A 72,089-nucleotide genomic window follows, 5' to 3' on the forward strand; every position below is an offset into this window, starting at 1 on the left:
TGGCATTCTTGACAAGAAAGATTTGCTTTTCTCCTCTCGTTTATTTGTGTCAGTATGGACACATGGATATTTATGTTATGCTTTGGGTTATAATCCTGTATGACGTGATTTATTTTGTTGCTCAAATTGTTCCAGCTTTGGCCGTTAAGACCTCTTTCAGGTTGGCTCCCGTGTCCCTCTGACATGCCCCCATCCTTTCGTTTGGGTTGGGTTTGGTTTGGTTTAGCACTTTCCTACTTTCCAGCACTACAAGGTGCTTCTGGCTTATCCTGCATTTCCCTGCCCCAGCCTGAGCATCAGCCTCTTCTCCAAAGAGTTCTTGTTCCTTTTCCTGGAGAATGGTATTAGATTTGCATGCTGGGGTCACCTACCATTTTCTTCCAACGCCAGACATCAACCTCAACTCTTAGTACTTCCTCTGCAGAAACATCTCTGTAGTTCCGATTATCTGCAGAACAAAGTCTAGGCTCCTTGGCCTCCCTCGCATCCAGGCTCTCTCACCGTTAGTTCCCAGCCCAGCTTCCCCAGGCTTATCTCAACACCCAAAGGTCTCTTACACCTCAGCCAGATACCTTATACTCACAAGGTCCTAAACTCTCCTTACTCTCTCCTGCTTCCCTAACTTTGCTTCTTCAATTCCTGCCACATGGCCCATCCTTTCTCTACAGTCTTGGTGTCAAAAATCTGTCCCCCCAACACAACACAGGATGATTTGTCTTCCCCCACAAGCTTTCCCAATCTCCCCAAAAGGAAATAATGACTTCTTCCTTTGAGATTACAGAGCTACCAGCTTCAGATGTGAAAAGCATGAGCAACCTACAAATTATTTTGAGATCTCTGGTTTCATTTCGTTCTCCTACAACGTATTTGCAGGTGGAGAAATCAAAGCCTGAGATGGTAAAGTGACTTTTCCAAAGTTACACAGCTAATAAGAGGCCAAAACCAAGATTAGAACCCAAGTCTTCTGATTCCAAATCCAATGCTCTTCCTATCAGTCCACTTGACCTTGCATGATCGTTATTTGGACACCTGTGACCTCTCTTACTTGATCATAGCCTCCATAAGGACGGGGGCTATATCCCACATATTTTTATAGGACTAGGACTCTCAGCACCTAAAACATACTTGTTTGTTTGTTTAAAGATTTATGTATTTACTTGAGAAAGAGAGAGACAGTACACGTGCATGCGTGCAAATTTGGGAAGGCAGACGGAGAGGGAGAGAGAGAATCTCTAGCAGACTCTCGCTGAGAGCAGAGCCCATCGTAGGGCTCCATCCCACAACCCTGAGATCATGACCTGAGCCAAAACCAAGAGTCGGCCACTCAACCAACTGAGCCAGCCAGGCTCCTCCTAAAAACATGTTTAAGTATAGTAGGGACTTGATAGTTATTGACTAATAAATGAATAAACAAAATCTCTCTAAAACAAAAATAATATCTCAATCTGCTTTTCCACAAGGAATTTTGTGATCCTGACATCTCTCTCACCTACATGACTACTACCACCAGCATTACGCTATCTGTGTTTTGTTTTGTTTTTATCTTTGCCAAATTTCCAGGAAAAACTAGGTCACATTGTCGTCTTAATTTCTGTTTCCTTTTTTTTTTTAAAGATTTTATTTTTAAGTAATCTCTATACCCAATGTGAGGCTCAAACTCACAACTCCAAGATCAAGAGTCACATGCTCTAAGACTGAGCCAGCCAGACTCCCCTAATTTGTATGTCTTGATTATTACCAGTGGCTTTGAACGTTTTTCATGTATTTACTGGTACTGGATAATTCTTCTATTTCATTTCCCTGTCTATTTTTCTATTAAGGCAATAGTGATTTTCATAATGATTGAAAAGAGCTCTTTATATATTAAGAACATTGATCCTTTGTAACTTTTTTTGCAAATATCTTCTTCTTCATAGTTTAACACCTCTTAATTTTATTTATATATATTAAGAATATTGATCCTTTGTAACTTTTTTGCAAATATTTTCTTCTTCATAGTGTAACACCTCTTAATTTTATTTATATATTTTTTAAATTTTTTTTTTAAAGTTTATTTTTAAATAATCCCTACACCCAACATGGGGCTTGAACTCACAGACACTGAGATCAAGAGTCACAAGCCCTTCTACTGAGCCAGCCAGGCACCCCAATTGTATTTACATTTTCAGATGCACCGACTTCAAAATTTATGGGACAAATGTTGATCACAGTATAATTATAAGAGAAAAAACTGGAACAGTATAAACATCCAAAAATAAGGAATAACTAACCTAAATCCATGCAATTAGGATGTTATTCACTGATTTTAAAAACATATTTTCTTAATAAAAATAAGATACTTTTAGACCTTTTACTGAATATTAGATGAGAAAGTATATAACGGGGGTGCTTGGGTGACTCAGTCAGTTAAGCGTCCAACTCTTGGTTTTGGCTCAGATCATGATCTCATAGGTGATGGGATTGAGCCCTGTGTTGGGCTCCATGCTCAGTAGGGAGTCTACTTGAAGATTCTCTCCCTCTGCCCCTTTCCCCAACTTGTGTGCATGCACGTGCGAGCATGCTTTCTCCCTCTCTCTCTCTCTCTCAAATAAATAAATCTTTTTTTTTAGAAAAAGCATATAACAATATATATAGTATGGCCCTAATTTAAAATATATACTCCATTAGGAAAAAAAAAAGCACTGAATGTAAATTCACAAAATGATTAGCACTGGTTACTTTTAGGTTATGGAAGTGTAGGTAATCTTTAGTTTCTTCTGTAAATATTTCTGTTTTCCAAATCTTCTACGATGAACATGTATTTACAAAAAAGGAAGAAATATGTTATTAAACACCATCAAAATGTGCGCACTTAAGGGGCATGTTTGAGGATGGTAGAGTTCTTAGGAAGTGCCTATAATTTCCATTTGCCAAAGAGAGAAAAACGAGGCCCAGGGCAGCAGAACATCCTTCCCAAGGTGACCCAAAAGTGTAAACTCCGAAGCCTTGCATTTCCAGAGAGTTGCTTGGCAACCCGTGCCCGCCCCCCCTAACCTCTCAATAAATATATTCTCACACATCACACACAGGACACATCTAGATAAGAAAGCAGGCAGCGTCTGTACCACGTAAGAGAGCCATCAAATAAAAGATGCAGAAGAGACCACAGAGTCCCAGAATCAACGGTGTCCTCACACCCCAAATGTCACCATAACCCAGCATTTACCATAAGAAACCAAACAGTTGTGCCTCCTAGTTCTCAAGGCATGTCCCATTTCTCAGTGACCCCTGGGGGAATTCATAACCTGCTAATCGTAGCCAGAGCATTCTTGGAAATGCCACCTGCCTAAGCCAGCCCTTCTGAGAACAGAGGCATGGATCACAGTCACTGGCGAGGGAGCTCCAGAAGTTACTCAGGGATGTGAGAACTCTGGTGCCTGGTGAGCCTCCCCCACGGGAGTGTGGTTCTGTCTGCACTTAGCGCAAGCGGGGCAGAGCGTCATACCATTGTCTTTCCAGTACCCTGGCTTCCCCCCCCCCCCCCCCCCCCCCCGCCTCCTGTGGCTTTCTGATTTTCAGAGAAGAAAGCCCCAAAGCTTCTAAACACTGGGAGCCAGAGAACCTTCTCACACTCCCTTGCTTTGCTCTAAATCTTAAGGGTGGGGAGAGAGGGCCTGACCCCTGCAAGCTATTTCCCAGGATCTGTGTCACCTGGCTTCTGCCTGGGTTCAGCAATGGGCAATGAGAGCTTCCCGTGGGAGAGGAGGAGGAGGAAGAGCATTGCTCTCCCCGCTGTCCTCCCTCCTTCCTCTGCAAGTAGAGTATGCATCTCCTTCAGCTCTAGCTCGGGCATGACGGACCTGCTTCTGCCCGATGACCCCAGCCCCTACTTGCAAGTAATGCCACCTCCTTCCTTTGTCCTTGGCTTTCTGCTGTAGCTAACCTCCTTGACTGCCCCACTCTTCCTTGTTTGGCTTCTCAGCCATTCCTTGACCTGCATAACCAGTTTCTGGCATCGAAGTCCCTCTGCTGTAAATATTCGAGGTTGTCCAGTCTTCACTGGTTGCACACTTGCCCCGGGAGGAACAGCGGATACCCACCTCAGTGTCCTTCTGTCCTACTTTCAGTTCAAAGATCCAAGAAAGGGAAGAAATTGGACTAAAAGAAACGGCTTTATGGACAAGGGAGCTCATGTTTGGAGCACTGAAAACGGGCTCGAAGCTGCTCACACCACTGCAGCAACCCGCCTCACATGCAGGGATGGTTTGTGGGGTTTTTTTAAAATATTTTATTTATTTACTTATTTTAGAGAGAGAGAGAGAGAGAGTGAGCATGTGCAGGAGCTGAGGGAGCAGAGGGAGAGGGACAAGCAGACTCCTCGCAGGGTTCAGGCTCAAGACCCTGAGATCACGACCTGGGCTGAAGTCAAGAGTCGCACGCGTAACCGACCGCACCACCCAGGCGCCCCCACGGAGACATTTTATAACCTCCTTGCAAGAATTGGGCGAGTCTTGGTGGCTAAACATGGTTTTTAAAGCCTGTCGAGATTTTTCTTCCAAACCCTGGAAATACCAGTTCTGGGGATGACAGGATGGAGACTTTCGCCTGACTTGAGCCACGGCACAGCCACCCCCGATGACTCTCCCCTCGGGGAATCAGCTTTGGCACCTTCCCAAGCAGGGGGCCAGAGGTTGGGCAGCAAAGGTTCCGTGTGACCTCAAGGAGCAGGAAGGAAGGCAGGGGGGTCAGGGAACCACTCCTGACGGCCGAGTCCACTCCAGAGCCTCTGGAGGCCGGAGCCAGGGGCAGCCTCCACGACCTCCGGCATCTGCAGCCTTAACCTGCTAAGGTTAAGGGGAGGGTTGGCTCCCCAGCACAGCCACGCTGGCTCTGGGCTGCGCACTGGGGAGACAAGGGGACACCTATTCTGTGACTACAGATCTCCTGGGCCAGGAGGAACAGCAAGGGCTGGATCAAATGAGTTTCACCTCCTCTAAAGTGCTCTGCCGACTGAAGACGTTTGAAGCCAAGGCCCAGAGGGCACATTTGTCAAGCTCTCAAAAAATAGAAACCAGGATCAAAGCAGAAGCACTTTCCAAATATAAACATTTGTCACCTACATTCACTTTTGATGTGCCCCCATTTTGAATACATTTCTCCTCTATAAGGACAGCTTAATCTTTCCAGTACACACACTTGGGTCCTTCAGATGGAGCCCAGGGACAATTTGGGGTGGGTGGGGGGAGGTGAGAAAGGAAGTTCCAGCCAGGCAAAATAAAAGAGAGGAGGAGAAAAATCCTCCAGAAGAGCGAAACAGGAAGGAAAAAAAAGGACGTTAGCATTTATTGAGCCCCTGGCATTTCATACATTAGCTCAGAGTTTCCTGCAGATTAACTCTGGAAAGAGGGCATCATTATTCCCGTTTTGTAAAGAGTTTAAGTCCTGTACCCCAAATAGCTCAAGCTTGTAAGAGTAGAGTCGGAATTTCTTCCTAGCTATGTCTGACCTTGCAGTCCTTGCTGTCACCTGCAGTTAAGTGGTCTCGGTAAACAGTAAGCGACCCCAGGTCAGCAGCACCCACGCACATCTGTGTATCTGGGAAGGACCTGTGTTTCAGACCTTTCAGACCTGGAAAAGCGCTTCCATAGTCCTCTAATCCAGCTTCTACCCAAAACCCGCTGTCCGGTTCCAGAAACACAGTGCTGGAGTTCTGCATTGAAAGCTGCCTAACTCTGCCACATGTTTCTACAAAATGGCACCCGAAATCTCCATCTATAAAATAAGCACGTAGCTGCCTTCTACCGATGGCATGGCATTTCCCTCATCTAGAACACCTGTTCTGTGCCTGTCCAAACCCTGCTTCCTCCTGAAGGCCCAGCTCAAGGATCAGCACTTGCCACAAGGCCTTGCAGACCCTGTCGGCACCCATGTACCACCCACTCTCCTTTGGAACGCTGCCGTCTTATCTTGGTTCTCGAATGGTTTTCATGAATTAGCCCTTATCCTTTAACTGGATTGTTAAAGCCTTGAAGCGAGTGCAGCCAAGGACCAAAATTCAGCCAGGGATGTAGGCCATTTCCTTCTCAAAACCAGGCTGTGTGATTGGGAGCTGCAGGGAGTTGCTGCTCAATGAACAGAAAAAACAAGAGCAGAGGTTGACCGGGGAGGGGACTGGCTTCACGAAGAGTTAAATGGAGTCATTGCCATGACTGGGTTCTCCTCCTACTGGCCTTGGCAAAGGAAAAAGAGAAACTAATTTTCTCTATCATAAATCATGAACCTTGAGAGCCTCAATTTCTAAAAGAAAAAGAGACAAGGAATTAGGATCTAGAAAGAGGAAGATGGGGCGGAGGTCAGGAGGAAGATTCTTCCAACCTGTCTTTCTCACTGGGCGCTGGTTCTGGTTTCAGCCCTCCCCAGATGAGAGACCTTCCTCTCTGCTTCCCCCAAACTGGGGACCAGCCTGCAGGCTCATTTAAAAGGCAACCCAGAGAGCTTCACCCTCCCCTAGTGGATCTATGCCTCTAGATGAAATTGTCAGAGATATAATTATAACAAGGGATCAGGTTTAATTTAGGAAATGTGGGAATTGTTGAGTGTGGCAAATCATCTTTAAAGCAAACACACTTACAGTCTTAGAGATAAAGTTCATTCCCCTGTGATGAAGTTGTTTCATGGAATGCTACTAGGCCCCGGGCAGAGTTTCAAAGCCGTTAAGTTACCCTAGGTGAGACAGAGCTGCTGGGGTTTATGGGAATGTTGGCACCCAGGTGACACGCTGGATAATCGTTAACAGAGGAAGTCTGGTGCCTGCTCTTTGTTCCAACCCCACTTTAATATTTGAGAACCCTTGTGATATACTTGCTATTCACAGCCACATTTTGGACGGTCACGAGCAAGGGCTGGCGTTGGATGCTGAGCAAATAAAGTGTCCCCCGCCTGAGTCTCCCTCCCTGAAAACAGACAAAACAAGGGCAGAATTTGCTCTCCACCCAGGAATATTTTGCAGAGGCAGGGGAGTGCATTTTATCAAACACGTTGTATGTAATTTGCTTATTTTCTTAGGCATAATATGATATATTTGGGGGCTCAGTACACGTTTTGCAAGTTTGGCTGCTGGTGTCACACAATGTATCTTTTGTAAAGGGCAGTTTCTCCAGGAGGACATAAACCCTCACCCAGACGATGTCTTGAGGATTGTGGAGAAGGACGCGGGAGACAAGTCAGTGTCTTCATAACCAGTCGAGGACCTCGGAAAAGAATATGATGCCAAGTGATGTTATTTGAAAGCTTCGAGGCGTTTTCCCTCCTGCAGGAAGACCTTCCAGGAGATACACAGAGACTGAATGGGTGGTAAGACTGCGAATGGCTAGACCAATCGTGACATTTCACCTACACGTTACCAAAAGCCGGCTGGACTGTATCAAGGGCGACAACAATGTCGAAGATGACGTTGAAGCCGTTGACTCTCTCCTAGTGCCCCTCTGCTGAAGTTGAGGGTCTAGTCCCCATCACTGGGCCACTGGTGAGCACATTTTGATTGAGCTACTCAATTCTGTTTGTCATATTCGTTCCCTAGAAGGCTTTGGGGAGCAAGGACTGCATTTCACGCTACCCTGGCCCCCCTGTACAATGGGCTCAGCAGCTCCTTACTTCATAATTAGTTGAGATGAAAGGCGTGTTTGTTTGGTGTTTGGTTTTTGGTTTTCACAGACTTGGATGCCACGTAGCATCACTTCTTGCAGAACATCTATTAAGTTCCCGCCTGGGGTTAAAGCCAGGGATGCAGAGACAAATGAGACCCAGTCAGTGTCATCCAAGGGCTCTGTGGGGGCAGGCAGGCTGGGGAGCAGCTATGAAAGGACCCCAGGAAGTCCAGGCAAGGAGGAGAGAGTGGCGTTGGGCCCCTCTCCCTGGAGGGAGAACATGGCCAAACTCACCACTGGGTTCCTGGGCCTGCGGGGGCTCACCCTTCTCACAGACTGGGACCCCCCCCCCATAGACAGCATTAACAAAGGCTGAGGCCCACGGCTGGTACCAGTGGACGGAGCCAAAGGGGCAGGAGAAGTCAGCTGTCACACTGCACGTGTGAGTCCACAGACCTGTGCCCTGAGCACAAGAAAGCCAGCGCCATCCACACTGCCCCCAGGGCCCCACAATGCTCTCCAGTGGGGGTGAGAGAGACTTTGGGCATCTAGGGGGCAGGGAACCAAACCGAAACAGACAGACCCCCCTGAAAGATCAGCAATAGAGTGAGACCCAGCACAACACAAATTCACCAAATGCTGAACTAGATGGCGGGGGGAGTGGGGAGGGGCATAGAATAAGAACTTCCCCAAACAGCAAACTTTCTATTAGCAAGTGACTTCGCTATCAAAAAGAATAGAGGTCATTTGGAGGTAATGGAAGGGTTTCTTTCCTGGGGGCGATGAGGGGTTCATTAGACCAGCAGTTTGATAAAAAATAATAAGTGTCCCTCTTCCATATCATGACATAGGTGAGTCCTGAAATCTCCCGAAAGGAGGCTTTGTGCTTCCTCAGGCTGTGCACCTGCTGGGCTCAGTACCCTTGTGCATCAAATGAAGGATTGAACTGGGTGATCTCTGAGGTCTCTCTCTTAATCTATTAGCCTCTCTGCCCTAACAAATCGTTTCCCCAAACCCTCTATCAGCAAAGCCCAACATTGGCTTTTCATTCAACCACTATTTGTCTTCATCACTAAAGGCCTTTCTCAAAGACAAAGAAAACTTATAGGGAAGAAAAAGTAAGGAAAAAGGAAAAAAGACCCAATAATCTCCTCACCCAGATATTTCTCCATCACAGTGCTTTATGTAAAGAGTGATTTTCTTGTTATATTTAGATTACAATCAAACTGTAAAAGAATTGTTATCTCTCTGTTCCTGCTTTTTTACTTTAAACTCTAAGACCTTTGTCCTCCCGTATTAGAGAAGCTGTAAATACTACAAGAGAATGTTTACATTTTAAAAATCCATTTTCCTGGATCATTTGTAGACGGAAGAAAAAAAAATCTTTGTACTAACACACTAATTCCTCCTGACTTTGTAAAAACTGTTTCTCACAGAAATTAGGTCTTGCACAAAGTCACCTGAAGGCTGCCCTTCCATCCGGCAGCCTTTCATTTCTCCCAGAAGCTGCCTTTCTCTCAGTAATCTTTCATTTCTCTCAGTTTGGGTCATAAGTTTGCTACGTCTCTCTCCCAGTCTTTAGCTCTCTTGTCCTTGACAAGCCTAGGAGAGCTGAAAGCCCTCTCCGCGTCGGGAGGCAGAAAGGCAGAACCTGCCCTTATAAACTTGGAACAGACCTTGGGACGGATGTGGGGCTTGCGAGTTTGTTGTATCCTAAATTTGTAATGAGGGTTAGCGAGGGATTTGTTTCCAGCATTGTAGAAAAGCGTGTTTGGGAGTCTTCACTAAGAATTAGAAAAAATCCCAGTTTGGTGAAGAAACCAAACAGTAGCTCTCCCTTTGGTCGCTGGGAAAGCAAAACACCTTGCCAGAAAAGCCTTCGATGGCTAGCAAAAGATGCAGTGGAAGACAAGCAGAGAAAATCCAAGGGAGGTGTTCGGCAAGAGCGTTCGGGTGAATTTCGACCGTCCCAGGAATAGACTGGCGAAGCTTTGTACTTACGCTCCAGCCGTGCGCAGGCTCCTGGGGAGAACAGTCTGGGGATTTAGCTCGGAACGTCTGCCGACCCGGAGCACGGACCTTGGCAGGGAACAGCCACGTGCAAATCACACGAAGAGAACGGAGACAGTGGAGGCAGGATAACGGTGAAGTCTTCGCCCTTATTCAGTGGCCAATCTATTCAGGTCCTCACTGCCAAGGAAGTGTCTCTGGAGAAGGCATTTCTTATAACCTGCTTCTCCCTCTCCCACTCCCTCTGCTTGTGTTCCCTCTCGTGCTGTGTCTCTCTCTGTCAAATAAATACATATAATCTTTAAAAAGAAAAAAAAGACAGTTGGAAGAATTTGGAGGGTGGCACTAACTGATGAGCCTTAAAGGGAAAATTTCCTGCATTCTAGAGTCACTTCCACAGATGTCACGACTTACAGAGCCTTGATAGGTCAAGTAGATTCCTTTATCCAGAAGAAAATTTGTGCCCGGTTCTCATTATCAAGAATATTGTTAACAAGACCCAATTCCATCAACCACATCATTGAAGAGTTGGGGACACCTAGGTGTTCGTGGGCCTTGGTGCTAACCCCAAGTATTGAAGACATTCTTCTCCTTGGACAGACCGCTTTCCTATTGTCTAGTATGAAAACAACCACATCATTACACCTGACCCCATGTTCTTAGAAGGGAGGGCGGAGGGGAGAGGGAAAAGGGACAGAATTCAGCCACTGCCCTCAAGAGGATAAAGCAAAAATAATTATAATGGAGTATAGAACGAGACCATGGATAAATGAACCCAGCACATATTTAGTGCTCAATAAATATTTACAGAATGAACGAGGGATTAAATAGTAAGAAAATAAGTATGTTAGAAACACAAAAAAGAAAGGGATTGTTCCTGGCTGGGGCCCCCCCCCCCAGGGGCTCACATTTGATTTAGACTTTGAAGAGTGGGTAGGATTTCCTGTGATAACATGAAGTCCATCCCAGGTCAGGGAAGGGTGTGAGGAAAGAGTTGGGAATAAAGAACGTGCACATTCATAACAGAGTGGCTCATCATCTACTGGGGTGGAATATTTAAAGAGGAGTAGTGGAAACTGGTTTCAGTTATGATAGGCAGTTTTGAGTTTGAAAAAGGAAGCTTCAGATGCCAAAGCAATTGGGACTCGGGGGGACTTTTTCTTTCTTTCTTTCTCTCTCTCTCTCTCTCTCTTTTTTTTTTTTTTTAGGACAAAGTCTATGAGATTCATCAATTGATCAATCTATTTGCAAAACAGTGTTCAGTTCACTGCTGTAGTATCTTCACATATGTTGTCCTGACCCATTCCAAGTGCATTCTAAGGCCCTCAAAACAATGCTGTAAATTGATGTTTGAGCCTGACTGGACTTACTGCAGTCAACGTGACCCACATCAGGAAGGATGAATTATCAGAGCAAAATAGAAAAATGTGCAGCCTCTTTGCCCAGAGTGGATGAGGAAGGGAGGATCAAATTCCCTGATAATCCATGGGAATTCAAAAGCAGCTGAAGTTTCCACTGAATTCAACCTAAATAATAGTTATTTAAAAACCTACAATGCTCTGGGTATTCTGACCTATGCTACCGAGGGTCCTCATTATCACAAATAATCATAATGAGCTATCATGAGAGTGGTCCCGAGTGTCCGCCAGGTCACATGAGAGGACCATCTGCATCTGCTGTCTTAGGGATAAGCAGCATCTCGTAGGCAGGAGTCTGGCCGGGGCACAGAGGACCCTCCATCAGGAAGACCAGCAAAGGTCTAGGGGGGTGGTTCTCAACACTGCCTGCACACTGGAATCACCTGGGAAGCTTTCGAAATTGCTCATGCCCGAGCCCATCCCAGAAATTCTGATTCAAAGGATGTAGATAGGAAGGTGCTGGGCATCTGTATTTCTTAAAAGCCTGATGATTCTAGTGCACAGCCTGGGTTGAGAACTTCTTCTGTAGAGCAGGAAGAGCATGCTGGGGGACTTTTGGGGAAAAGAGAGTTGCACTATTTGGAGAAGTTGAGCATAGGAGACGAGCTGGGTGGGGCAGAACCTGCAGAGTTGGGACACCCAGGTGGCTGTGCTAACCCCAAGTACTGAAGCGATCTTCTCCTTGGACAGACCACTTTCCTGTTGTCTAGGACAGAAAACAAAAGGAGAAGCGGTTATGTACATCACAAACCTAAAGAGAAGCCTAAGTTGTACAACATATTCCATCCCTTGCCCTAACAGATCCTTCCAATCAGCCCTCATAAAGAGTAAAGAGAGTAGATGGGGAATGCAGAAAAATATTTCATTTTATCTTAGCAAAAGGAGGAATAGCATGCATTACAGGAACACTAGAGACATGAGTACCCCCAAAAGTGCTCTTTCCTCTCGCACTCCCCCCTCCACCACCAGATAATGCATCACAGATCTCTCCTTGGAGCGACTGTGCCTCCATATTCTAGAGGAACCAATACCTTGGTCCGACATTAGCAGGGCAGGACCACCCATTCGAAGGGTAGCAGGCTTCATTTATGAGCCACAGACTACACAAATCAGGTAAGTCTTCATTCACCAAATATACGGAACACCTGCTCTGGATGCAGGTTCTGTGTTTCAGGAGCTTGAGGGCACCGTACTCAGCAAGTCTTGGTCCTGCGCTCCAGGAGCTTGCTGCCTGGTGGAGGAGACAGACAGGTGGGCCGACACTGGGGTAGCACTGGATTTTACTGGGGCACATGGGGGACAGGTAGGCAAGGGAGACCAAGTAGTCAGAAAAAGACTGGGGGTGAGCGTGTATTCATTCTATTCTAGGCAGAGGAGACAGTAGGAACGAAGGCATATGGAACCTGACAGAGGACAGGGGATGACCAATTACAGAAACTAGAAGCAATTCAGTTAAATTCCACAAAACTTAGAATTCCACGGCAGAGCTTGTTTTTAAAAAATGGGACTAGAGAGAGAAAAACAGAGTGAAGATCTCGGGCAGCTGGAGGTCAGCAAAGATTTCTAAGTAGGGAAATGACAGGGTCAAGGTTTGTGTTTCGAATCCTAACTCTGTGGTTTGGAGGATGGATGGGGACTGGAGTGGGGGAGGGGAGCCGCCAGGAGGAGCGAACGGGCAGCATCTGCACAGATCCATTCACCGGACCCTTATAGGCGCTGGCTTCATCAAGGGGTGAATAAGACCCACGGGGCCTACTCTCAGTGAGCCTCCCTCTTGGGAGGGAATTATTTTAAAATATTAAACAAATGATCACACAAAAACTGCAATTACGATAAACATTGGGAAGGAGAGGTGCAGCATGGCAAGAAAAACATATAAGCAGGGGCCCCCAGCTGGTGTGGGGTATCAAGAAGAGGCTTCCTGAGGAAGTGATATTTAAACTGAGACTGGAAGTTGGTTTGGCAAAGGTAAGGAGGGGGGCGATGAAGTGGTAGGGTGTGGGGGGAGCGGGTAGTGAAAGAAAGCACTTGTGCGAAGGGCCCAGGGGAAAGACCCCCCTCCCCCCCCCCCAGGGGCCCAGCAGGCAGAGCCCAGGGCATGGGGCTGAGCGGGCACACGGTGAAGCCTGAAATGTGATCAAAGAGCCTGAAGGGCCAGACCTCCTGGCCATGTTGAGTGAAGACTGTGGTCTTCATCCTAAGAGCGCAAGGTGAGTTGGATGGAGCAGGGGAAGGCACAACCCGATTTGAAAATTACCGTGGCTGCCAGGCGAAGAGAAATCCGTGGGTTTGGGAAGTTTTGTGGGGGTTTGTTACTTTATTTTTAAGTAATCTCTATGCCCAATGTAGGGCTCAAACTCACAACCCTGAGATTGAGAGTCACACGCTCCACCGATGGAGCCGGCCAGGGGCCCCTGGTCCGGGAAACAGGAAGGAGCAAGTTAGTGAAGCAGCAACTTGAGGGAAGGAAGAAAACTAGGAGAGAGCGAGATCTGGAAGCTGAAGGAACGTGTTCATTGTGAGGTCAGGCGAGGCAGAGACAGAAAAGTATCTGCCGGATTTTGCCCCCAGCGAACTGTACGTAGGTGACCTTGGCCAGAGCCGACCAGGCGGAGTGGTGGGTCCAGACCAGATTCCGGCGCTCTGAGGTGTAAATGCAGGTGAGGAAGCAGAGACTGAGGGTAAACAAGTCTTGCCTGAAGCAGGGCGATAGGGAGTCGGCAGATAGCTTGAGGGCTCCTTGGGAGGGTCAAAAGGGATAAAGCCTATGGAAGGGCGCGGCTGACCCTGGCGCTCTGTGACAAACACGCTCGTGAGGATTAGGGGCGGAAGTGGTGTCCAAATCCACACTGCCAATAGCTCTCTTCCCTACGTGCCAAGTGGGGATGGTCGGCCCACTTTACAGATGACAACACTGAGGCCCAGAGAGGCACTTGCCCTCGCTGGGATCAAGTTAGAGTCGGGACTTAACCAAGGGGTGTGTGCCTGCGAGGTCTGTGCTCTTGCCATGATGGGTCGCCGCCTCCCCAGAGCCCCCCACCGCCTGCCCGTGTGATTGGGGTTCACTCGCTGTCTACCCCCCTAGGCCGTGTAGTGGTAACAGCCACGGAGTTTGGATTCAGTCAGACCTGGGTTCAAATCCTGCTTTGTCACGTATTATCTAGGAGCTTTATGTTCATGTCAGGTAAAAGGAAAGGAAAAAAAACCCGATCAGTTATATGAAGAAAAATTAATCCAGATGTTTATAAAACATTTGGCCCAGGGCTGACATAATAAGTGCTCAGTATTAATAAATGGGAATTAATAAATGATAGTTATTAGTATTTATATTGCTCCTCCCCAGCACACCCCGTGCCCAGGAGCCTGAACCCAGACTTGCTCTCCGACACCAGAACTGACCAGAACGAGGTGCTGCCACAAGGTCTTCCACACCTCAGACATGAGCTGTGTAGGCCCTGACCCACCTTGGCCCCTCATGGGTCACTTCAGGGAAGTCCCCTGACCAAAAGAATCTCCTTCACCACCACCTTCTCCGCTGCCATCTTCCAGAAGCCCAATTTAAATGCCATGAAGGCAGGGCAGTAACCTCTGACAGACAAAAAGCAGGCAGGAGGCTGAGAAAAATCAATCGTGCCAGTGCGAATAATTCCAGAGCCTTAAAGTCATGTACTCTAATCCTACACCACCCCCATTGGACCCAGGTAATTCAGCACTCAAGCCACTCCAAGAAATATCATGTAAAATTGACCAATTCCCCCTGCTCTTTTCTGTGTCGCATTTCCAGGAAGGGACATAGGTTGCGTTTGATGTGTGTCCTTCCAGACCATTTTCTATACACGAAACATTATCCTCAGATATTTGAGGATGACACTGTTCAAATTTTTCACCAACTCACTTCCTCACCCAATACCATGGACATCCCACCATGTTGGAAATACAAATCGACTCCCTTCTTAGTAACAGTCACATCATTTTCTGTGATATAAATTTCCTTGGGTCTTCAGCTCCAATATTTTGTTCTCAAAAATGGCATTCCCATGAGCTCTTAGAATCCTGGAAGTGGAATTTTTTGGTCAAATTCCTTTTTAAAAGCCGTTAGTTACTCCAGGAGTGCCCCCCTGAAAATGCTTTGCTTTCCTTTCCAGGTCTGGAGTTCTCCTTCCTCTCCACGATTGTGGAGCAATTGTGACCAAGCACAGCCTCTTCAGGAAAACAGCAGACCGACCCAAAATAGTCCAGTGTTGTCAAGAACACTTTCTTACCCCCCTAGGCCGTGTAGTGGTACTACACTTCCATACGAGAACACTTCCCATACGGGGAAGATCCCTGTTTAAAATGACTGAGAAAACAATTACTGGGCACCTGTATTTGCCACCTCTGTAAGGTGCTGGGGATAGAAAGACAGATGATGCCATGTCTGTCTTCATTTGTTCACAGTCTGGAAGGAAGAGCAGGTCTGGTCACAGTAGAAAAGTCATAAAGGGGTTGCAGGAGAGCCTAAGACAGCCAGAGCCGTGGAGCAGAAGCAGCCTGAAGAAATTTGGTTTGTGATGGGGTTGGGGATGAGGAAAGAGAGAGGAGGAAGATGCCAGATCCTTAAGCCCTCTGAATGCCGTACAAGAATTTCTACCTTTTCCCAAAAACTACAGGAAGCTATTAAAACCTTTAAAACTGGGGAATGACGTGCAGATTTTAGGAAATTCACTCTGCCCACAGGGTGGAAAATGGACTGAAGAGAGGCCCACATGTCATAGGATTCTGAACATAGGGACCCAATAAGGGACCCTTCAGCCAAACTAGAGAACTTTCAAGGTAGAAGAATGGTGTGGATTTTATGCCATGTTCAACTGGGAGGTTGGGGGCCAGGGGTCAAGATTCAAAGGATACTTTCCTGAAAGGGTCTGTTTTAGGTCACAGGGAATATCCTGATTTTACTAATGCAGTGCATTGCCCTTGATGAAGCCCGACCAGCAAGAAGCTGCAGTAGATCCGAGGTCTGCTGAAAGAAAGGCGTGTAAGAATGTGACAGGGAGTACATCTTAGGCAGAGCCCAGAGGGGAGGCCAGTCCCTGGAAGAAAGTGGGAGGAGATTCAAGACTTGGCTACTCAGGCTCTGCAGGTGGGGCTGGCCTTGGGTCCTCTCTGACCTGGGGCCCTACCTCCTGATCTAGCTGATGGCTTCCCTTTACTCAGTATGTAATCCCTTTAAGCAGAACAAAGGGCCTGAAGTGCCCACAGCTTTTCTGAAGGGGGAAAATAAAACAACAGCCAAACAATTGCTGAAGTTTTTCAACAAAAGAGACCGGTGCTACGATTAAAGCGATTAAAGGACTGGAGAAAGATGTGTTTCAGTCTCTCAAATTTCACTGTCATGTATATGTTGGAGAAGCTCTTGGAGCCCCCAATTTGCCAGAGACTCAACTCTGAGAAACATTACCCTCAACTCACTGCAAAGAGACAATGGGCCTCTCAATAGAGCCAATGCCTGAAGTTTTCCCTCTGCCCCAAACCTGGTCCAAAACCTGTTTTCAGAGGCCCAGCAATGAGCTCACCCTCCAATGGTATAATTCAGTATCACATCAACCAAGAGGATCACAGGACACCCGCAAGCCTTGACCAAACACTCCCAACACACTCCAGAGACTAACAGAGACCGGCATTGTAGTTCCCATCCCCCAGGAGAATTAATAGGAGTCAGTGGCGTAAACAGAGCCTCCTCTGCTCCGATGAAGCCACACAGGAGCATCTAAAGGAGCGCTAACAACGCTGCTTTGTGAGGCTGCTGGCGTGGCGCCATCTTGCTTCTCACTCCCAAGAGGCAGTGAACAGCGCCGGCTGCATATTTGTGCGTAAGCCTCACTACACATTTGGGAAATGTCCACAACCTATTTCAGCAGTTCATTTGGGGCTGTAGGTTAACCCCAGGCAGAGGCCAAAGCCCCACATCATGGCACAAGTATTAATTCTCTCTACAGGGACCGCTTTTTTTAATGCAATGGACCTGTGTCTGGTCTCCTTTGAATGAAGGGAACCCAAAATAGATGAGTTGAGGCAGGGGCATAGGGGCCGGCATCCTGTGTCTTTTTCCACCCTACAAGCCTTGAGCCTTACACAAAGACGTTCCTTTAGGCAGCTGGTCTGTGCCAAGTCGGTTCTGTTTCCACACCTCTGTTTAGAGATAAGAGGTAATGCTTGGGAATCGCATAACCCGGTTGCAAAATGAACGCAATCCGCTAAAATTGACCATTCTAGATGCCAAAGTGGGAGCTACCTTGGTAGGTCCTCAATGGGGCCCCTGTTTTCCTTCCTTCTCACCTAAGAGCAGCCCATTTCTCTCAGCCTTGGGTTGGCAGGCCCATTGGCTACATCTGGAGAATGTAGAGCTTGTGCTCAGTCAAGTGCACCGATGTTCACTCACTGCCTTTTAGAGAGCACTGGGGTTAGCTGATACCAGGAAGCTTGCCTCCGACCCTCCCAGCAATGCAGGCAACAGTTCTGTTGGCAGCCAACACCTGCCAGGAGCTCAGTTACCCAAACTTGAGAGTTTTAGGGGACAAAGGCTAGAAGTTGAAGGGCACATGGATCTCTGGTCTCCTGAGTACTACCTGCTAAGACACCCACAGCTCAGAAAAGCATTATGTGTGAGAATCTTGCACTCAGGACCCACTCTCAACCCATTCTTGATCCACTTCCTGAAAGAGGTTGAGAGGAAGCCCTTATCCAAGTATGTAAGCAGAAGCTGTAGGGGCGTGCACCCCTGGGAGAGAGCAGTGTCTCAGGCTGATGCCGCTCAGACCACTTCTTCGAATCTAGTCCTGGTTACAGACGACTCACTTCCTCCTGACACCACAGCTGCCTCCCACTGCAGCCGGCCCCTCTCCCAGCCAGTTGGGCATAGGAGTCTTCCAACCACCGGGCCAAGCACTGCCCAGTTCATCACTGAAGCTTTAATAGCTATGTCAGAACCAGCAGCCACATTACTATCATTGAGCTGATATCACAATGTTTAGGGCATCATCAACTTCATGGACCTTGGGCTCAAAGGTAGAGGTCCCCATGGCCCAACAGTACTTTGCACAAATATTATTTGTTGCATGTATGAATGAATGAATGAATGAATGAATGAATGAGAAAATGGGTGGATAAAGAAAATCTTTCCTATCATCAAAACTGAAAGGATTGAATACCATCTCCCGCACAGAGCTATCTTCAATGTGGTTCCCTGGGCTGGGAGTCCGGTGGGGGCAGGAATAGGGAAGTAGGTTTCAGGCTGCTTAGCTTGTCCTTGTAAACACAGTCCTGCTCATGGACCAAGAGGTAGATACCAGCTAATGCCAAATTTGGATAGGAGCCTGATGGAGACTCAGAATATCTTCCTAAGGTTGCTTACAACTGGCGACTCACTCAAAGACAAATCAGAAATGAGTGGCAGAACACCTGTGCCCCACCTTCCTTTCTTTCAGATTCCATGGTCTGGACCATGACCCTTCCCTGGGTCGAAGATGACTCTGCAAGGCTTACCCCCTCTCCCATACCCTTATTCTCTCTTACTTAGCAGAAATGGATTCTCCCCTCAATTATTCAACAAAACTCTTAGAACAGAGGACCCCAAACTTTGCTCAACCGCTACCTCTTATCATTATTAGAATTCCATAGATTCCATGCACTGAAGATCCTGTCTACCATACAAGCTGCATTTATTAAATGACACATCTTTCATTGAACACTACATCTGAAACTAAAAAAATTAAAATAAATAAATAAATAACTGACATCTTTGCAATCAGCGTAGATGACCTGTGTTACTACCTTGGGTAGATGAGATTCTAGCCCAAAGCAAAAACCCTAAGTTTCTTTAGCCTGTGTGTCTCGTCCAGGGTCGAAACATTAATTTTTTGGCCATTTGTAATATTAAAATGAATTTAAGAACTTCCCCTGCCCGCCCCCACCCAGTACTACCTAGAGATTCTAAGTTAGAACTAAAGACAACAAGTGAGTTCCTCTTAAGGGAATGAGGTTTTTGGAGCTTGCAGATTGGGAATTCTTTTCTTCTGATTTTCTGGGATAAGAAAAGCTAGTGGGCTCAGAGACAGATCTTGTGGAAAACTGACCTCTCAACTCCCCAGCCTTGAGGTTGACAAAAGCGAGTTCTTTTATATATTAGGCTTCCTCTCTCCTCATTCATCTAGGGCCAAGTACTGGCTGGGGGGAGGGGGGAGTCCCACAGAAGTGAGCTCACTTCACTCCTGTGGGCCCCCAAAAGGCCCCCCTTGGCCCTCTTCTTGTAAGAAGAATTTGTGCCTCGGGTGGGGGTAGCAGAGACATTAGCAACATTTAAGGCCCTCTTATCTGGCCCTAACCTACTTTCCAGAGGAGCTTATCTCTCCCCCCACCCACACTACTTATTTTACCATCAATGGTCTAAGGGAAAATCAGGGGGAGGGGGAAGTATAGTTTAAAAAGCATGGTTAGCATGATACATTTTATATGTGGAAAATGAGAAGAGATGCCTATTGCTGTTCCAATATGAAGTACAGAAAGAAAAGCTCAATAAAATCTTGGCCAATAGAAATCCACAGAAGATAACCAGGGGCCAGCCCAATTTAAAGTAGATCAATATCTCTAGGTGTGGGGGTGCGGGGAAGGGCACGGGATTCTTTTGTTTATCAAAAGGGGGCATGGGCTGAACAGGACTGCTTTCTGGGGCCATGGGGTCTACTCCCAGTCCCTAGGCGGACCCTGCCTCCAGGGTTTCTCGCCTCCAGCGCTTACTGAGCCTGCACTTCCCTCCAGCCCTCCACCCCTGTTACCAGCCCACAGGCTACCCCAGCTCCCATCAGCTCTCAGAGACCTCTGCCCCGCTCTGAACACTGTGCCGGCTGGCTCTCAGGACACGTGCGCCACCTGGCATCATCCCTCCTGCTGGTACCGAAGGTACTGTCGAACACCGTTGTGCGCCTGTTCATGGTTGGTCTCCTCAGCTTGGATCTTAAATGATTCAATATCTTAAACATCCCTGAAGTCCTAACAAGCGGCGCCTGCGTGGCTCAGTCAGTTAAGCGTCTGCCTTAGGCTCGGGTCGCGATCCCAGAGTGCTGGGATCGAGCCCCGCATCGGGCTCCTTGCTCAGCGGGGAGCCTGCTTCTCCCTCTCACTTAGCCTGACGCTCCCTCTGCTTGTGTTCTCTCTCTGTCAAATAAATAAATAAAATCTTAAATAAATAAAGTCCTTACAATAAGCCCCCAGAATAAGTTCCAAACTTTTTAAATTCTCTCATAGCACCCTATACCTTTTCCTTTATAGCACCAATTTCGATCATTAAATCTTCCTGTATACTTATTTAAGATCATATTTTCCACCAGACCACAGGGTGGCCTTTGTTTTGATCACCAGTGTATCTGAGTTTCTTAACTGTTTACTGTGGGCTTGCTGCATATACTCTGGGTCAAGTACTGCATGCAAGGAGCTTTGCATACATTATTCACATCAACCCTATGAATTAGATGTTATTTCCATGTTGCAGCCTAAGAAATTTAATCTTTGGGAGGTCACCCAAGGCCACCCAGCAAATACACATGGAACCAGGATTGGAACTCCATCTACATGCTCCCAGAGCCTTTGCATCCTCCCCTCTACCACCTGCCTCTTACCCCCTTGGCCGTGAACACCGTGTTTGTTGGGTGAATGAATGAATGGATGGATGGATGAATGACATGACATGACATGAAATTTAACAACCTGCCATCCACATCTCCAGTATGGACCATATCACTTCCAGACTTTGTTTTTCTCTTCTTTTTTTAATTTTTTTTTTTTTTTCAGATTCTCAGTCCCAATTTCTCCCCCTTCTTAGGCTTCCAAGCATATGTATCTTTGTAAAATACTTTGTGCTTGTGTATATATTTTTAATCTACCTTAGTGTTAGTGACTAGAGTTCTTGTTCTATTTCTTACTGTTTCAACCAACACTACACTTAATAAAATGCATGCCGGTACATCTACATCAAATTCTTTGTTTCCAAATGCTGAACAGAATTCCATAGTTTTTATCCACTCACGTTGACTTATCTTGTTCCCTAGTGTTTGATACTTGTTTCTGCTCCCCCCACACACATACCCCAGTGCTCTTTCAGTTCTATTTGAGGCAGGCTCCATTTTTCCATGAACATGTCCGACAGGCTGCATCTGGGGATGTGTGGCTACCCGCTATCCTCTGACTTGGACTGTGACAGGCAGGGTAAGAAGTGGTTTGCTGATCCCTTTTGCCTCTGTGCCCTCAGAATCTGAGTCTCCGGGGCGCCTGGGTGGCTCAGTCATTAAGCATCTGCCTTCAGCTCGGGTCATGATCCCAGGGTCCTGGGATCGAGCCCCGCATCGGGCTCCCTGCTCGGTGGGAAGCTTGCTTCTCCCTCTCCCACTCCCCCTGCTTGTGTTCCCTCTCTCGCTGTGTCTCTTTCTGTCAAATAAATAAATAAAATCTTAAAAAAAAAAAAAAAAAGAATCTGAGTCTCCAAGGACACCTTCAGAAAGAATTTTCTACTATTTGGTTGGATTTTTCCTTCCTTATGTATATGAACCTATCCTCTATGCTATTAAAAGTCACTCTAACTTAGTGGTCATGTGGGCAGATTGTGGAGACACATGACAGATTCAAATTCCAATTTCACCACTTACCAGCTATATTCAGTTTCTCTGTGTCTCATTTTTCTCACCTGGAAAATGGGGGTGGCAATAATAATAGTACCCACCATATAGGGCTGTCGCATTTACAACAGGGCTGGGCAGTAGTAAGTATTTAATAGATGTTGGACTTCTTTGTTTAAAATACATGTAAGTTCTGAGACACAAAACCATATCGATAGCTTCCAATACTGTCAGAATAGAAAAGTTAAGACATTGGAAAGAAAATAAAGAGAAACAGATGTGTCTGGCTACACCAAAGTAGTTCTCTTTGTAATCTCTAATGGCAAGGCCTTTACAGGCCCATTTGGGTCTTCTAAGACCAAACACTCAAGTATAAACAACAGAACCCCAGAAAAATCTGCTCCTTTTCTCTGTCTGGCTCTGAGAATTTTACAAGTTCTGGCTTCCAAGAGGACCCTTTCCTCCTAGTGTGTGAGATGTCCTTGGCTATCACCTCTGTTTTGTTTTTTGTTTTTTGTTTTTTTTTTTTACTTCTTTGTCACTTTCTGATGCTGGAACCCTCCAGAAAGCTGGATGCAAGAGAAAGACAGGATCAGTCCCTGGGAACTTGGCTGCCCCTGGCTGTCGAGAAGAGCTCTTCCTCTTTGTCTCGTGCCTTGAGAGTGACTCAGTCCTCACAGCCTGGGTTTGGGCCACAGTGAGGAGGCAGCTCTGCTGGGGCTCAAGCCTGAAATTTATGGCTTGCTTGTCCTGGACCCATGCAATATTTTTTCTTGCCTTGAAGATGAAAGGATTGCTATTCCCCACACTTCCCCACCTCCTGCATTTTGTAACACGTAGGCTTCTGCAGTGACCCTCTTATTTATCTGGAGAATTAACTTCTAAAGGATATGCTCATCTCCCTCACCAACCAAAATCGAGGGCCTTGAAATATAAGACCCTAAATGGACAATGGGATGGCTTTCTGAAAAAGGTCTTCACATTCACTCTGGTTCTTCCCAACCCTCCAACTATTATTTGTATGATAAACTCCACGGAAATACCTTTGAGTGGACAAAGAAAAGCCAAGCCTTCCACAAAGTTATAAATTCCTTGAGAGAAGGGTTTGCCTCTTAGATTTCTTTGATCCCCTACAGCGCCTAGCACAGTGTCTTGTACATAGTAGATACTCAAATATTTGTTGACTGATAAGATTCCAAGGCTTAGATCAGAGTGACTGGACAACATTTGTCTAAGGAAAAATGAATGGTTTCATACACAAAACCTCTTAATACTCCTTGTCAGGAGTCGTCAAAATTCTAATTTACACTAAAATATTTAAATGCAAAAATTGTCATATCCGTAAAATATTTTATAGGTTTTAGAATCCGCCTAGTAAGATGAATTTATTTGTTTGTTTCTTGACAGACATTTATCAAGTTCCCGTATGTGTCAGACACTTATTCTGGGCATTAAAAAAAACAAGGATGGAAACATTTCCTACCCTTAATTCACAGAGTGAAGCTGGCAAGCCAGCAGGCAATTAAAATATTATAAAGTAAGCACTCTGACGAGCGCATCAGTAGATTCACAGAAGAGAGTGGAGTTGAAGTTCTGAGGCTCAGGAGCTGATCCGGAGTTGACATGTGGAGCCAGAACGCCTCAGTGTCGCCCATGAACAGGGATTGAGATCTGGTGTCCATAGTGGACCGGTGAGCAGCCCCAAATCTTGGGGAAACCACTGAAAGTACAAATCACAACTTGCTCATTTTAAAATCGTGATGATGACACCAAAATTTACTGAGAGAATTAAAATTGTGGTTTGACAAAATAGAAAGCAGAAACAGGCTCATAAATACAGAGAACAAACTGATGGTTGCCAGAGGGAAGGGGGTGGGGGGGGGGGGGACAGGCAAAATGGGTGAAGTGGGGGTCTTCCAGTTACGGAATGAATACATCATGCCGATGAAAGGTGCAGCATAAGGAATATAGTCAATGCTATTATGATAGCGTTGTATGGTGATAGATGGCAGCTGCACTTGCAGTGAGTATAGTGTAAGGTAGAGAGTCGTTGAATCACTATGGTGTACACTTGAAATTAATGTAACATTGCATGTCAACTACAATAAAAAAAAATTGCAGTTTGAAAATTTTAAAGCATTTACAAATAAGTTATCTGGAAAAAAAGAAGTTTGCGAACAGGACCTGCTCGGAAAACCGTTCCAGGGAAATATTTATTTCGTGCACACGAGGCTGCTTAATCCCCTCCAAGAACTACACAAATGTCTGTGCCATCTTAAAATCAATTCGTGTCCTAGCTCCAAAGTTAAAGCCGAAAGCCAAAGACAAAAACCTGGACATCGTTTCTTTTCACTGCTTTATTTTTGTACGGGACAATGTGACCCAGAGTTTGGCCAAATCTCAGGAAAGAGGTTTGGATGTGGCTGACATTGGACAAATTGACAGCTAATCTATACCATCCACAATGACAAAAAGGCGTCCGAACTTGTCTCAGCGCAGATCAGGTGGAGTAGGATTTCATTCGACAGCCTGATTATTCACAATGTGCAGTTACCTACAAAAATAAAACGAGAGCAAAGTAGAAGACTGCTTTAGATTCCAAGCCCGCAGCACAACTGAGAGTCCAAGAGGCGTCCATCCTTTTTCCAGATGGAGGCTGGAAGAGTCCTTGTGGCTTTTCCTAACCTAGGTTTTTCTTGTTCAGGTATCAACACAGGCCGCTCCCAAAAAAGAGATACTCTATTCTTGTTCCTTCAGCATCAGAACTGAGGGGATGAGCACCCTAAAAGCCTATCAGATACTGCCCCGCCCAGAAGAGAAAAAATTAAATGCAGGCGTGGAAGCCAGTGACTTGTCTGTGCTCTTCACCTTATTCGGTTTAAAAACTAGTAAAGGACGAAGGGGAAACGGGCTTAAATTGAATCAAATGGGCTTGCTAACATGCCCCCATTTTCTCCATTTCCTAATCCTTTTATAAATTCCATGGAGATGGGATTTGCTTTTAGACTGATTATGTGGCTTAAAAATCAGCATAATTACAAGATATTTGTTGAAAGGAAATTCCTCATTTTGGCTGTTTGGTTTCCTTTCCAGTATTAAGTGGTGGATGACCTGGCTGGAACCAGGTCCATCTGGGACCTTCCTCAAGCATCTCAGAGGTAAAGAAGACCTTCAGGATACCCTTGCAGTTTTTAAATGAGGAAACCAGGACCTAGAAAAACCAGATAATTTTCCCAGCCACTCAGTGGCAAGGCCAAGAACGGGACTTTGTGTGTGTGTGAGACAGTTCGTTTATTAACATTAATTATCATTCATGTAAAGCTAGAAAATGGGATCTGAAAAAAACTAAGTTGTTGGAGTTTTTTTTAAGGTTTTATTTATTTGAGAGAGAGAGCACGAGTGCGGTAAGGGGGACAGGGAGAAGCAGACTCCCCGCTGAGCGGGGAGCCCGATGCGGGGCTCAATCCCAGGACCCTTGGATCATGACCTGAGCCGAAGGCAGATGTTTAACCAACAGAGCCACCCAGGTGCCCCTGGAAAAAACTAAGTTTAAATATAATAACACACAGCTGATATTTCAACAGTAACATAAACCAGGTATTAATAGCTCCTTTTGATCACGAATGGGGCTCCTAACCAAAGAATTTTTTGGATATGAAAAGCACAGACTTCTTCCATACTTCTGTTTTCCCTTTGGCCTCAGAATGGATCTTCTGGAATTCCTGGCCAGGATTCTTCTTTTTTTTTTTTTTCCCTAAAGATTTTATTTATTTATTTATTTGAGAGAGAGAGAGAGAGAGAGAGAGAAACAGCATGAGAGGGGATAGGGTCAGAGGGAGAAGCAGGCTCCCCGCCGAGCCGGGAGCCCGATGCGGGACTCGATCCCAGGACTCCAGGATCATGACCTGAGCCAAAGGCAGTCGCTTAACCAACTGAGCCACCCAGGCGCCCTGGCCAGGATTCTTCTTGTTCTTTCTTTGGTCCTCCAAAAAATTCCAGAATTTCTAGCATCAATCATCATTATATTATCAACAGCTATCGCTTGCTAATTATCATAAATGACCTTCTTAGAGGCTTAAAAGAGGAGCGAGATAAAGTCCCTGCTTTCACAGAGCTTCAGTCTGAATAACATGATCTGGGATTAGGGGAAACATTTCCAATAATAATAAATTTTATTAGAGCCAAGTGTTAAGTACTTTACTTGTTTGTCTCTTCTAACCCTCACATTAAACCCCACACCCATTTCACAGATGAGGAAACTGAGACCTGCTCAAAGGTCACAGAGTGGATCTCAGTCCTAAGCCCATGCCCTTAAATACTAAATGATACTGTATCCCACGGGAAAATTGACACGGGCGAGTGGAAATGCCTGAGAAAAAGAAATAACATGGGCTCTTTCCTTTAAAGAGGGCCCTAAAATATTTTACCTACTATATACATACATATTCTATATTATACAGGCTCCTGAGTCCAGGCTTTCACCCCCACACCGTGCGTCCCTGGACACACAGTACAGCTGCCTGGGAAAAGGGAGACGTTAAGTCCCGCCTGCAGGGAAGCAAGCTGCCTGCTTTGCAGTTGTGTGGAGCTGCGAGAGAGCATGTCGCAGTGGTGCCCAGGCTCGTCTTACACTCCAGAAAAGAGTTTCTCTTAACAAGGACACTGGCTAGGAAACAAAGCCCCTCTTCACAACACACCTTCACATTGATTGGATATTTTAATGTATTAATGTTCCCTTTGTATGCACAGATCCATCAAAGAGGCTTTAAAAAATGTCTCTTTTGGGGCACCTGGGTGGCTCAGTGGGTTAAAGCATCAGACTCTTGATTTCGGCTCAGGTCATGATCTCAGGGTCGAGAGATCGAGCCCTGTGTGGGACTCCACACTCAACAGGTAGTCTGCTTGAGATTCTCTCTCTCCCTTTCCCTCTGTCCCTCCTGCGCTTCTCTCTTAAAAAATAAAAACAAAAACAAAAACAAAAAAACCCTCTTCTTTTTCTTAATTTATTGAATATGTATAACATTGCTGAGTGCCAACAAGCACACTTCTAATCATTCAATCTTTACAATAACCCAAAGAGGGGGGGTATTATGATTATTATTATTCCCATTTCACAGATGAAGAAACTGAGACACAGAGAGGTTAGGCAACTTGACCAAAGTAACACAGCTAGTAAGTCATGATCACAGGTTCAAATCCAGGCAGTCAGGCTCCTGAGTCCAGGGTTTCACCATCACACCGGCATGCCCAGACACACAGTACAGCTGCCTGGGAAAAGGCAGATGCTAACTCCCGCCTGCGGGCAAGCAAGCTGCTTGATTTGTGGAGTTGTGTGGCATTGTGCGAGAGCGTGTCCCGGTGACACACGAGGACAACGTCCTAGTTGTTCTCACGCCTGTTGCCTTCTCCACGGCCCCTTACAGGGTGTGGGTGCCCAGTCGGTTCTTAATAAAGAGAAGTTGAACAGAATGAGCGAAAACGTTTTGAAGGTCAGTGATGAGAAGAGGTGCCCTTCAGTGTTTCCTTTTGCATGTTTCTTCTGAAAGTAAACAGTCATTTGGATCACAAAAAGCAGCTGGGAATGTGGAGCAAGGACAGTCAGGGGGCACAGAAAAACTCAGCATCGTTATTGAGGCTTTTTTTGGGTAGAAAATGTTTAGGGGTTTCTTTTCTCCTTTTTTCTTTTTAGAGTTGTGAGCAAATAGGTGGTTATCATTTAAAGCCACTGCATTCTGGGGAGCTTTGTTATGCAGCAATAAACAACTGATACAGAAGTTGGTACTAGAAGTGAGGTGCTGCCATAAATAACCTAGAGGTTATTTAGAGGAAAATTGCAAAATAGCATAATGTATAGTCAAATGGGACGTTTTCATTATTCCGTTATTCCCTTATAATGCCCCAAACTTCCCAGTTGATTTCTAAAGGTCTGAAATCATTTCATCCTTATGAAAGAGGATTTTCTTATAAATCATTTTAATCATCGTGACTAATTTATTTTGAAGCCTTCAGAAAATAGCTTCACGATGTAAACCAGCTTCACTAACAATTGGTCGACTGAGCAATTTTGTGATTGTCAGAATATCCATGCAATGTGGAAGCAACATCTGAATACAACATTGTATTCACATTCTAACCCAAGTAGGAGAGGCAGTGGGGAGTCAGGGACAGCTGGTTTTATTTCTAACTAAGCCACAGACTCGGCAGTGTGTCACGGATAATTCTTACCTACTTCCAACTTTATTCCCAGGATGCTGAAAATGACTAAGACATCAAGACAGTAAAATATAATACCCGAGAAGTTAAACAGTGACTTGTGTGTGTGGACTCTTAGGAAAAATAATGCAGGAGCACCTGAGAGAATTTACTACAGCAAGGCCTCACCTTTCTTATTGGCTTTTCATGAGAAAGGTGTGGAAAGGGAGGAGACACGGAGGGGTTTTGGCTTTAAGTTGATGCCTGGATACTTTTAAGCTAGGCAGCCAGTGGGGGAATTGAGTAAGGAGGTAAGGTGGAAGAAGCTCAGATAATGGCGTACAGGTTAATAAATATGAGGAGGAAGAATATTTTACGTGACGTGTAGAATCGGGAGGGGACAGATGGGCCGGGAACATTATGTTCAAGACTGTGGTGGTGGTCGATGGTTTGCAAAAGTTACTCCCCTTTGTAACAGAACTTTGCCAACCTCCCATTGAGCCATGAAGTGTACGTCCCTGCCCCTTGAATCTGGGCCAGCCTCGTGACTTGTTCTGACCAACAGAATGTAGTAGAAATGACACTGTCTGACTTCTGGGCCTAGGCCTGGAGATGCTCAGGAGTTCCCTCTCTTGCCCTCCTATGACAATGCCGCCCCTGGGAAGAAGCCCAGACTAGCCCCGTGGAGGATGAGAGACCATGTGGAGAGAGAGAGGCCCAGGGGCTAGCCGACACCAACCCCAGGCATGTGAATGAGGCCACAGGATGGGCCAGGCCCAGCCTACCCACCAGCTGACACAGTTACGTGAGTGACCCAAGGTGAGGCTGACAGAAAACTGCCCAGCCGAGCCCAGCCTAAATTGCTGGCCCAAAGACTTGTGAGCAAATAGGTGGTTATCATTTAAAGCCACCACATTCTGGGGAGCTTTGTTATGCAGCAATAAACAACTAATACAGAAGTTGGTACTGGAAGTGAGGTGCTGCCATAAATAACCTAAAATTAGTGGCATTGACTCCAGGACACAGTGGAGGATAGAGGCGGGAAAGGCGGTGAAGAAACTGTTAGTGAACTACCTGGACCAGAAACACAGTGAGGAAACTGCCAGAAGAGACTGGAAAAAAGGCCATCTACCCTATGGAGTGACAGAACAATTAGCGAAAGGTTGCCTGCAGTAACTCAGAAGGGAAAAAATGTACCTAATGAGCTGTGGGTCTGAGTAAGGAGATTCTCTCTTGGAGAAAGAAATAAGCTCAAGGAGGAACCATTCAGTCTGCAAGCAGACACTTGAGGAAATATGGAAGGTCTGCTTCTGTGCTTGATTGACAAAATCATTTTTCACCAAGTCTCTCCATTTGGCAAAAGAGTCCCAGAAATGCCTTCAGGAAAAGATGAAACCAAAGGTGTAGCTTAAATACCTTCTACTGATCCCTCAGAATACTCAGCAGACCCTCTCAACTGGATGAAAGAACTCTCCAGATCATGGAGGCATTTTCCTACAGCTGCTCGACTCTCAAAATGAAGAGAGGTCTATCTACTGGAGTGGACTGCAGGCTGATATTCGAGAAAGCCACACCATTGTTAGAGGAGGCATACTCCATCAGACTAAAAGGGACAGAGTTCGAAATGAAAAGAGTCTTCTGGGCCCCCCAAGTTTCTAGGGCAGGAAGCAAGCTGAGAACACTGCTCTGCCAAGAGCCTGGACAATTCTTACAGGAAAGGAAGCAACATCTGAGAAGGTAGACCCAAGAGCCCAGAGGGGAGAACCAAGAGTCGAAAGGAACAATGAACTAGGAGATTACTCCCAGGGAGTAAAACCGGGTCCTAACGGGGAAAATTCCTGCCCTTACTGTAGAGGGGCCTGAAAATACAAGTCCAGCTGGGTCTCAGAATTGTCCTGAACTCACTACTGTGCCGTGACTTGTTTTTCCCTTTCTAAATGGTGATGTCTCTAGTGTTGTCTGGCTTCTCCTGCCACAGTATATTCGGGGCAGAATGGTGCAGAGAACTTGTATGTTTAGTTTATGGAAATCTGCACCACTCTGCCCCCTAAATACATGGTGGCACTTTGTGTGATGTACCAGAGGGGCCTCGTCCAAATTGGCCCTATTTTCAATGTCTACATCATAGACTTCAAGCCAGTGGGATGAGCCTTTTGGGGATAAGTGTTTTTTATGGAGAAGGGATGTGATTGATTATGGCCAGAGGTGGACTTTGGTAGATTATTTGCAAAAATGGACACAAGAATTTCTCGCATCCCTGAATGCACATCCCTCTGCAGCAGGACATGGCGGTGGTTCCCATCAAAAACCTGTTTACCCCAGTCTGAACCTGCAAAGGCACGTTGTGGCAGAAGGGCAACCTTCAAGTCTAGGCTTCCAAGAGGCTTTGCAGCTTCTGCTCTTGCCTTTCTGGAATGCTGCCACCTTGTGAGGAGGCCAGGCCAGCCTCCTTGAGGATGAGAGAGCCCACGAAAAGCCCCACCAACCGCCATACATGTGAGTGAAGACACTGGAGACCCGTCGTCCCAGTTGACCCACAAGTAGACCCAGGCAAGACCAGCAGAACTGTCCTGCTGAGCCCAACCCAAATTGCTGATCCGCAGAGTCATGAGTGAACAAAAATGGTTGTTTTAGCCCATTTGGGTTGATTTGTTATATGGTAGTAGGTAACCAATATAACAGTGAAAGATTTTCTCACCTTCCTTCAAAATGGCTCCCGACTCACTATGAAGCGGGCACCGTTAGGAGAGGCTCCGTCCCTAGGGAGCAGGCGATCCCGTGTGGTTTCAGTTTCTTTCACTCTCCCTGCAGGAGGGAGAACTACGTGCATATGTAGCTCTCCATTAACTCCTTTTGAGACCCAAGACTTCCTCAATGATGGGTAATAACAAGCTGAGCACTTATTAGTGTCAGACACAGTGCCAAGCGTTTCCCTTGGATCATCTAGTTTAACAACAGGTCCTATTGTACCTACTTTCCATTGAGGTCACAGGCTGAGAGAGGTCATTTTGCTGGAATTCAAACCTAGCCTCACCCCAGAGTCTTAACCACTGTGCTGAAGTCCTGTGTTGCTGGGACATGGACACAAGTGTAAAGGCAGATAGGAAATAATGACCAGTGTGGGGTTCAGAGGTGCTCAAGGTTGCACAGAGAAAAAATGTTCAGATGGTTCCTAACTTCAGACGGTCTCTTTTCTCCAGACTCCTGTACCCCCAACCCGGTTACTTTATCAGTTTTCTGCAGCTGTGACATCTTTTGCAAATTACCCCTAAAGCTTTATTTCAAATTTAGAAAACTTGGGGATCCCTTTTGTACCCAGCAGGTAAACAGAATGCAGGTCTGCCCAGATTGTGGAAGGAAGACAACTGATCATTTATTTCTCCAGCTCAAACTCCTCACCAACTCCTTGTCACACTCTTACTCTTTTGCTCCTAGCAACTCACCAACAACTAGAAAGACAGCCACCTCTATTTGATGAGCAAGGATTAAAATCACAACGTGAATTCAGAATTCAGAACAACAGCAGAGGATTGGACACATGCGCCATGGACAACTCCACAAGGCTGTCATGCTGGCAAGCTTTATTTTAAAGAAACATGATATAGAGTACAACCGATGCCTCTGGCTGGGCTCTGGGTCAAGTTCAAGTTCTCTGACGTCCAGCTCCCAGGGAGAGGAGCAAGAGAGAAATGGGAGGAGGGAGAAAGTTTAGCAGAATTAGGAGAAATAGAGAAAAATAAAAATAAGGAAATAGAGAAAAAGGGATAGTGGGAGAAAAGTTAAAGGAGGTAGGAGTAGAAAGGATTTATTTAAAGAAAACAGTGAAATAAAGAAACGAGAGAATAGGGAACACTGGAAGGTATGGGAATAGAACAGAATGAAAAACTGGGCTTTAGAAATGTGGCAGTTAAAAATAATATTAAAAAATAAGTCATAAGAATGTAATCACAGTACTGTGACTAGAGCTAACAGTACTGTGTTGTATATTTGGAAAGTTGCCGAGAGTCGATCTTAAAAGTTCCCATCACATGAAAAAAGAAATTTCTGTAGCTATGAGCAGTGGTGGATGTTAATTAGATTTACTGTGATGATCATTTTACAATATATACAAATATCAAATCATTATGTTGTACACCTGAAACTAATATAATGTTAGATATCAATTATAGCTCAATTAAAAAAAATTTAAAAACTCTGTTCTCCACATTTCTCCTTCCCACCACAAGGCACAAAGCTAACTAGAAATATAGATCTCTGCAGAAATAGCATCCTCCACCACCAACACACAACCCCCACATACAACACATACCCCATACACAACACACGTGCCTCACACAGAGACACACACCACACCACACACACACAACACACATACCGTACACACACACCATGCACATAGAACACACACACACCACACACAGAGAACACATACCACACACAACACACACACAGACACGTACCCCATACCTCACACACACCATACACACCACACAACCCACACCATGTACAACACAAACCACACACACACACACACACAGTGAGAGGAAGGCGTCAGGGAGCCTCGATTCTGTGCAGGCATGTTTTGTGGTCTGTAGTCCCCGGCATCCCCTTCCCTCTCCAAGAGACCCGCAGCCTTCCAGGTCTCCTTAGCAAAGGGCAGACGCGCTAGTCTCTGCTGAGCCCTGTGATGTTGTCATCCCCCAAACATTTTCATAAGATAGCAAGTTAGGGACCAGTGTGTTCAAAGGGAGGATTTAGTCTATTTACAGATTCATATCAGTGGGTGGCCAACTTAGTTTGAATCTTGATAGAGGACAGGAAAACAAGAAGGCTGGCTTGTTCAAGCAAAGGTTTTCAAGTCTCCATTTGGAAAATACGTGGAGGATTTTCGGAGGAGTGGGCCCCTCCATTCCAAGTCCCACAGGACCCACAATTAACACCGTGTACACAGATTTTTACTCTTCAGAGCCTCTGAACAAATAAGAGAAGATCCTACAATAGCTACAGAGGACCTTTAATAAATATTTTTGTATAGTTTAAGGAGCTACTTTTGTCTTTTCTCCTTTAAAAATATGTTTCCCCAAAAGGAATGAAAAAGAAATACAAAGCGTTATATACCAAATGAGGGAGCTGAATACCGATGTCTTCACCTTCCAACTTTCAATGTCGGCAACGTTTGTATACTTTCCGCAGAAAGCTGTAAGATACCCAATTACATACATTGTTTAAACTTTCCAAATGTCCAGAAAACACAGCCAACAAAATAAGAAATGCCAACACAAAGCAAGATACGGTCCTGGTGGCTTTATTTCCTCCATCACGCCACCACGTTCTGCCCACCTCCATCCCCAATATCCTGGCCTCACTGTAATACGCAGAGCAGGGTCCGGGGGTGGAATGAGATTCTGCTTTATAACAGAGCAAATAGAGAAACACCACCACCACCTGGGTTCTACCCGGAGTCATAACTGAGGTGCTTGTGTGATGTCTAGGTTCCCATTGGCCTCAGCAAACACTGCCTTATTCATCACCATGCTCGTGTGAGCAGAGAGCGCAGAACCGTTAGGATCCTCTGTTCCACGGGTGGAAAAACAAACAGAGTGGCAAGGAGCTGTGGCAAAGCTCACACCCACAGCTGGAAGCCCACCCTAGTGGCAGTGGTACCGACTGCTCTGGGTCCTGGGCGCATCCAGGACCTTTGCTGTGAACATCTCTGCCATGAGAATTTCCACAGCACACATTTTTGCCACATAACTAATTGGCTATAAGGCAGTTTGTTTTTTTTTTAAAGATTTTATTTATTTATTCATGAGAGACAGAGAGAGAGACAGAGGCAGAGGGAGAAGCAGGCTCCCCGCGGAGCAGGGAGCCTGATACGGGACTCGATCCCAGGACCCTGGGATCACGACCTGAGCCGAAGGCAGACGCCCAACTGACTGAGCCACCCAGGTGTCCCGGCTATAAGGCAGTTTTGCCGTAAAAGATAAAATCACAAAAATTAAAGGAGGGACATTCGTTAAAAAGGACGTAACGAAACATGAAAAATGAATAACAAAATTAAAAAGACTATTGCAAAATACAAAATATTTGAATACATTTAAAACGTGTGTAGATTCATGGCAATACTGCTCAAATACCCGATTTTATTTTGCGGGTTGTACCCAAGCACTTGTCTTTAACGTCTTTCGTTCATAGTATTACACATTTTTTTTTTTTGCTGATTGGTCTCTTCGTTTGGCCTCACATTTTTTTTTTCACTAAAATTTCTTCCCTCATTAAGAGAAGTGTGTTTCCAATATTAGGATGCATATTTGTCCCTGAGCTTTGGACGGCGTTATGAAAGCCTTCCACACTGTTGTTTGTTCTCAGCATATTGTCACAAGCTCATTGATGAATGTTCCAAAATTCTGTGGGAAATGTGCATTCAGAACTCTCTGCCACTATATAGATCATTATGATGGCTAAGATTTATATAAAAATGGGAGTGTTGTGTCAATGGAGAAATGAAACCATACTGTCAACTGGCTGATGAAACCAACAAACTGTCAAACCAAACTCTTAACCAGTTATTTTTTTCTTTTATGGCAAAAATGCGTTATGGCCAATTAGTTATTTGGCAAAAAATGTTTATGGCAAAAACGCTTGCAGCAAAGACGCTTACGGTGAAACGCCCTAGAACCAAGTCCAGAACCCCAGGAACTGAAATGAACAGTTGCTAGCAGCATGAAGCTCTGCTGTTACCTTACGAGCCCACAGCTTGGGCCTCGTCGTCTGCTCCATTTCCTCAATGATAAGGCAGTACAGCTTCAGTGTCCACTAACTCAGAAGTGCAGAAAGAAGAGAGGGAGGGAGGCAGGGACACTGGCATTTTTCTGCAAGGCTTTTAAATTTTCCCATGCCATATGAAGCAAATGCTTTGTGTAATTTTCCAGCAGCCTTGATTAAACATTTTATGTAATTCAATACAACTATAGGTTGAAGAAATTAAAGACCACACCAGTCTTATCAAATGTTTGGTCCCAGCTAGAGATCCAGAAACATTAAGCACTCAAGACGTGCCCAGCTCATTTCTGTGGAGTTTGTTCCTGCAGAGTCTGCCCTCCTTTGCTTAGTACTCAAGGCCTTTTCTAATCTGTCCCTGATCTACCTTCCTCACTGTCCCTGCCACTTCCTGCTTGCACATATTAGTCACTCCAGCCAGCCTGCTGGTACAAGCCCACAGGACTTCTGTGTTGCCTTTCCTGCCCTATTTCTAGCTCTCTCTCACATTCTCTGCTTATCTGAATCTGGTTCCTTCTTCAGAATCCAGCGGACACACTCCATCTTAGAGAAAACTTCCTTCACCACTCCAATCCTCTGAACTCAAACATTTGTTCCAATCCAGGTCAGTCCCTTGGTATAGGAATACATTTGGCCGGCACCCTTTGCCAGCTAGTAACTTGCATGTGTCCTTGGCCTGTCCGAGCCTCTTCCTCTTTAACATGAAATCACAAGGGGGGCCTGGGTGGCCCAGTTGGTCAAGCGTCTGCCTTCGGCTCAGGTCATGATCCTGGAGTCCCGAGATCAAGCCCCACGTCGGGCTCCCTGCACAGCGGAGAGCCTGCTTCTCCCTCTGCCTCTTTCCCTGCTCATGCTCTCACAAGCTCTCACTCAAATAAATAAATAAAATCTTTAAAAAAAACAACATGAAATCACAATACTCTCCTCAATGGAGTTTTGTGAAGATGAAGTGAGGCCGTCGGTGAAGGTGCCCGGCAGGTCTCTGGAACACTGGGGGCCCCGTGGACACACCGTCCCATTGTCTGTGCCGAGCACACGAGGCACAGTGTGTGCCTGACGTTGCACATGGGTGATGAGCGGACTTGTGGGAATTTGAGCAAGTTCTTAAATTTCTCTGTGCCTCACTTTCCTCACCTTGAAAATGGGGTTGTTGATAGTATTTCTATTTTAGCCTATATTATAGTCTTCAAGGAGTTAATACCAAAAAGGCTCAGAACGTTGCCTGGGACACAGTAGATGTTCAGGAAGGCTGGGCCATAATGCACACGTGGGCAGAGGGAACATCATGGTGAGCAAGACAGATATGGATTCTGTCTTTGTAGAGCAAGGAGAAGATAAGACGCAAATAGATTTGTGCTACAGTACAACTCATTTGGTATTTGACATATGTTATCTTGAGTTGTTAGTCATCTATTTACATATGTGTCTTGTCCCCTATCGAGATGGTAAATTTATTGAGGGAGGAGGAACCTGGATCTAACTTTGCCGCATCCCCTACGCTGTCCAGAGTGTCGTGTATATGGCAGGCATTCAATAATATTTATTGCTAATTAGCTAAAAGATTGATTTTTCTCCTGCATAAAAACTTAATTATGAAGATCCTATTCATCAGTGAGGATCTATGGCTTTCTCTCTTGTGTGTTCAAAGCAATGTGTGAAAAATTAACACATAACACATAGCCTGTGGACTGCAGGACTTCCAAGTCTCTCCCATCTATAAATTCATCATCATCTGGTTCACACACGTTGAGCTCAGACACCATCAACCTACAGCGAAAGTTGGCCACAGGCCCCCAAGTGGCATTTTTCTATGCAGTAACAACAACAACACATTGTCCCATTTAACCCTGACAATATCTTACGAGGCAGGGACTGTTATCATCCACATTTTATAGGTGGGGCAATGGAGGAGTCCAGAGCCAAGGTTATTTGCCCAAAGCCACACATGAGATCTGAACCCAGGCAGGCTGGCACTGGGGATGGGGTGGGGTGAGGGGAGTGCGTGCAACCCTATGCCAGACTGCCTGGGCTGGCGACAAAAAGACGGCTTGGCCTCCCCTAACAAGAAAGCAGCGACATATAAGCACCAATGGCAAGCCCCCGAGGGAAGATCCTTTTGGCAGAGACTTCTGCCTCACAGCCATGGTCACAGGTGACCACGTCGCAGGTGGCCATTTTCTCATGGGGCTCATAGCAACCGGGCTGTTCCTGCTTGTCTGGGAACCCCGACTCAGCCTCTTGCCCTGGGCCCCCACACAAAGCCCCCAGCCAGGGTGCCCATCAAGGCCTCCCACTCAGGGTCCCCAACCACAACCTCTCATCCAGGGCCCCCCACCTAGGGCCCCTCACCAAGGGCCCTACCCAGATACCCAGGACCCCCTTCCAAGGCTTCCCACCCACAGCCCCCCACCCAGGGCCCCCGCCAAGGGCCCCCACCCACAGGCCCTCACCCAGAGCCCCCCACCCAGGGTCCTCTGGAACAGAAACACTGACCCACGTCTTCCTTCCTTCCCCCTTGTACTGTCTCTTCTTGGTAATTTTTTTTTTTTTTTTTTTAATTTATGATTTTCAGCCCAGCCGGTTGTTAGCCTGCTGTGTTTGGAAATGGTAGATGATTAAACCTCCCAGCCAGGTGTAAATGCAACCTTTGTCATCTGGAGGCTGGGAGAATTACCTCGTTGGGCTGCTACCTCCCTCTGGCTCTGAACTTTCTGCCTAGCAGACCCTCTTACAGGCCAAGGTCTATGAGGCTTAAGTCTCTCAACTGATTTCCCTGCTCTGAGCCCAGCCCAGAAGCCAGACGTTTCAGATGTACCACATGGCCACAAAATCACTGAACAGAGCCTAAAGTTCAGGGGAAACATCAAGCTTCTCTCTCTCTTTTTAGGGAATTTTTACCAGGTAAATAATAAAAATATGTAATCATTGACTAGGCCTTTAAACCTGACCGAAGATACGTTTGCGTTTCTGTTACGAATAAATATTCCCACCAGTCCCTTAGCCTCGGTAGCCACCCTGCAGCCCCCAGAGGCCCCTTGTCCACTTGTCCACTCAGATGTGGCTTCTGGCTTGAGTCCTAGGGAGCTGCGGCCAGATAGGGAGGCCAGAACCAGCCCCAAGGCAGCAGCTGGAGGAAGCCACTTCTAGAAATGGGCTGACAGCTCCCCTGCTCAAGGAAGCCCTCCAGTTAGCTCCAGGCCCTGGTTGTGGCCCATGAGAGGGAGAATCCCGGCCAGGATTCTCCCTGCTGTGCTGTGGTTTTGCTAAACCCAGGACAGGAAGTTCTGGATCTGCGATACCGGCATCCACAGCCCCAGTGCCCCTGCAGAATCAGCCAGAAGTCTTGTGTTGACTCTTTCAGGCCGGGTTCTCACCAACAGACACGTGCTTCAGGAAGGTTACTGCTGAACAAACAGCGTGCCGCAAGTGTGCTCTCCGTGCACGTTCCCAACGTGCTGAGCTTGGCTACTGCTCAAGGTGAGCCCAAGGCAGCGAAACCTGTTCCCAGGCTGCTCTCCTTTGTCAAAGTCCTCTTTCAGGCGCCCGGTGGCTGTCATTGAATTTCAGTGTCGTTTGGGCAGAGAAGTAAACTTCTTGGGAGTTCTCTGTGGGCAGTAAATAAATGTTTGTCAAAGACGGAATGAATAAATCAATAAATCAATTAACGTGTGTTTGGTGAGCGTCACCCTGAGCCTGGCCCTGGGTAACCCTCTGTGGAAGGTTCGCCCACGCTCCAGCCACCGCAGACAGATCGGGGGACAAAACTAACACCCGTGGGATCAGCCGACACCACACTACGCTCCAGGGCTCTCCCTGCACGTAGAATTTTGCTTTAACTTTGTTCCAGTTTGGTCTTTGCGATTTATGTTCCAGGTCGCGCAGCTCTATAAATTTTGCAAAGGCTTTTGGGTGAAAACCATAGCATGGTAACCAGCAAACGGGATGGTGACGTTCTGCAGCAGCGACAAGCGCGTCCGAGGTGCAGGCGGAGCCGAGCAGGCTGGAGGGGCCGGTCGGACGGCGCGGGTCGCACATGCGCAGAGAGGAGGACGGGGGTCTCAGGCAGTACGGGGGCGCAGCAGGGTCGGGGGCGCTGCTTGAGACTGGAGACAGCCCCCCACACCGCAGTGCAGGTTTCCGTCAGGACGGAGGAAGCAGCCTGGCTGCTGCTAAGGGTCCTTGCACTGAGGAAGGGCGCCATCACAGACGTGTGTTTGGAGGACGGGAGCATGGCCACAGGCAGATCCGCTTGCGGGGGATGGAAAGTTGGGGGGGGTGCGGAGAAAGGGCCAATCTTAGAGGTATTTTGAAGGAGTAAAGCCAGATTGGTGACAGAATGGTGACAGGCAGGATTTACAAGATGGCGGCGGGGGGAGGAGGCTGGCCCACTGACTCTGTTCGGAGAGATGGGGTGGGGGATGAACAACAGTCGGGAGGGATGGGAAGGAGTGACAACAAGCAGGAGTGGGACCAGCACTGGAGATCGACGGACATCTCAGCCCCTGGTGTCCTCTGAGCGGCAGAAGGACTGCCGCGCTTGCTCTCCACTACTTTTGGCCTCAAGATCTCTTTTTCTCTGGTTCTCAGATTAGCCTCATTTTACCCCAGATTTCTTTCCTACTCAGTCTTTCCTCCTCTTCTAATGACTGGTTATTCATTTTTGAGGAAGAGATGATGTTGCTGGAAAAAAGATACACTAATGAGATTTGTTCTCCCCAGGGAAACCACAGCCTTGGACACCATGGGGAAGCTTTCTGAAGCTTCTGAAGGTTTCAAGGATCCGCATCCAAAGGACCACTCCTCAGAGCACACAGATTGTTATACAGATGACATTTTAATGAAAAGATAGATAAGGGTATTCTAAAGAAGGAAAGAAGGGGAAAAGAAGCCACCTGAGGAGGTGTTAGGAAGGAATGTGGGGCATCCGTGGCAAGTAAGGGAGGGGCTCCAACTTTCGATTTGGCACAACCCCCAGGAATGATTTTTGTCTGTAAAGTCCCTGTATTGGGGCAGGAAGTAGATTAGGAAAAACAGATACCAGCCTTGTATGGCTCATTGGATGGATGGATGGAAGGATCGATGGATCGATGGATGGATGGATGGAGTGGCCTTAACATTCATATGTTGATTCAGGCATATTTGTGCCAAGCACTGTGTTGGGGTAGGAGCACCCCTCAAGAAAAAGAAAACACAGTCGCTGCGCTTTGGGGACCCACAGTTTATGTGAAGAAACACAAGGACAGATAATCCCAACAATGTTAACTGTCCTATTAAAAAGGTACCGTAATAAGGGACTGGTTCTTCCTGGAGGAGGTGGGGAAATTCCATGGATGAGGAGACACTGGAACAGGATAGGAGGATAGAAGCATGCATGAATGTGTGCATACACACACACACACAAACACATATGCATGTGTATAAACACGTATACACACACGCATATATACACACGTAAACACACAACAGAGATACACAAATGTAAACACATTCATATGCACATAAACCCACACGTGCATAAACACATATACACACACAAATGCACGCATACACACACACAACAAAGATGCATGCAGAACCCACCAAGTCAAGGGTACATGGAAGCACATTGCAGGCCATAGGCTTGGTATGCACAAAAGCAGGAGGGTATGACAGGGTCTGAGGTGTTCTCAGAGAACTCAGAAAAGTTTGGAGAGGCTGGAATGTGGGTTGTGAGGGGAGACAACCAGGGAGGAGACTGGAGGTCCTGTGATGCCATTTACTGACATCAGGTACACAGGGGAAGCAACCTGGATGGGGTGGGGGAGGCAGTGGCAAAATAACGAATCCTGTTTGGGACAGGCTTTTCTCTCACCACTAGTCTCCTCTTCCTCCTCCCAAAGCAGCCTGAAAGAGCCCCCCAAAGCCTTGTCATTTGATCTGCCACATTTTCCAGAATGCAAAATGGACAACTGAGCATGAAACAGGATTATGCTCGCCAGAGAGTTTCAGATGCCAGCACTTTAATTTACAACCATCCTTCACTGTGTTTCCACAGGACTCCAGAGTGGCCAGTATTCAGTATATGGCACTCCTAAGTCTTTAGTTTAAAATTATTAAGACACTTTGGCAAAGGGACAAGATGACATTCTAATACATGCTATAAATTCGACACGTGATGGTGGACCTTAAACAAATGTTTATCAAATGAATGACTGTAATGACTCTATGCCAGGCCCCGAGCAATATGCTATAAGCAAAGTAGAGTCCCTACCCTCAAGCACTTCGCAGTCTAGTTAGGAGGACAGGTGTGTAAACAAATTGTTACAGTAAGATTGCTGTCATCTAGGAGAAAAAGCAGACACACAATAAGAGCTCTTTATTGCTAAGGTACAAGGGGCAAGGGGACATGTGGCTCAACCCTACGGCAGGGACCAGGGTGCCAAGCTGAAGAGTCTGATCTTTATCGGGGAGGCAACATGGAGCCACCAGAGAGCTTTAAGCTGAGGAGTGACATTATCAAGACTGCATTCTGGAATGATCACTCTGCAGCTGTGCAGGCAATAGCTTAGCTAAAGAAGACTGGGGGGAGGATAGGCCAGCTGGGAGGACATTTCCAAGGTGCAGATGATAGACGTTGACTTTTCTGAACCGAGGGAGCAGCAGGAGGGGACTAAAGGGAAGGCACACATTTAGGTGTTCAGAAGGTAGGCACGATGGAGCTTAGTGACGGCTCTGGTACAGGAGGTAAAGGGGAGGGCATGTAGAGGGGCCCCCCTGGTTTCCTGTTTGGGTAATCAGGTTGTTGTCAAAACACTAACAAGAGAGGAGACGCAAGCCAAAAAGCAGTTTGAAGTGGGGAGGTGAAGGGCAGGAGGGAGAAGAAAGGGTTCCAAATTGGACATGATAAATTTGAGGTGCTGAAAGCCATGTAAATGGGGAGCCAAGGAAGCAGGTGGGTATTGAAGACATCAGGGAAAAAATCAGGCCAGTGGGACCCACTCTCTGCATGACCTTGAGCTCCGAGTCTTCATCTGAACGATGAAGGAGCACACTTGTATGTGGCTCCAGTGAGCCCGGAAAGTGCATCCTTGGGGTGCCAATGGATGCCTGGAAATGAGCATCAGAGGGAGGGTCAAAGACCCACCAAACCTTTCTCATGTTGTGCCACAGAGGAGTGTTTTCAACCATATCTTTTTCTCTCTCTTTTTTTTAAAGATTTTATTTATTTGACAGAGAGAGACACAGCGAGAGAGGGAACACAAGCAGGGGGAGTGTGAGAGGGAGAAGCAGGCTTCCTGCTGAGCAGGGAGCCCGATGCAGGGCTCGATCCCAGGACCCCAGGATTATGATCTGAGCCGAAGGCAGACGCTTAATGAATGAGCCACCCAGGCGCCCCTTCGACCATAACTTTCATGAGAAAGAGCTTCAAATGTCTGTTCCCAGGCCCCCAAAGCAGCCCTGAAGATAACTCATCACTCAGGATACCAAAGAAATCCTCAGCCCTGATGCCGGCACTGGATTTCATACTGGCCTGCCCAGAACCCCAAACATGGTTCACTCTCAGGTGCCATTTTTAATGAGCCCCTGAAAGGTGCTCTGTGTGGGAGTCCTCCCTCTCAGCATCCTCTGGGTTGCATCTTCTAGCAAGAGGAACGGTGGCGGGTGGGCTCAGGCTGACTTCTGTGGAGCCACAGCCTTTCAGCAGCCACCAGGACTCCAGCAGAAATAATTCATATTCTTTACTGAATTATTAAGTATCAGGCATCATAAGACACCTTCATGTTTCAACAAATGGAGCTGACATGATTGAATATACATAACCAAAAAAACCACTTCAACCCATATCAACACATCCCTTGCATCATATACAAAAATTAACTTGAAAAGAATCATAAACCTTAAACTATAAAATTTCTAAAAGAAAACATAGAAGAAAATCTTTGTGACTTTGGGTTAGGCAAAAATTTCTTATGTAGGACATGACAAACATCAGTCATTTTTCTTTTTTTAAGTTCATCAACTGAACCTTACCAAAATTTAAAATCTTTTCTTCCAAAGATGTGATTAAGAAAATTAAAAGATAAGTCACAGACTGGGAGAAAATATTTGCAAAAGACATAGCTGATAAAGGATTCTCACAACTCAATAATAAGAAAACAAATAACCTGATTTAAAAATGGGCAAAATATGTGAAGATACACTTCACCAAAGAAGATATATGGATGGCAAATAAACACATTAAAAGATGTTCAACATCAGTAATTACTAGGGAAATGCAAGTTAAAACCACAATGAGACACCACTGCACACCTATTCAAATGGCTATATCAAAAAGAGAGAAAGAGAAAGGAAAAGAAAGAAGAAAAAAGGAAGAAGGAAGTAAGGAAGAAAGGAGGGAGGGAGTATACACTTCTAGGTATACCCAAGATTAAGGAAAACGTGTTCACACAAAAACATGTGCAGGAATATAGCAACTTTATTCCCAATAGTAAAAAGCTAGAAACAATTCATTCAACTAGTGAACAGGTCCATGCTTACTTCCAAACTCCTTCCATCCATGCCACTTAGCAATAAAGAGGAGCAAACTATGGACACATGCAGCAAGATGATGAACCTCAGATGCATTATGCCAAGTGAAAGAAACTGGACTCAGAAGGCCACACACTACAAGATTCCATCTATGAAACATCTGGAAATGACAAAACTACAGGACAGAACACAGATCAGTAGTTGGCAGGGGCTGGAGGTGGGGGCTCGATGACAAAAGGGCACAAAGGAACTGTTAAGACCGATAGGAATGTCCCATATCCTGACCAAAGCAATGGTTACACAGCTATCTGTAGGTATCCAACATCACGGAACCACATCGGAAATGGACGGATTTTACTGTATGTAAAAAAGATCTCAGTGAACCTGACTTAAAGGGGGAAAATATGATGAAAAGTACTTTTATGGGACTTCCCCTTTCACTTCCAAGATAACGTGTTTATGGACATTGCTCACCAAACTGCCCTCATCGTTTGGAACAGTCCGAATTTTATGCTTTCCTTTGTACAACAGGACGGACAAACTGAAAACAGAAGTCTAATAGCCGAACTCCAAAGAACCTAGTCATAGCTCACTCCTCCTGGGTTTCTGCTTCCCCTCAGCCACCCATTTCATGAAACCTCAGGTGTGTGTATGTAGACACACACACACCACGGGGATTTGGGCCCAACATCCAAGAGGTGTCGTCACGACTCCTCTTGTGTGCTGCTATTGGAAATGTAAATGGATACAGGCTTTGTGGAGGGCAAATTGTATTAAAAGCGCTAAAAATGCTCATTTTTTTAAACCCTGAAGTTCCACTTTATCCTAAGAAATTAATGAGATAAATAAGTGTACAGCAAATAATAGTAATAGTTGTAACAATGGTAACTTCAAGGGTGATCCTTCCTAAAGGTATCAAAATGCCTAAAAGCACAGACTCAAGCTAAACTGGCTGGTTTGAATGCACCTCTACCACTCACTGGCTGTGTGACCTCGACGTAAGTTACTAAACCTCTCTGTGCCACAGTTTCATTATCTGTGAAATGGGCTTAATAATAGTATCTGTATCTTAGGGTTGTTGAGGGAGAAAATGAGATGACATATGTAAAGGCCCATAGTAAGCTTTCTAAAAGTATGAGCTACTGTTATGAGCTGAATTGTGTCCCTCAAAATTCATATATTGAAGTCCTAACTCCCAGAACCTCAGAATGTGACTATATTTGGAGATAGGGTCTTTAAAGAAGTAAAGTTAAAATGAGGTCATTAGGGTGGGCCCTAATCCAATATGACTGGTGTCCTTACAAGAAGAGGAAATTTGGACACACACAGGTCCAGAGGGAAGACCATGTGAAGACACGGGGAGAAGGTGGCCATTTACAAGCCAAGGAGAAAGGTCTCAGGAGAAACCAACCCCGCAGACACCTTCATCTCTGGACTTCTAGCCTCCAGAATTATGAAGAAACAAATTCCTGCTGTTTAAGCCACCCAGTCTGTGGCACTTTGTTACAGCGACCCTAGCAAACAAACGGAGCTATTAAATCCACAAGTAGGGAGACTGGTTAAGTGCGTTTACAATGTCATACAATGATATGCTGTGCAGCCACTAAAAACAGTGCTCTTGGTATGCATTTACTGATCTATAATAAAATACTATTAATGTGGGCGCCTGGGTGGCTCAGTTGGTTAAGCGACTGCCTTCGGCTCAGGTCGTGATCCTGGAGTCCCGGGATCGAGTCCCGCATCGGGCTCCCTGCTCGGCAGGGAGCCTGCTTCTCCCTCTGACCCTTCCCCCTCTCATGTGCTCTCTGTCTCTCTCATTCTCTCTGTCTCAAATAAATAAATAAAATCTTTAAAAAAAAAAAAAATACTATTAATGTGAGGGGACACTGGCTATATCATAGTATGTATAGAATAACACTCTTGTTTATGTGTGTGTGTGTGTATAAATAAATAAGATACGGGAAGCATGATTATCTTAGGGAAAATCTTATGGGATTTCTTTTTGACGTTTCTAATTTTTCTATCATGAACAAAAATTGTTTATGCATTACAAGAAAAAACGTAGGTGTAGGTGCCGGGGCGCCTGGGTGGCTCAGTTGGTTAAGCGTCCGCCTTTGGCTCAGGTCATGATCCCAGGGTCATGGGATTGAACCCCGGGCCAGGCTCCCTGCTCAGCAGGGAAGTCTGTTTCTCCCTCTGCCCCTCCCCCTGCTTGTACTCTCTCTCTCTCTCTCTCAAATAAATAAATAAAATCTTTAAGAAAAAATGAAGGGTGCTTTTGGAGCCAATCACCCTGACGTTGACTACAGCTGACATCACTCAACAGGGATCCCCAGACAGGAGCTGGAGGAAGAGAGGAGCCAGTGGATCCTTGTCTGACTTCAGGGTAGAAGGGGTGGGCAGGTCATCCCCCTTTGAAAAACCCAAATCAATCAATTCTGGAAGACTCATTTTTTGACCAAAGATTCCAGCACAGATTCCAAGTAGAGTTCCTCCCCCGCCATTCTCTTCCACTGTCACCAGCTCCTCCTTCCCCCTTTCCTGTCTTTCTGGAAAGCCCACAGGTTATAAACACAGTGTGCCAGGCTCCAGAGGCCAGGAACAGCCTGCAAGACATTTAGATTTGCCCCTAGGATTAATGACTTCAAGAAGCGTTTGCCAGGAACTCTTCAAAGCCTAAAACAGAAGCCCTGGAGCATTAAATATAAATAAATACTTAGTCGATTGGTTTCTTCCTTGCTTTTCAAAGGGCAATTTACTTCCTGGATTACCATTACAGTAGTCTGCTCTCCGGAAACCAAGATTATTCAAGGGCCACGGCTCAGGGTTGGGGCAAAAGAAAAAAAAAAAAATCTAAAGATCACCTTGTTATAGATCTCCTGTGAGCTGTATTTCCTTGTAGTTGGCCTGCATCTGGAAAGGGAGAAGCAAAAGCGTTATTGCTGTGTGTGCCCCACCTAAGGCATGTTGTTTCTGACTGCAGACCTGTATTTTTCACCCTTCGAGGTATATTAATTCCATGTGGGGCGTGGGAGAGGGGGAAGCCCAGTTTCTCTATGTTAACAAGAAAGCAGGTGTCTGTCCCTGTAGCTCACGTGGAGAGTCAATTCAGCAAACACTTAATGAGCTTCTAGATGGTGCCAGAAACTGTGTTGAGGCCAGAGAAAGCTACGATTTAAGACCTGGTGTCCACTGTCAGAAAATATGCAATGTGTTGGGCAAACATGAGTAATACAAGGCTGCGGAGATAGTTATCAGAACAGCATGGGTTTCTAACCAAGGCCAACATGGGGGCACCTGGTCTGGGACCTGCAGACCCTGCTGGCAAAGTGTGCATGTGTGTCCTTAACACCGGACGGTCCTCGGTTCTCCAAGGGCTGTGCAGGGCAAGAGACTACCGGAATAAAGGTGGGGAGGTGCGTTCTGACACCTTGCACCCTGCAGCAGCTTGGGGTGAAGTGGTGACTCCTGGGACAGGAGTATGGCCATTCGATTCCATTTCAGGAAGAGTTCTTTCATGTTCTGATAGAGTCCCTCGCATGATCACCTCCCCATGGGCAGTGTTGGAGCTGACAACATTAGGTCTTTCCCTCCGGGCATGCCATCGCCGCGACGCACATTTATCTAGCACGCATTATGTGCCACACACTGAAACCAGGAACTTCATTTACATTCTACATTGATCTTGCAAGGTAGGGCTATTATTACTGTTTGACAGATGAGGCAACCGAAATTCACAGATACTGAAGCCAGGATTCAAACCCACCCACGTCTAGCTGTGAAAGTAGCAGACCTTGTAGAGCACTCAGTATGTGCCAGGCACGGCTCAAGTGTTTCATCTGTGCTTCTTTACATTTTTACAAGAACTCTAGGAGAGAAGTACTATTATTATCCCCACTTTACAAACAAGTAAACTGAGGCAGAAAGGTTAAATACTCAAAGCCACACAGCTAATACCAGTAGAGGTGTGATTTCAACCCAGGCTGCCCAACTTCTGCGTTCGTGCTCTTCACCACTGCAGACTTTGAAGATACAACTTCAACGTTTACCCTTATTCCTCTAAACCACAAGATTAATTTATATTCCATTCGTTGTTTTGTGAGGCGATCAAGTCCTTTTAACACACGTTTGCTTTGTTTCAACGACAGAATCACTAACTCATCCATTTCTCCATGCCTTGAACAAGCACTATTGAAGGTCCATGGTTGTCCAGGCCATCTGGGGTAGGCGCACGTGCTGTGCCCACTGGTTTGTTTTTTGTTTTGGGGTTTTTGTGTGTGTGTGTTTTGTTTTGTTTTGTTTTGTTTTGTTTTTTAAGATTTTATTTATTTATTTGAGAGAGAGGAAGAGGGAGCACAGAGGGAGAGGGAGAAGCACACTCCCCACTGAGCAGGGTCCCAACGCAGGACTCAGTCCTAGTACCCTGGGATCATGACCTGAGCCGAAGGCAGACACTTAACCAACTGAGCCACCCAGGCGCCCCAACTGTGCCCGCTGTTTGCTGAAGGTTTACACCACTCCTCTACACTAGGGACCTCCCATGAAATGCAGTAAGATGTGGAGTTTGATTAGCCCTTAGAAAAGGCTGTAACTGGATCTAGGCTGATGATTGTAGGAAAATTTACTGGATGAGTAGAACTGGTCAAAGTACTGGCTATTCCAAAATGGAAGTATAACCCAGTTCCCTTTGGAGATTGCTTTATTTTTCTTGATGGATTACTTCTCCTGAAACACAATTTTCACTACGTCTGTCTAGGGGGAAAAAAACAAACAGGTTGCATGTCTTGAGCTGTGTTTGTGCAAACTTTCATGCCAGACCAGGAGCTTCCATACTTGGATACTGCTCTTATGCAGCTTCATCTTCTGTGACCCCTCGGTTTAGACCATAAGTTTGTTCATTCATTTGTTCACTCATTCATTCATTCAACCAATATTTACAGGGGGCTTACTTTGTGCCGGGCACAGTTCTAGGCACTAGGGATACAGCAGTGAACAAAACAGATAAGGGTCTTATCTTCATGGAATTTATATTGTGGTTGAGGGAGACAGATGATAATCACAAAAATACTATATGCAAAGTTTTGGAAAGTGGTATGAAGGTAAATGAAACCAAGAGAAGTGGGGGGAATAGGTGCTGGGGAGGAAGTGGCTGTTTTGCCCAGTGTTGTCAGGGCCCGCTGTCTGAGAAGGCGATATTGAAGCAGAGATCCAAAAAGGATGAGGGAGTAAGACACGTACAAATCTGCAGGAAGGTCATTCAGGTGCCACAAATAGCAGTTTCAAAGGCCCTGAGGCAGGAGGGTGTTTGGCTGGCTTGAGGAACATCTAGGAAGAATGTGTGGCTGGCACAGAAGAGCCCACTGGAAGGCCACTTTCCCTTGGCTCTTACTTTGAGTGAGATGAGAAATCCTTAGAAGTGTCCAAAAGGGTGTGGCCTGCCCCACCTGGACTTACCCCAACCTCCTGCTGGTCCCGCCATCCCACCTTCCAGGGCTTCTCAGAGCTTGTGCTCACCTGGCCCATTCCCCCACCCACCCCCATCCCGCCAAGCTAGGGGATCAGCTCTTCATTACCCATCCAGATGGGAGCCATCACTGTTGTCTTTCTAGTTCATGTTAATCTTTGCTTTTCCTGAACTCCTAGTGGACATACCACATGGCAGTCTTTGAAAGTTGCTATCGTATCCTTCCTTCCCCCCCCCCCTTTTTTTTTTTGAGTATTATTGACATACATTGTTAACATTAGTTTCAGGTGGTATCCCTCTTCTGTGCATGTAACCTTTCTGTTTCCCTTGGTAAGCTGATAACATCCACATCCAAGTTCCCAGGCTAGACCCATCTCCAGGGCCCAGTGGACAGTCTCATCAGGATTTGGTCCAGACTCCTCACCATCATCACACCCAATGTCAGGTTCATCAACCTCTTCCTGAAATGTGCTTCCCTACTCCCCATAATCTTTATTTTGGTAAGAGGCTTCACCCAGTCACCCTCTGGTTGGGAGGGCAGGCTCTGCAGCTCTACATCCACTCCCTTCCCATCCCCACATGCCCTCTGCCCAACCCTTCCCTCCACTCTCACCTCCGCTACGTTGGCTGAGGCCCTGACCCCCTCCCCTCTTGACAGTGAGGCTGGCCTCCCTTCTTGGTATTGTGCTGCTCTCTAACCAATCTTCCCCCTTGCTCCTTAGGTGATGTTTCTAGAAGGCAAATCTGCTCTCATTATTCCCCTGCTCAAACCCCTTTAGTGGCTCCCTATGGCTCTCAGAATAAAGTCCAGTCTCCTTTGTTTGGCAAAATTTAAAAAATAAAATACAGTCTCCAAGACCCAACAACTCTGCTTATTCAGAATTGAGATTCAGCATTTCAACAGAGTAGAAACACGGAATTAAACTAAAAAAAGGAAACTATCAGGGGAAAAGACTCACAAGGATGCTATGTTAAGGTTGAAAAAATATAAGCTTAAGTGGAACAGAATAAGGATAACTTGGTTTAATAGCTATTCCTGAAAAACAAACACCCTAGGGTTTCTGACAACTGTAAATTCAGTATGTGACAACAGCATACTGTCACCATCTGCAGAAATGTCACTCCCAGATCCTGCTCTGGGGGTCACACATTTTCAGTGGAATGTTGGCATCCTGGAGTTTCCCCAGAGGAAGATGGCTAAGATAGTGAGATTCTGCAGACCTAGCCAGGTAGAAAAGTTCTCATTTGTTTGACTTTCATTCAATCCAGTTGAAATGTGTCCTTGACCATTATATGCCATGCTTGAAATCACAAAAGTATACTATGAAACTTCAGATAGCTTCCAGATCAGCCCCTGCCCTAGGACTCTAGATCCCCCCTTACCCTGCTCCACCTTTTCCCCATTTTCCACAGCACTTACCTCCCTCTGACATACTATGCAATTTCCTTATTTATTATGTATATTGTTGTCTGTCTTCCCCTGCTAGTTTATGACCTTCAAGAAGGCAAGGATCTTGGTTGCCTTTATTCAGGGATGGATCCCAAGTGCCTGCAACAGTATCTGGCACATAGCAGGTACTCAATATACAGAGATAGTGTGTGTACATATATATATATACACATATATATAAAACTATATATGCTATATATGCATATACATATACACACACCCATATATATATACACTATATAAATGATAGTCTAGTGGAGGCTGACATGGAATTCTGCCCATCAATTTTACTATCTCTCCCTTTCAGGACAATTGGAAAAATGTGCCTTCTATATTTTTACCCAAATTGCTAATTTAACGTGCCTTCTATATTTTCATACAAGTTGTTGGAAAGTGTGGGGCTATAGGTATGCTGATGTATGTGCTCCAAGAGTATGTACAAGGATATTCATGGTCACAGGGCCAGACACAGCAAAAGATTACATGCACCTGTCAATCGACGGAGGTCTGGTATGCTCATCATGCTCATCAGTCAGTAATAGACTATCATGCAGTCATTTTTTTTAATGATCTGCAGGTACTGGTTTATCAGATCTATAAGTACTGATTTAATCTGATCTCCAAGATATACTATTACATTAAAAAATGGATTTCCTTTTTTTTTATGGCTGATTAAATCCTGCCTCGTGAGACAATATGGCTGGACCTTGAGGACATTATGCTAAGTGAAAAAAGTCAAACAGAGAAAGATAAATACTGTATGATATCACTTATTTGTGGAATCCAAAGAAGTCAGACTCATAGAAACTGAAAATAGAATGATAGTTACCAGGGGTAGGAGGATGGAGGAAACCGGAAGGTGGTAGTCAAAAGGTACAAACTTCCTGGGGCACCTGGGTGGCTCAGTTGTTAAGCGTCTGCCTTCGGCTCAGGTCATGATCCCAGGGTCCTGGGATAGAGCCCAGCATCTTGCTCCTTGCTCAGCGGGGAACCTGCTTCTCGTGCTTGTGCTCTCTCTCTCTCTGACAAATAAATAAAATCTTAAAAAAAAAAGGTACAAACTTCCAGTTATGAGGTGAATAAGTTCTGGATATCCAATGCACAGCATGGTGACTATAGTTAGCAGTATTTTAATACTCTATTACATAAAATTGCTAAGAGAGTAGATCTTAAATACTCTCACCACACACACACTTGAAGGTAAATATGTGAGGTGATAGAGATGTTATCTATCCTTACTGAGATAACCATTTCACAATATATATGTGTATAAGTCATCACATTGTACACCATAACCATATCCCATAATTATACAATGTTATATGTCAATTATATCTCAAGAAGGCTTGGGGGGGGTGGAAAGTGCATAATATCATTTATTACCCTTTCGTATTTGTTTGTTTTTAACAACTGGGGGCTTGAACTCACGACCCTGAGATCAAGACCTGAGCTGAGATCAAGAGTCAGATAGATGCTCAACCCACTGAGCCCCCCAGGTGTTCCCTTTATATCATTTAATCCTAAGAAATCACTGTATCAGGGACGCCTGGGTGGCTCAGTCGGTTAAGCGTCTACCTTCAGCTCAGGTCATGATCTCAAGGTCCTGGGATTGAACCCTATGTCGGGATTCTTGCTCAGCAGGGAGTCTGCTTCTCTCTCTCTGGCTCTCTCTCTTCCTCACTCGCGCTCTCTCTGTCAAATAAATAAAATCTTAAAAAAAAAAAAAAAGAAAAGAAATTACTGTATCAGCCTTACCCCTGCTTTTGCTTTGTTTTCTTTGCTTGGGTTTTGGTGGCCACATTAGTATTTAACAGGTTTGTTTAGGAATCATTGAACAAGCAAACATTAATCAAGCCCCACAGTATGTCAAGCAGGTGCCAGAACATTTAAATATGTTATTTCCTTTAATCCTAGGACATTAGTGGTCACTATTCCTATGTCTCAGTTGAAGAAATTGAGACTCAGTGACTTGCCCAGGATCACACAACTCCTGGATCCTACTGGACCTTACCCTTCCATCCCCACGCTCTGTCAGGGAGGAGTCTGCCCAGGCATCTCTCTGCTTCTCCTCCGGGGCACGCAGACTAAGCCCTGGGCCGCTGTACCGGGCGTATCACCGAGGCCTTCAAGGCACTGTGTCTTCCCGGCCGGCTCCTCCCCTGTCCCCCGCAGAGACGCGGAATGAGGAGGTATTGTCACAGTCCTGTCAGGGAGCAGGGGGTAGCAGCTTTGTCTCTCACCTGCCCAGCAAACAGAACCTCGCTGACGTGCATGCCGGAGCCCTGGCACCAGCCTGTCCCCTAGCCTCCCTACTAGCATCGGGGGCCCCCTCTCCCACTGCAGGGTCACAGGGAGGAGGGAAGCCTCAGCCCATCAGGGCAGCCTCCATATCAAAAGGGGCTCTGTTATGTCTAAGGCAAAAGGCTGGAATTTAGTTAATTTTATCATTTTAGGGAATTCAACTGTTTTAATGAAAAGAGGTGACCTTGGGGCTAGTGACGTCACAGATAAGGAGTGCGGACAGCAGCTGCAGATGGGTGACCTTGTTCTGCTTATTAACTGCTTTCCTTCCCCTCTGCTTTTCCACACTCCCTCCCTCGATTTCATTTTCTAGTCCAAGGTTTTCACACCAGGAGGGGAAGGAATAATTAGCACGGCCAAGCCTTGGGAAAATGCTGCTTCAGGGCAATCCACATGCGCTCTGTCAGACCTACAGCCTTCAAGCAGGGGCGGCGGGCACCCACAGGAGGCGAGGTGGCCAGCCTGGCTCCCCCAGGGGCGGGGTGGGGGGTGTAAGGCGCTCTGCAGGGCCAGGCCCGCTGTCTGGGCAGAGGCACTCCGGGGGAAGTGTTAACCCAGGTGGCTGAGGAAGTGAGGGAGCGCTGCTAATTCTCAGCTGTGCTAATTCAATCCCATTCCACAAACATTTATCAAGCGCCTATTAATGCTAGGATTCAAAGTTAGAAGCTGGGGTTTCGAAGAGAAGTGATGCTATTTGTCCCTAGCACCCACCAAAGAACCAACCTGTGATTGTTTGGGTTGACGGAGCCCAACGGGTGAGCTGCCTAGGCAACCTGCCTAGGGATCAGAAGGAAATTACTGGAATAGACTAAAGCGAGAAATGAGCCCAAGAACTGAAACTGGAGGGACCACTTGGCCCTGGGAAGCCTGCTCAGAAAATGAGGAGCCACACCAGGCGAGGACACGGAGAGGCTTGGAGGGTCCAAGGAGGTTCTATATTGTAAATATTCCATCCCATTACACCCTTAAGGACGTCTGCATTTCTCATCTTGTAGGTGCTAATTTGTGGTTTGAAAATGTTTTCCCGAGATAAATGTCATGTGATAAAAGTGTGTGTGAGTGTGAGGGTGTGTTGTTAATGTGCTTGAACAGCTCCTGCCTCTAACCAGTTCCATCTCTGACTTACACCGTCAGAAGTTTATTCACCACACACTTCTGCTAATTCTACGCACCTAACTGGAACCCGCTCTCTATTTAAAACATGAGCCGACTTCATTGGCTTATATGTAAGGAGATTATATGATGTACTCTACATGTATTTCTCCAAAAACAATTTATCCCATATGTAGATGACTTTCCAAGTCAATGTTGGGGTAAATCCCTGGAAATTTTCAAACAGGGGAGTTTCAGTGATTTCGCATTAATGGTTTACAATGTGTTCCACACAAGCGCCTGGACAAAACCTTTGTTTTAGCTGAAATGTGCCTTCTAAAATAGAGTGTGCTCTCTCTTCTCTGCCTTCTAAAATAGAGTGTGCTGATCAGGGAAATCCAAATCAAAACCTCAATGAGATACCACCTCACACCAGTCAGAATGGCTAAAATTAACAAGTCAGGAAACGACAGATGTTGGTGGGGATGCGGAGAAAGGGGAACCCTCCTACACTGTTGGTGGGAATGCAAGCTGGTGCAGCCACTCTGGAAAACAGTATGGAGGTTCCTCAAAAAGTTGAAACTAGAGCTACCATATGATCCAGCAATTGCACTACTGGCTATTTACCCCAAAGATACAAAAGGAGGGATCCGAAGGGGTACGTGCGCCCCGATGTTTATAGCAGCAATGTCCACAATAGCCAAACTGTGGAAAGAGCCAAGATGTCCATCGACAGATGAATGGATAAAGAAGATGTGGTATATATATACAATGGAATATTATGCAGCCATCAAAAGGAATGAAATCTTGCCATTTGCAACGACGTGGATGGAACTGGAGGGTCTTATGCTGAGCGAAATAAGTCAAACAGAGAAAGACATGTATCATATGACCTCACTGATATGAGGAATTCTTAATCTCAGGAAACAAACTGAGGGTTGCTGGAGTGGGGGGTGGGGTGGGAGGGATGAGGTGACTGGGTGATAGACACTGGGGTGGGTATGTGCTCTGGTAAGCACGGTGAATTGTGCAAGACTGTTGAATCACAGACCTGTACCTCTGAAACAAATGATGCAATATATGTTAAGAAAAAAAAAAAAGAAGATAGCAGGAGGGGAAGAATGAAGGGGGGGAAATCGGAGGGGGAGACGAACCATGAGAGACGATGGACTCTGAAAAACAAACTGAGGGTTCTAGAGGGGAGGGGGGCGGGAGGATGGGTTAGCCTGGTGATGGGTATTAAAGAGGGCACGTTCTGCATGGAGCACTGGGTGTTATGCACAAACAATGAATCATGGAACACTACATCTAAAACTAATGATGTAACGTATGGGGATTAACATAACAATAAAAAATTTTTAAAAATAGACTGTGCTGAACATCTGCTGCATGACTCAGGGTAACATTAATTATATAATGAGAGCGCTTCAATATTATACAATATAACGCCTCCAAGAGCTACTGAAGTGCTCTGAGCTGTTTTCCTTTACACTGACACAGAATTTATTATTTTTTATTCTTTTTTTTTTTTTTAAGATTTTATTTATTTATTTGACAGAGAGAGACACAGCAAGAGAGGGAACACGAGCAGGGGGAGTGGGAGAGGGAGAAGCAGGCTTCCCGCTGAGCAGGGAGCCCGATCAATCCCAGGAGCCTGGGATCATGACCTGAGCCAAAGGCAGACGCTTAACGACTAAGCCACCCAGGCACCCCGGAATTTATTAATTTTTAAATTTAAACTTACGTTTTTTATCATTTTTTTCCTCTTTCCCTCGATGTGAAGCTGTAACTTTTTTTTTTTTTAAAGATTTTATTTATTTATTTGAGACAGAGAGAATGAGAGAGACAGAGAGCACATGAGAGAGGGGAGGGTCAGAGGGAGAAGCAGGCTCCCTGCCGAGCAGGGAGCCCGATGCGGGACTCGATCCCGGGACTCCAGGATCATGACCTGAGCCGAAGGCAGTCGCTTAACCAACTGAGCCACCCAGGCGCCCGTGAAGCTGTAACTTTTAAAAATTGCTTTGAGCCTTCCAAATTTATCACACCTGCTTTGTTGCTGATACTGACAAGGATGACAACAATGCTAACATTAATAGCTATTTATTAGGCAGTGAGCATGTTACCTGGCACTGTGCGAAGCACTTCAGGAATATTTCTCCGTTTAATCCTTGTAAGACCCCTAGGAAGCACATACTATTATTATCCTGCATTGACAGATGAGGACACGGGCGTAGAGAGGTAAATCCACTTGCCCTTCCTCACACAGCTGGAGGCTAGAGAGGAATTGACACTGTCCAAATTCAGAGCTCATGCTGTCTACCGCTCTGCTGTCCGGCCTTGTATACGAGCCAATTAAAACCAGATACAAATATTTCCAAACTAAGAGTTCCTAGGCTCCAAGTGAGGATCTGTGATATTCTCCAATTCGTAAAGTCCCTGAGCCTTCACGGATGTCCTTTCCTTTCTGTCATCTTTGTCCCCAGCCTAGGTGAACTAGCTAAGATTGCTAACAAAGTAAAGCTGGCTAACTAAGGTGTTTTGTTTTTCTGGAATAATATCTTGCTTTTATACAGCGCTAATCCTAGAATTTGTTCAGAGACACACATATTGAGCACCTTATTTATCTTTACAACATCTCTGACATGTACTTTCCTTAGGAGGCATTATTATGACAGCTTTACAGCTTTTAAAATGAAGTTAGGAACACCAAACCCTAAAAGAATCCACAAGAATCATGGATGTGCATGCTGACCCCAACATTTCCTTGACCCATTGTCCCTAAACTGTAGAACCACTTGGCCCTCAGAAGCCCAAGCTCTACTCAGATACCATTAGGCAAATATTTGCTCTCCTTTTCTGTGCTTTTTCACGTTTTTCCATTGCTTCCACACTGCTTGCTGACGTGGGAGGCCCCATGCCAGGTGCCAAAGGCAGCTTTCTTCCCTCCCATTCCTTCACGCGTGTAGCTGCTGCAGACTCAGAAGGGGATGCAGACTGGGTGCGTCAGATGACTATCTCTTCACCTGCTCAGCAAATGGCCATTCCATCCTTGCAGTGTCTCAGGCCAAGAGTCATTCCTGACTCCTCTCTTTCTCGTACGCCACGCCCAATTCCTCAGAAAATCCTGTCAACCCTACTCCTCAAAATATACCCAGAATCTGAGTCCTTCTCCCCATGCCCCTGCTCACTCCCTGATCCAGGCGGCCATCCTCACGCTCCTGGGTTATGGCAGCGCCCTCCCGGGTGGCACCCTGCTCCCAGCCGTGGCCCCCTCATTCTAGTCTCCAGACAGTAGCCAGAGCACTTCTGCCACAAGTTAAGTCAGACCGTGTCACCCCTCTGCTCAAAACCTTCCCATGGCTAATGCAGAACAACCGCCAAAGGCCTTCTGAAGGCCTGCACCTCCCTCACCCTGGTCTCCCCCACCCACTCTGTCACCCTCCCCTCTCTTGTCACAGTGGCCTCTCTAGGTAACAGTTGTGTGTGTCCTTCCAGAGTTCAGGTTTTGGTTTTTGGCTTTTGAATCTCAAGCTTTTGACCTGAAAATGAACACTGTAATGCTGTCGAGACAGCTGCCCAGTGGTCCTCAGGGGCCTTGGTGGTGCTTGGCTTCCCGCACACGGCCAGCAAAGGGGCCTAAGCAGCCCCACCCTGGGCACTGGATGGTTCCCTCCGTCGGGCAGGTGTGCCCCCGCCTCCTGCCACCGCCGGCCCGTCCCCTGCAGGCCACAGCAAACACTGGTGGCGACAGTCAGGACGCACTTTCTTTTTCTGTTTGCTGTAGGTGGCAGAATGCCCAGGGCCGACCCAGCGCTGGCATTTCAGGGAGAAATTCCTGACTGAAGAGACACCTAGAGAAAAAGGGAGGTAAGGAAATCCCTCCAGGTCTCAACAGTTACCCTTCAAAGCAGGCTGGAAACGGGGCAGGTTAACAGGAAGGCTTGAGGCCTAGCTCAGGCCCAAGCAAAGCCAAATTAGAGAGCTGGGCGTCTGGAGGCAGGAGTCCTTCATAGGCCAGCCCCCCGCTAGGGGTCAACATCTGGGTGCCTAGGCAGCCAAGGCCAAGTTCTTTCTTCTGCCTCAGCACTTGTCGGTGTCCAGGGTCAGGGAGGGGTCACCAGCCGGCAGACCCGCTCTGCTATCAGCCACAGCATGCCGCACCTGCACACAGTAGATGTCCCAAGAGTGCCTGCCTGGGAGAGGAGTGTGTCCAAGCCGGCCCTCTTCCTGCCCCCCTGCTCCGGTTGACCCCCTTTTCCTTTGATCAGGAACCCAGAGGGCCCACCCCCAGGTGTTCTTAAAACCCATTCCTCAGGCTATACAAAGGACTACTTCCCCTTCTGCCTTCCTGTCCTTTTGGAGGGACAAAAGGGCCCTGCTTCCAGAAACACTGTCTCCTGGAGTCAGGAGAATTCCTGGAATGGGCAGGGACCTCGCCCGAAAAAGAGAAAGGAGAACTGTAGGTAAAGGCAGAGGGGAGCAAGGGGCAGATCAAAGAGAGCCTGGACAGGGTCAGGAGGAGGGGTGCTGGCAGGGAGACAAATGAGGCTCCCTGAGGGGTCAGCCGAGGGACAGGCGTGCCGACGCTCAAATGCACAGTGACAGCGCAGAAGCACTTAGGGAAGACAGGTCATTGCGGAGACAATAGATGGAAAAGATAAGAGAAGGTGTAAATTAATGGAGAAAAGGGCCGGCCGGAGATAAAGTGTATCTCCCTTTAATTAAAAACGTACAGCCTCTCCATCTCCAAGGTTGGTGGTGTCCCAGACTGTCCTGTGTCTGAGCTGGGGTGGGAGCTGAGGCCCAGGAGGGGCAGAAATCGGTCCAGTTAATGATTAGCTCCTAACTGACTCAGCTCCATCCCCAGACAAGAGGAGTGAACCATCCAAGCCGAGATGAAGTGCATGAAGTGCGGGACTCCCCTAACACCTGAAGAGCCGGTGGAAACTTCCGGCTGTCCACGGGATCCTCTCTTCTGAGGCTGGCCAGGGTAGGTCCTTTTCTGATGGTTCTGGCTTTTGTGGTGGTTGGTTGGTTGGTTGTAATTCTGGTTGTAAAATTCTAAGCTCCACCTCAAATACTGATTGTATTTGAACTTGATCTTGCCAGTTCTGCATCCCAAAAAGGGGGCTCGGTTGGCAATTTCTGGCAAGATTCATCTGCCTACAGTTAGAGCTAGTTAACTAGCAGAATGAGAGAGACCGGAGATTTTAGAGCCAGCCTGTCTGGGCTCACATCCTGCCTTGTCCACCCACTACCTGTGTGACTTTAGTACAAGAGACTCGACTTCTCACAGGGTGTTGTGTGTGCCGGGCACAGAGTAAGCACCCAACAAATGCTAGCTCTCATCATCCACCATCCTCGTCAACTCAATCAGTACCATCTATTCCCCCCAACCTGGGAGCAATGCCCTGATAGAACTGCAGGCCCATTTCCCGTCCAAGCATGTCAGCGCCCTCTCACTCCCTCAGCACCGCTGCCCATGCACGTATCTGAGGATGGATGTTTCAGAGGACGAGACAAAGGAACCAATATTTCAGATGTAAGCTGTGGGGGCAGGAGGAGGTGAATACTGTCTGTAAACTCCTGCATCTTCCCTCTTTCCTCACATCCGGTCCTTTTTTTTTTTTTAAGATTTTATTTTTTATTTGAGAGAGAGGGAGCAAGAGAGAGAGCACAAGGAAGGGCAGAGGGCGAGGGAGAAACAGGCTCCCTCCCTGCTGGGCCGGGAGCCTGATATGGGACTCGATCCCACGACTCTGGGATCATGACCTGAGCTGAAGGCAGACACTTAACCAACTGAGCCACCCAGGCGCCCCATCCTCACATCCAGTCCCTCACCAAACCTGTCTAGTGTATCTCCAGAATAAACCCTGACTCCATTCACTTCTTTCCACCTCCACTGCTGCCCCCTCCAGTCAAGGCCTCCATGATCCTCCACCTAGGCTGCTTGCTGCACTAGCCCTCTGACTGCCCCCCACTTCAACTCCTACCTGCGCCCCTAATCTGTTGTACATGCAGCATGTACAGCGATATTTTAAAAGCTATGACTACAGACACTACATCACTCTCCTCCTAGAGCCCCCCTCCCCCAACCCTCAATGGCTTTCCACTGCACTTCAGATGAAATCTCAAGTTCTTAGCTGGCTTAAAAGACTGTATGACTGGACCCTGTATGACTGGACCCTGTATGACTGGACCCTGCCCACCTGTACAATCTCATCCAGATCCTCGCTCCTCCTTGTCTGCCACACTCCGGCTTCACTGGCTTCCTTGCAGTTCTTCAAACACCCTCTCCTCCTCTTCAAAGGCCCAACTCCTTTTCAAGTCTTAGAGCCAATGGCATTTCTTCAGAAAAGCCTTCCCTAGTCACCCTCTCTAAATACCTCCCCAGCTCCTCCCTTTGACCTCTTTCACAGCATCATGTTCATTTGGTCCATTGTGTTTATTTCTATAATTAGATATTTACTTGCTTTTTTTCTTCTTTTTGTCTCTGTCATGGTGCTGCACCAATGTGAAAAAAGAGGCCTGGTGTGAACAATGAAGAACTGAGGAACATGAATAATTACAACTGCAGTATTAGAGATCCTGGGAGGAAGGAGGCAGGGAGAGAAAGCCATCAATTTCAAAACTTTTATTCCAAGATAACAGAGTAAAGACATTTCCATTTGCTTCTCTTCTAAACATGTTTTTTTTTTACCCAAAAACACTGAAAACAATATAGAAACCAAATGCAAGTAAAGGATGTTTAACTTCAAACAAAAATAAAAGAACAAAAATGGGGTGCCTGGGTGGCTCAGTCGTTAAGAAGAACAAAACTGATGGAACAGCAGTTAATATAGAGGATAGGGATAAAAAAGTAGTACTGAAAACAGAGGGATTGCTTGGAAGTCTGTGTGAGAAGCAGTCACTTCCTCACCTCTGCACTGCAGTCACATAACTACTTCTCACCATCACCATTCCTCTACCCTATAGGTCCCCATAATGAAAACTAGAGTCATTCTCTGGAGAAGGCAAACAGAAGAGCTTCTATCCAGGAAGTTCTACTCCCAAATACAAGGAATTCCAGAAATATATAAAAGAGAAAGTGGAAATGTTATGAGCTGGATTGTGCCCCCTCAGAATCCATATGTTGAAATCCCAACCCCCAGTATTTCAAAATGAGGCCATTAGGGTGGGGCCAATATGACTGATGTTCTTATGAGAAAAAGAAGAGACAGCAAGGATGCATATGGACAGAGGAAAGACCATGTGAGGACAGTGGGAGAAGGCAGCCATCTGCGAGTCAAAGAGAGAGGCCTCAAAAAAAAAAAAAAAAAGAGAGAGGCCTCAGAAGAAACCAAACTTATCAGTGCCTTGATCTTGAACTTCTAGCCTCCAGAACTGTGAGAAAATAAATTTTTATTGTTTAAGCCATCCAGCCTGTGGCATTTTCTTATTGCAGCCCTAGCAAACTAATACAGGGAGGGAGAAAATTATCCAAAAAATAGTAAGAAAACTTGAGGGGCACCTGGCTGGCTCAGTCAGTAGAACAGTCAACTCTTGATCTCGGGGTCATGAGTTCAAGCCCCATGTTGGGCATAGAGCAAGAAAGAAAGAAAGAAAGAAAGAAAGAAAGAAAGAAAGAGAAAGAAAGAAAGAAAGAAAGAAAGAAAGAAAGAAAGAAAGAAAGAAAGAAAGAAAGAAAGAAAGAAAGAAAGAAAGAAAGAAAGAAAGAAAGAAAAGAAAACTTGAAGGACGAACTAAGTCTATGGATCTGAGCACAAAAACTTAGGACAAAGACACAGCATCACTAAATTTCACAAATAAATGAATAGAAGATTCTAAAAGCTTCCATAAAGGAACTATAGGTCATACTTAAGGGGTCATGTGTGAGAATGGAATCATCATTGGATGCTATTACCATCATTGGATGCTAAAGGATAGTGAGATAAGATCCTTAAAATTCTAAGTATAAATTATTTTCTACTGGGAATTTTATACCCAGTCAAATAGCAAACAAGTGTGAGAGTAGAATAAAAACATATTTTATTTTTTTAATAAAGATTTTATTTATTTATTTAACTGACAGAGAGAGAGCGAGACAGCTAGAGAAAGAACACAAGCAGTGGGAGTGGGAGAAAGAGAAGCAGACTTCCCGCCAAGCAGGGAGCCCGATGTGGGGCTCGATCCCAGGACCCTGGGATCATGACCTGAGCTGAAGGCAGCTGCTTAACCAACTGAGCCACCCAGGTGCCCCTAAAAACATATCTTAGATGTTTAAAGAGAATGGGGAAAAAATGTACTCCCTACACACTCTTTCTCAGGAAGGTACTAGAAAATATTTTCCACAAAAATGAAGTAAGTCAAAAGAGAGTAAAACCTGTATCCAGCAAGCAGAGAATCCAGCAGAAAAGAAAAGGAATGAAATTCCTAACATGACAGCAAAGGGGAGTTACATGACATCAGCTATATAACCACAGGTCAACGGAGCAACCGTTTCAGATTGAAGCAGAAAGTCAAAGACTCCAGTGGAAAATGTTGAGAGGCACTTACATTTAAAAGTAAAGGAGCTACTGATGGATGAGGGAAACTTAGCCATTTAAAGAAAACTAAGTAGATAAAGTAAGTCAACCATTATCACCTCCAGGAAAAACAAAATTTGAACAGGGAAGGAAATGTGATCAGATTGCAGAATTTGGTTTAGCCATGAACAAGATTTACAAATCCATAATAATTAAAATCTGAATATGAATGTAATCAGAGTTGGGATATAATTATATTCTGAGAATAAGAAAAGGAGAGAGGAATTTAAATGAACTATTATTCCATAAAAGGAAGCCAGTGGTTTATGTCTAGAATTGATTAATCAAGTATACCCATATTATTTAGAAATATGAATATAGGAGACAGCCTTCCATTTGACCACAACTGAATAATAAGTTTGGACTTACTCTATAACCTTAAACAACTATAAAGCTAAAGAAAATATATGAAGCAACTTTTTAAGGCATTGGACAATAGCACAAGTTCCTTGAGAGAGAGGAAATATACACAGTGAGCTCCAGATTCATCCCAGTTTTCTGCTGGGAGTACCTCCCAAACCAAGGCAAAAGGAAGTATAACCAAATAGAAAGCAATAGTCTTTCTGGATGAAAGAAACAGGTTTGAGTACAGGGCTACCACAGCAACTAGCATTTGCATTGAAAGGTAACAGAGAAGAGGTAACTGAAGAGAAGTTTCATTTATCTGCATAGAGGTCTCCCTGCGTCTTCAGTTAAATATTGTTGTACCTGCACAGGATGAGATTCTGTGAAGTATAGCAGACAACAGTTCTGGGAGTATGTGAGCTGAACAGAGATATTCTGGAGATTGGACAGTGCTGGGAAAATTGGAGTTCTAACCAGCCAGACTGGAGAAATCTTACTGAATATCTCAAGCATTCAGCGGAGACCCAGAAAAACCACTCTTGGAAAAAATAGCTCTTTTAACTTAAGAGTAAAGGCTTGGCCAAACCTACTGTAACAAAAACTTAAACTAAGCTTTAATATAATCCAACAGGGAAGTAACTGCCTTCCAGAACAAAATTCAAGATTTTTTTTTTCAAGATTTTATGTATTTATTTGAGAGAAAGAGAGCACACACAGAGGGAAAAGGAAAAGCAGACTCCCTGCTGACCAGGGAGCCTGACATGGGGCTCCATCCCAGGACCCCGGGATTATGACCTGAGCCAAAGGCATATGCTTAACTGACTAAGCCACCCAGTTGCCCCAAAATTCAGTGCATTTTAAAAGAAAACAATAGGGGCACCTGAGTGGCTCAGTCAGTTAAGTGCCTGCCTTTAGCTCAGGTCATGATCTCAGGGTCCTGGGATCGAGTAACATGTTGGGCTCCCTGCTCAGCAGGGAGTCTGCCTCTTCCTCTCCCTCTGCCTGCCACGCCCTCTGCTTGTGCTCTCTCTCTTTCTGTCAAATAAATAAAATCTTTAAAAAAATAAAAGAAAACAACAAATCTAGACTATCATAGAGTGTATCATGTCCAGTAAACCATCATAAAATATTAGACATATGAAGAAGCAGGAAAGCATGACACATAACCTGGGGGGGAAGTCTATAGAAACAAACTCAGAGATGACACAGATGTTGGAATTGGCAGGTAAGCACTTTAAAACAATTATTATAAATATGTTTAAACATTATAAACACAAAAATGGACACAATGAGTGAAGAGATGGGGGAAATCACTGCAGAAAAATGAAAACTATGAAAAATAACCAATCAAAAATTCTAGAACTAAAAAGAAATTAGTATTGATTTCAAAATGGAAACTTCACTGGATGAGCTTAACAGTACATTGGAAACTACTGAATATAGCATTAGTGAACTTGAAGATAGGTCAATAGAAAAAGGACTAAAAAACTGGACAAAGCTTCAATGACCTTAGGATAATATCAAGTGATCTTACAGGTGATTGGAGTCTCAGCTGTAGAAGAGAGATAGAGAAAAAAAATTTGAATATGGAATGGCCAAAACTTCCCTAATTTGATGAAAATGCCAACCTACATATTCAAGAATCTTTACAAACCCCAACTGGGATAAAAACAAAGAAAATCACACCTAAGCACATCATGATCAATTTGTTGCAAACTAAGGATAAAGAGAAAATCTGGGGCGCCTGGGTGGCACAGTCAGTTAAGCACACTGAACCTTGGTTTCAGCTCAGGTTGTGACCTCAGGGTCATGATCTCAGGGCCATGATCTCAGGGTCGTGAGACTGAGTCCAACGTCAGGCTCCATCCTCTATGCAGAGTCTGCTTAAGACTCTTTTTCCCTCTCCCTCTGCCCCTCCCTCCTCTTTCTCTAATATAAATAAATAAAATCTTTTAAAAAGAGAGAAAATCTTAAAGGCAGCTGGGGGGTGGGGTAGAATGATACATGATAAACAAGGGAACAACAACTTATCTTAAGAAATAAGGTGGAGGAAAAAAAAAAAGAAGAAGGTGAGCCAGGAGACAATGAAATGACATAAAGTGCTGAAAGACAAAACCTGACAACCCAGATTTTCATATCCAGTGAAAATATCCTTTTAAAGTATAGGTAAAATAAAGACATTTTCAGACAAACAAAAGCTGAGAAAATTCATGACTAGCAGACTTATACTACAAGAAATATAAAAAGTTCTTCAGGTTGAAGAGAAATGATACCAGATAGAAACAGACCTAGACTGAGACATGAAGAGCTCTGAAAATAGTAAATATAAAAGTTTTTATGTAGATAAATATAAAATACTTTCTCCCTCATTTTTAAATTTCTTTAAAAAATAATCAGCCAATTAGCACAAAAATAATGACAATGTTCTGTGACTGTATAACATATGTAGAAATAAAATGTGTGCCATTTTGTGTAGCACATGTATGGTAAAAAGCAAAAGATAGGAGGAAGGTATGGAAGTTTATTACTATCCTAAGATTCTTACATTATAAATAAGGTGGAAAATATTAATTGAAGGTACATATAAGTTAATGCTGTATAACAACCACTAAAAAAATAAAGACATAGCTAAAAAATCCAATGGAGGAGACAAAATGGGATTTTAAAATACACTTGATTATTCCAGAAGAAATCAGGCAGAAGGATAAGAATAACAAAGAATAAATGGAACAATTGAAAACAAATAGCAAAATGTTAGCCTTAAATCCAACCAAATCATAATTACATTAAATGTAAGTAGGCTAACACTCCATTTAAAAGGCAGAGATTAACAAACTGGATAGAAAAAGCAAGACTAACTGCATGCTGTTTACAAAATGGACATAAAATGTAGAAATATGATGTAATTACCAGAAGAAATAGAATAAAAAGTAGAAAGTAGTCGCCTCTGAGAAGGGAGCAAGGAAAAGAAAAAACTATTGGTTTTTAATATAAACCCTTTTAACACTATTTGTGCTCTTAAACCATTTGCTTGTAATGCCTTGAAAAATAGTTTTAGAAACTGAAGGAATTGTTCTGAAAGCACTTTACAAGTTGGATCTTAACCTTTATGATTTCTGGGGGCATTTTGAAATTGCAACGAGGTACAAAACCAGAAGAATAAAACCATTCTACCCAGAAAGGCAGATGGATCATGATTATGATGCTATTTTGTTCATAATTTCTAGACAGAGAGGTAGAAGTACAAGTTAACATAATGAGCTCACCAGAAGCACATACACCCCAAAACAGAAACCAAGAGTATTTCTTCTCTGGTTCCTCATGCCAATGGAATCCAGTGGGGTTCAGGCTATAGGTGTTCTTACCTAAGCCTAGCTATTCTAGGAGTGGTCAAGTCTTACAGGCATTGGGGTACAGTTTTTGACTATCCATTATATGCAAGGCCCTGGGCTAGGCATAACATGAGGGTCACAAAATATAAGACATAAGCTAAAGAGGCATTCCATCGGTCCCACTCTTTTCCCTTTTCCCTCAGTGACAGAGTACAATAAATTATTTTGCCAGTCATCAGACAATGCAGTAGATTGTTATATTAATGGCCCCCAAAGAATCATGCATCTCTGTATGTGTAACCTTGTATGAGCTCCTTCTACATTGATTCTATGCTTGGATATGTGGTTTGCTTTGGCCAAAGTGATATTAGCAAACATAATATAAACAGGGGCTTAAAAGGTGCTTGTGCATTGAGACTTGCACTCTCTTTCTTGCTGTTTTTGGAACACAGTAGTTTATGAAGAAGCTCAAGATAGCCTTCTAGAGATACATAACCCAACCAACAACCAGCGCTAACCACCAGACATAAGAGTGAGGTGATCTTAAACAATCTAGCTCCAGCCATGCTGGTGAGTCAGCCTAGGTGAGACCAGCAACAGAACTGTCCTATTGGGCCCAGCAAAAATGGCTGATGCACAAGATCGTGAGTACATAAAATGTTGGCTATGCTGTGTGAATAAATTTGGCAGGTTGGTTATGCCACAATGGTTAAATGATACAAATGTGATGATTTGGCCATCATAGGAACTTAACAGTATGCACTGAAGCCCCATCTTTTCTCTTAAAAGATGCTAAAGATTTCCCAAGCAGCTGGAATCCAGGCTATTTTTCTTCAACACCTAACTTGACCTGAATAGTAGGATTCAGTCTCTGACTTAAATTTCTATTTTAAAATTTTATTTAATTTTTGAACAGGTAATGCATGTTGAAAAATCTAATAATTCTACATTAGACTTCAATCAGAGGAAACAGAACCATTAGGACACACACACACACAGGGGTTTGTTATGTCCAATTGGAGGAGCTACTTAAGTAATCTCTGTGGGCTTTTGTCTTCACATCTGTTGCTACACTTTGAAGTCCACAGGAAGATGGATGTAAAGTGGGGAGAGCAAGGACAAGCATGAACCCACAGGATGTGCTAGAATCCATGAGGATGGACTGAAATATGTATCAATTCTCACTGCCTCTGATGTTTATGTCCTGCGGGAGAGGCCAGTGCCCTCATCATACAACTAAATTCAGAATTCAAGGATGCCTGGGTGGCTCAGTCAGTTAAGTGTCTGCCTTCAGCTCAGGTCATGATTCCAGGGTCCTGAGATCGAGCTCTGCATTGGGCTCCTTGCTCCACGGGAAGCCTGCTTCTCCCTCTGCCTGCAGCTGCCCCTGCTTGTGCTCTCTCTCTGACAAATTAATAAATAAAATCTTTTATTAAAAAAAAAACAAAACTAAACTCAGAATTGAGAGTTGGCCCAGAAGTCAGAAAAGCTGAAAAAGGACCCACAGGAAGGTGAGTCATTGCCAACTTAGCCGCTGCTTCACCCTAACGAGAGCAGCCACAGATAAGCAACAACTATACTGAGCAGCAAAAGAGCTTCTACTTCACTTCCACCCTCCAGAGTTCACATAGTAATCTCCTTGGGGGCCTCCTTGTACTGGAACATACAAGAAAGAAAATTCTGGGGAGATACAGTTTGGCCTAGCCAAGTAGACACATAAGAAAACTGCCACCCATACAAAAAAATTCACCCTGAAAAATGTCTCCCTACCCCTCCTCACCCTCTTAGTTCCCCTCCCCACCAAACAACCAGCTATCAGTATCAGTTTCTTGTGTTTTCTTCCTGAAATATTCTATGCACATGTAAGTTTACACATATATCTAGTACTTGGTGTATTTTACAAAAAAAGATCACATACGGGGCACCTGGGTGGCTCAGTTGGTTAAGCGACTGCCTTCAGCTCAGGTCATGATCCTGGAGTCCTGGGATCCAGTCCCGCGTCGGGCTCCCTGCTCAGTGGGGAGACTGCTTCTCCCTCTCCCGCTCCCCTCCTCTTGTGCTCTTTCTCTCTCTCTCATTCTCTCTCTCAAATAAATAAATAAAATCTCTAAAAAAAAAAAGATCACATACTATGCACATTGATCAACATCTTGTGGGTTTTTTTAGCTAAATAAAATATCTTGGAAATTTTTCCACATCAACATAGGAATATTTGCCCTTTTTTTCCTTTAACAACTGCATAATATTGTACTGCGTGGATGTACCATGATCTGTTTAACTAGACCCTTATCAATGGACGTCTAGATTTTTTGAAATTTTGCTATTTTAAATAATCCTACAAAGCCTCACACATGTATGAATATCCTAATAATTAATGTTCATTGTCAATCTGGTATGGTATCAACCCCAAGAGGCCAGAATGAGAGACTAATGGTGCCAATCAGTGCACATGGGCTGCAGTTGCAGTGAAGTGCCTTTCAGATACTCAATCCATTTTAATGTCCACCATTTGTAAATTTATTTTACACCTTCTGTGCATTTGTGACTTTTTCTGTCTCTGCCCTTTATCACTGGCTGCATCTGAGACTGTTGTGTGAAGGCCCAGTAATCTAACCAGCAATTTAATATTTATGGGATCACCCTCTAAAATGCTCACCAGTGAAAATATTCTTAATGATATAGGTGTAATCATCAAAAACAAAGTAACAAGGGGCGCCTGGATGGCTCAGTCAGTTAAGCATCCAACTCTTGATCTCAACTCAGGTCTTCATCTCAGGGCCATGAGTTCAAGCCCCACATGGCTGTGCATGGAGCCTACTTTAAACACACACACACACACACACACACACAAACCCAACAAAGTAACATGGAAACCTATTGACAGATAAAACAAGTGGTTGACAAAGCTGAAAAATCATTTATTGTTCCACCATCTTAATGTTCCATTTTCCAATGGCAGACCTTGCAACTGTCAGGTGGAAAAGACAAGCTGTTTAAGCAAAGAAATGTGAGACCCACAAAGAAAGACAGACTGGCCAGTTTCTTTTTCTAAGAACACTTTCATTGATTTTTTTCCATTACTGAGTGTTTGCTTAAAGGTCTTTTCACCCTTCATCCCCAAGGGTTTTATAAATATCACATTCACTTCATTCATACTTTAAAGATCTGGCTTTCTCTGGAGAGGAAATATTTTTCTTTTAGGCGTTATTGTTTTAAAATTAGAATATCTTGACACATAGCATAATGGTGAGCAGGTGGTATAAGACTCGTACACAGAAGAAAAAAACTGAGCCACTTGTTATAGTACATCTCAAAGTAGTTTGTTATATTGTCCTAAGAAAATCCCTTAAAAAGCAGTGAGAGACTGAAGAGGCAACCTCTCTGTCCTGGAGTATTCCACCTGACATCCTTGAGCCTTTTCTGATCCTCCAGATTCCTTCTGTTTCCAACAGCCTGTGGCTCTAGGATGCATTCACTGGCTAGCATAGCAGAAGGTCCAGATTACAGAGAGTCAAGATTTTGAGTCAGAAAGAAGAGCAATCTCAAGAAATAGTGTGAAGTCCCTTTGGCCAGGAAAAATATAGACGCATGAAAATAGGGTGAACTGGGTTGAAGTAGGATTGGAGAATCCCTGAAATGCCAGATTTGCAAGAAGAGTGTGAAGTTATCTGTGCAAGCATAGGCCCCCCAAAATGGCTCAATTGGAAAATGACTGATTAGGAAATAATGTTAATAACCATTTTATAAATGGATACACTCAAATCTGGATGAGGAATATTAGAATTAGTTCTCAAGAGTGGCTAATTTCCAGGTCTGTGTTTAAGTGATCTAGTGAGCTGAGCTACTTAACAGAGCTCAAAAGATTTACAAACACATTTGGAGCTCAGCAGAGCCAAAAACCAGCAGTGCTCCCCAGTCCCAGGCTCAGGATCCTTCATGGAAAGGCTGGAGCAAAACTAAACCCTTGGCCCCTGGCCATGTAATGAATCAACTAGAGTGAGAATGCCTCATGAGCTGAGTCCAAACAAGCTCCCACTGGGGCCTCCAGACCAGCTCCTAATTAATAGGCTCTTGGCCCACAAGCAAGAGTAAAAATGTTTGCAACAATAAAAGAAAGACAGTGATCACAATGGGGTGGGGGCTAACAAAGAAAGCAAAAGGGAAAATTACGATGGGAAGATGGATCCAGGTCTAAAGTTAGCTGGCTGAGCAATAACTCAAACATTTATTTATTTGTTCAAGTCAGATGTGAATAACTACATAAATTTAATTCCTAGTTTGGAAATTCAGTCTACACAGCAGGATATGAGAAAAAAACAACGTTGACAGGATTCAAAAATACAGACAAATCCCCATCAATTAATATTTTGCGATTGTCAGCTTAATGCCCTGCTAGTGGAGGGACTGGGAGAGTCCACACTGAGGAGGGGGACACCAGACTGAGATTGAGAAGTGAGAACTCCTGCCTTGACAAGGTGGCTTCTTCTTCTCTCTGCTTTTCAAGGATGCAGCACAACAGACCAAACAGGGTTTGGGGCTATTGTCCAAAGGGCTGGCAGATTAGAAATGGGGAAGCCAAGAGCACAAAAAAACAAGAGACTAACTTAGAATAATCGGGAATAAGACTTCAGAAAGTTTGGAATCTTCCCTTTGTCTTTACATTTGATGTGTTTTCCTCTTGCCCATCTTTTAACATAAATTCTAGCATACTCCAGCCTGATAACGCCCCTCATGTTCCAGAGAAATTTGTAATAAAGCATGTTGGTCTTCAGAGACAGCAGTACAGTCAGTACCAACAGCAATTCAGACTTCCACCAACAATTGGCTTGTGTTCTCAAAATGTGTAAGTCGGTGTTTTGGAACCTCTAACACTTTTTGTAATAGAAACAGTGTTATAAATGGAAATTAGGTCCTTGCACTAGCTCATAAAGCATATTTAATAAAGTTCCTAAATATTATGTGTTCATTTGCAATGAAAAATACATAATATTGGAAATGACTTTGGGCAGATGATGATGTTTTAACTATGGGTTATGCTTGAAGTAAAATCACAAAGGTTACCCTGGGAAATTAACTTGTGAAAGTGTTTTCAAGGCAAAAGGTGTTCTGAATTCCATCTTACAGCTTGGAACTTGGGGGAAAGTTACACACACACACACACACACACACACACACACCCCACACACCACGTGCAGCCACAGAACATACCCACTCAAGGAATACTTCTTGTTCCTGGGGATTCCAGTGAGAAAAAAAAGCTGGTGGTTCTCATATGTAGGATATTTTCATGTCAGGGTTTTTCAATTTGGAAAAAAGCCTATTTAATTTTTTAAATGGTAAATTCATATCTTTTTTACATTTCCTCTAAATTGTATATTATTGGCATGCCAACTAGGCTGACCCTTCCATCAGGAAAGATGCTGGGAACTGTGCCTCTCAAGAGCTAAGTCTTGCTCACAACTTAATTCCTTACCAGTGACTTCGGATGGGCACCCTCACTTCCCTGGACCTTAATTTACTCAAATCAAAAATGAAGACAGCAACATCTGATATGTCATCCCTGTGGAGCTGCAGTGAGCACCAAATGAAATAATAATACTACCTTGTTTTTGAGTGATATTTTGACTTTTTTAATGTGTTTACATGTTTTACTCTCTTGCCAACTCTGGAGAAAAACTAACTCTTTAGACTTTAACAGCCTCCATGAAGCCAAAATAGAAAAAAATATTTAATAGTCCTAGGGCACTTGGCAACTCACACAGCCAACCACCACACCTCGGCCTGCTCCCACTCTTTATTGCCCTAATATGAGCTGGTATGAGGAAAAACATGATTTTTTGTTTCTTCTTCACCCCTAGTGAAAGTTCATAAAGGAGCCCAAATTTTTTACTGTGGAGAGCGTTATGCAGCATATTATCCTCACTCGAACACCTTCATAAATCAGTTTCCCCACATCTCCAGCGACACCCACAGGCTCTAACCCAGTTCTACCCATTCAGGTATTATATGTGTCTAATGCATTCCTGTCAAAGAGCCCCTCTCCCTTTTGTCTGGTAACAACATACAGGGATGCCCTAATGTCCATGATACATTAATTTCTCACCTGTTGCTCTCTGTAGTCACTCTCAACACACACTTTGATGGAGACACACCAACTGCACAAGAAAGCCATGACTCAAACAGCAGTCAGTGAGACCAAACTCAACTGTGTAGCCACTTAGTTAATCATAAATCATCTTTATTCTCTCCTAGTCCTTAAGACCAGAGTTCGCCCTTCCCAAAGAAAGTCCACGTCCTCCCTTTGAGTAATGGGTTTGACAACCTCAACTCAAACACAAGCCTGCCCCGTGCACAGACTTATCAGG

This window comes from Neomonachus schauinslandi, chromosome 14 (genome assembly GCF_002201575.2).
Source record: "Neomonachus schauinslandi chromosome 14, ASM220157v2, whole genome shotgun sequence".
Classification (NCBI taxonomy): Eukaryota; Metazoa; Chordata; class Mammalia; order Carnivora; family Phocidae; genus Neomonachus; species Neomonachus schauinslandi.